The sequence below is a fragment of the Dromiciops gliroides genome, chromosome 1 (genome assembly GCF_019393635.1).
Source record: "Dromiciops gliroides isolate mDroGli1 chromosome 1, mDroGli1.pri, whole genome shotgun sequence".
Classification (NCBI taxonomy): domain Eukaryota; kingdom Metazoa; phylum Chordata; class Mammalia; order Microbiotheria; family Microbiotheriidae; genus Dromiciops; species Dromiciops gliroides.
The window spans coordinates 10239391-10302929 of NC_057861.1; the positions used below are offsets into that span (position 1 = coordinate 10239391).

Below are 63539 nucleotides of genomic sequence, written 5' to 3' on the forward strand. Positions count from 1 at the left end.
ACATTTTTATTTATCATTTTGAGTTCCAAATTTTATCCTTCCTTCCCTCCCTCCCCTGTCCCTGCCTGAGGCAGTAAGCAATCAGATATAGGTTATACATGTACAATTATGTAAAACATTACCATATTAGTCATTTTGTACAAGCAAACTTGAATAAATAAAAAAGTGAAAGAAAGTAAAAAATAGCACTCTTCAGTCTGTGTTCAATCAATATCAGTTCTCTTTGGAGGTGTATAGTATGCTTCACTGTGAGTCCTTTAGTATTGTCTTGGATCATTGTGTTGCTGACAACAGTTTAAGTCATTCACAATTCTTCATTGTACAATATTGCTGTCTCTGTGTACAACATTCTCTTGGTTCTACTCACTTCATCATACATCAGTTCATACAAGTCTTTCCAGGCCTTTCTGAAATCATCCTGCTTGTCATTTCTTATAGCACAATAATATTCCATCACCATCATATACCACAGCTTCTTTAGCCATTCCCAATTGATGGACATTCCTTTGATTTCCAATTCTTAGCCACCACAAAAAGAGCTGCTAGCTAGAAATATTTTTGTATAAATAAGTCTTTTTCTCTTTGGGGGGGGGGATGTCTTTGGGTTATAAACCTAGCAGCGGTATTGCTGGATCAAAGGATATGCACAGTTCTCTAGCCCTTTGGGCATAGTTCTAAGTGGCTCTCCAGAATGGTTGTATCTTTTCACAACTCCACCAACAGTGGTTTGGCATCCCAGATCGCCCACATCTCCTTCAACATCCAATCGTTTCCATTTTTGTTCTATTTGCCACTCTGATAGGTGTGAGGTGATACCGTAGAGTTGTTTTAATTTGCATTTCTCTGATCAATAGTGATCTAGAGCATTTTTTCATATGATTATAGATAGCTTTGATTTCTTTGTCTGAAAACTGCCTATTCATATCTGTTGACCACTTATCAATTGGGGAATGACTTGTATTTTTATAAATTTGACTCAGTTCTCTATATAATTGAGAAATGAGGCCTTTATCAGAGATACTTGCTTCAAAATTTTTTTTCCAGTTTTCTGCTTCCCTTACAATCTTGGTTACATTAGCTTTATTTGTGCAAACCCTTTTTAATTTTAAATAATCAACATGATCTATTTTACATTTTGTCTTGCTCTCTATCTCTTCGTTGGTCCTTTAAAGTGTGCAAAATGCTTCACAATTATTATCTCATTTGATCCTCCCAAAAACCTGGGAGGTAGGTGCTATTATGATCTCCATATTACAGTTGAGAAAACTGAGGCAGGCAGAGCTTAAATCACTTGCCCAAGGGCATACAGCTAGTAAGTGTCTGAAGCTAGATTTGAACTCAGGTCTCCCTGACTCCAGGTCTAGCACTCTACCCCTATTGCAACCTAGCTCCTGTCTATGAAGATCAATGAAAAGAACTGGATGTGTTTAGCCTAGGGAAAAGCAGACTTAGGAAGGACATGAGCCTTGTGTTCAGGTCTTTGAAAGGCTGCTGTGTGGAGGAGGAATTGGCTTTGTTCTGCTTGATCCCAGAGGGGAGAACCAGGACCAATATGTGCAGGTTGTAAAGAGGTCAGCTTGGGCTGGGTAGCAGATGACCCTTCCTAATGATGGGAGCTTTCCTGGAGTGGAATAAGCTGCCCTAGGAGGTGATGGCCACCCTGTCCTTGGAAGTCTTCGCACAGAGATCAGATGACCCTTTGTCAGGCATGTTATAAGAAGAGTGAGTTAGAGCCCTTGAGGCCTCTCCCAGCCCCAGATCTAGGCTCCTATGGCCCTACTGCTTGATACTCTCTGAGGTTTCTTCCCGCCTCCATTTTCCGCATCCAGTGTTACCTGAGATCCCTTCGGGCTCTGACCTTCTCTGAGACTTTGGAAGGTGGGACCAGAAGCAGCCATTGGTGAAGACAGTAGCAGCTTGTGCCTCCAACCAACCACAATGTCCGGGCTCACCAAATGCTCAGCTGCCTGGAATGTCAGCTACCTGGTCTGCTCAGGGTACTGGCTTCAGCTTGTGACCAGGTTAAATTGTAGAGGGTCCTATTTGTAGGCTGTCCCATGCGCTTCAAGCTTTGGCCACTGGAGGGCGATGCGAGCCCACACAGAAACCTCAGCCCGCACTTCGATTGTCCATCTTTGCCCCTACAACCGTAGGTCCATAAGCCCCTTCTCTAACTTCAGTGTCCAAGACCTCTTCTGTCTAACCCAGCGGTGCTCCGAGTCCCCTCCCCCAAAACTGTACAGATGGAGCTGATGGAGTGACAACCCTGGGTGACTGAGTGCCCCCATCCCCTCAACAGGGTCTGCCCCTTCCCCATGGGGCCTCCAACTCCCATTGTCCCTCAGACCAGACCTGCTGGCTGAAGCCCTCAGCCAGGACTGTGTGGAAGGAAGGAAGGAAGGAAGGAAGGAAGGAAGGAAGGAAGGAAGGAAGGAAGGAAGGAAGGAAGGAAGGAAGGAAGGAAGGAAGGAAGGAAGGAAGGAAGGAAGGAAGGAGGGAAGGAGGGAAGAAAGGAGGGAGGGAGGGAAGGAAGGAAGGAATTTAAAATCTTATGAAAACAAATGTTGAAAACTATCTTTCCATGTAACTGAAAAATAATAAAATACTTTTATGATTTTTTAAAGGGGCATTTATTAAGTAGGTATTTAAGAGTAGTTGTTACAAAAACATCCCCCCCAAAATATGGGATACTCTCCTACAAGTACTTGTAGAGTCCAGGAGAAAGTGGCTTCAAACTTGGAGAGCACAAGTGTCAAAAGGGTCACTCACAGCTGTGGATTAGATTGGAGCTTCATGAAGTTTCCCTTCAATGTATCTTTCTTCTGGACTTGTTGTTCAGTCATGTCTGACTCTTCATGACCCCATGGACCACAGCATGCAAACACTGTCCATGGGGTTTTGTTGGCAGAGATACTACAGTGGTTTACCATTTCCTTCTCCAATGGATTAAGGTAAACAGAAGTTAAGTGACTTGCCCAAGGTCACACAGCTAGTAAATGTCTGAGGCCAGATTTTAACTCAGGTCTTCCTGACTCCGGGCCACTGAGTCATCTAGCTGCTCTTCTAGACTACAAGGTTCATATGTAGAAACTGCCCCCAAAGAGAATATGTTCCCTGAAGCTGCTTTTTCTTAGTGTGTCTAAGTTCCCCTCCCTCAGCATCTAGCTGAATGCATTGCTTTTTACTGTTCTAGGCTCTCCAAAGCTAGGTTCAATGCAGGGGAGGGGAGTGCAACACTCCATCTGAACTCACTCCCCCACCCCCACCCCCACCCCGCCCCATCTCTGCTACCTTCAACCCCACCTTCAATAAATGTAACTAACAGGATGCTTTATAGCCTGAGGTCTTTACCAAATGAGAAAACCTCTTTGATTGTGTTATAGACTCAATCAGTCCATTAAAAGTACAAACTAGATATGTCACAGACACTCTTGTTGAACTAATCAAGGGTATAAACAAAGTGAGAATTTGGGAGGAATGAAGTACTTTTGAACCATTAGATGAAATCAGATGAAGACTTTGCACAAGAGATGTCTTGTAAGGGGCAGCCAGGTGGCACAGTGGATAGAGCACCGGCGCTGGAGTCAGGAGGGCCTGAGTTCAAATCTGGCCTCAGACACTTGACACTTACTAGCTGTGTGACCCTGGACAAGTCACTTAACCCCAATTGCCTCAGAAAAAAAAAACAAAAAAAAAAGAGAGATGTCTTCTAGTTAAAGAGAATCAGGCGTCCTGTGTGTAGCTTGCATAAAACAAGGCAGTTGAGAATCCAGTATTCTAACACTGGGCCAGCCTCATGGCAGAACAGCTCCAGCCAAGCCCTTGGAAGGAAATTATTTGGGAAGAGGAGAAGAAAATCTCTGTATTTCTCCCTGTGACTAGAAGACAACTTGGTGAGCTCAGAAAAGGTGGTGGGTTTGGACTCCCCATCATTGTTGGTAACAGCATGGCTGACAGCAGCATCTCCTTCTAGAACCCAGGACCAAGTACATGCCCTAAGAGGAGGCAGCTTTGGAACTCTACAAGCACCCTGATCTTTAGAGACCATTAGACAGCTGCACCTAAGGAGAATGAGGCCTTGCTGGAGGGCCCAAAGCACTTCCCTCCAACCACGTCACTGGTTGTGATTTCCACCTTTGCTCCCTGGGGTCTTTAGGCTTGAACACACTTTCCCCATGTAGTGAATGAAAGATGAAACGATTGAGGAAATAAAGGTTTGCTCTTCCGAGTGTTTCATTTCATTAAGCAATGTGTTTCCATTGCCCAACAAACTTGGATCAGACCTTCTCAGCTTAGGCCTGGGCCCTGAATACAGGGGAAGACAGACTTCTATACATCAGAAAAGGAAAATACAAAATTAGGTCATCTGATTTGTAATTAGAGGAGGGAGGGGGAAAGCAGACAGGTATAGCTCCCTGGAGTCAGAGAATGAGGTGTCTCATTCCCCCCAAGTGTCTGTAAACCATCCAAGGAAGATGAAAACAGTAACTGATCGATCAGTAAGGGGCCAGTTTTCAGATAAGACACATGCATTGCTTGAGATGTACAATTGTGAGAAAACTCCTCGAAGCCCTCTTTGGATCTGACCGGGTTTCCGGCCAGCATAACCCAGGTCCTTGGTTAGGGATGTCGAAGCAATAAGAAGAGGTGGTTTAATTTCCCGGCCCCGCAGGGCTAGACTCAAACAATGCAATCAAGTTTTCTCCCAATTCCCACAATAGAATAAAGACCCATAATTGAATTGCCACTGGAAAAACCATATCTTTGACTACATGTATTTCTGTTGGCAAGGTGATGTCTCAGCTTTTTAGCTTTCTGTCCAGATTTGCCAGAGCTTTCCTTCCCAGGAGCAAGTATCTCTGTGTGCGTGTGTGTGTGTGTGTGTGTGTGTGTGTGTGTGTGTGTGTGTGGTTTGGGGTTTTGTGGTGGGTTTTTTTGGTGAGGCATTTGGGGTTAAGTGACTTGCCCAGGGTCACACAGCTAGTAAGTGTCAAGTGTCTGAGGCTGGATTTGAACTCAGGTCCTCCTGAATCCAGAGCCGGTGCTCTATCCACTGTGCCACCTAGCTGTCCCAAACAAGTATCTTTTAATTTCATGGCTACTGTCACTATCTGAAGTGACCTTTGAGCCCAGGAATATAAGATCAGACACTACTTCCATTTCTGCTCCCTCTACTTGCCAGGCACAGTGGATAAAATGCTGGGCCTGGAATCAGGAAGACATAAGTTCAAAACTAGCCTCAGACACTTCCTAGCTGTATGACCCTGAGCAAGTCATTTAACCCTGTTTGCCTCATTTCCTCCTCTGTAAAATGAGCTGGAGAAGACAATGGTAAACCACTCCATATCTTTGCTAAGAAAACTCTAAATAAAGTCACAGAGAGTCAGACTTGACTGAATGGCTGAATAATAATGATGGGACCAGATGCCATTTACGTAATTGGTGTGTTTTTTTTAATGTTGAGCTTCCAGCCAGCTTTTACACTCCCCTCTTTCACCCTCATCAAGAGGCTTCTTAATTCCTCTTCACTTTCTGCCATCAGAGTGGTATCATCTGAGTATCTGAGATTGTTAATATTTCTCCCGGCAACCTTAACTGGAGTTTTTGATTTACTCAGCCTGGCATTTTACATGATGTAATCTGCATACAAGTTAAATAAATAAGGAGATATATCAGATTTCTTATTGTCTCAGGGAGGCAGGGAGGGATGGAATTTGGAACTCAAAACTTAAAAAAAACCAACAACTATGGGGGCAGCTAGGTGGCGCAGTGGATAGAGCACCAGCCCCGGATTCAGGAGGACCTGAGTTCAAATTTGATCTCAGACACTTGACACTTACTAGCTGTGTGACCCTGGGCAGGTCACTTAACCCTCATTGCCCTGCAAAAAAAAGTGGAAAAAAATAAGGTGATAATAACACAGCCTCGTCATGACCCATCGTCAAAGGCTTTAGTGTAGTCAATGAAGCAGAAGTAGATGTTTTTTCTGGAACTCTCTTTCTCCATAATCTGGCGATTATTGGTAATTTGGTCCCTTGTTCCTCTGCCCCTTTGAGAATTACCAAAAGAATAGGCTGGTTTTTGAAAAGTCAAGTCCTCAAAAAGATGGAATACCAGATCTTACTTGTCTCATGGGAAACCTATATTTAGACCAAGAAGTAATAATTAGAACCAAACATGGAACAGCAGATTGGTCTAAGATTGGGAAAGGGGTACAACAAGCCTGTATATTGACACCTTATTTATTTAACGTATATCTTGAGCACATCATGCAAAATGCCAGGCTACACTAATCAAAAGCCAGAATTAAGGTTGTTGGGAGAAAAAGCAACAATCTCAGATATGTAGATGATACCACTCTGACTGCAGAAAGTGAAGAGAATTAAGAAGCCTCTTGATGAGTGTAAAAGCTGGTTTGAAACTTAACATGAAAAAACAAACAAACTAAGATCTTGGCAACTGGTCCCATCACTTCCTGGCAAATAGAGGGAGAAGAAATGGAAGTAGTGTCAGATTTTATATTTTGGGGCTCAAAGTTCACTGCAGATGGTGACTACTACCATGAAATTAAAGGACGCTTGCTTGTGTGACCCTGGGCAAGTCGCTTAACCCCAATTGCCTTGCAAAAATGATGAGTGGGTCTCAGACACTTGACACTAGCTGTGTGACCCTGGGCAAGTCACTTGGTCCCAATTGCCTTACCAAAAAAAAAAAAAGAAAGAAAAAAAAATGAGTGAGTGAGTGAATGAATGAATGAATGAATGAAAGACATTTGCCCCTTGGAAAAAAAAGCTGTGGCAAGTCTGGACAGCCTGATAAAAAGCAGAGACATCACCTTACTGACAAAGGTCTACATAGTCAAAGCTGTGGTTTTTCTAGCAGCAATGTATAGCTGTGAGAGTTTGACTATAAGGAAGTTGAGCACCATAGAATTGATGCTTTCAAACTGTGGTGCTGAAGAAAATTTTTGAGAGTCCTTGGACAACAAGGAGATCAAATCAGTCAATACTTGAAGAAATGAATTCAGGCTGTTCACGGGAATGTTAAATACTGAGGGATAGAATTTGGAACTCAAAATTTTAAACAAAAATGCTTTAAAAATTGGGGAGCTGAAGAGAGGGAGAGATATTGGAACTCAAAATTTTAAAAATCAATGTTAAAAAATACTTGATGGGGGCAGCTAGGTGGCGCAGTGGATAGAGCACCAGCCCTGGAGTCAGGAGTACCTGAGTTCAAATCCGGCCTCAGACACTTAACACTTACTAGCTGTGTGACCCTGGGCAAGTCACTTAACCCCAATTGCCTCACTAAAAAAAAAAAAAATACTTGATGGGCCTGGAAAGACTTGTATGAACTGAAGTATAGTGAAGTGAGCAGAACCAGAACATTGTGCACAGTGACAGCAATATTATTTGATGAAGAACTGTGAATGAAGTCATTCTCAGCAATACAATGATCCAAGATAATCCCAAAAGACTAATGATAAAGCATGCTATTCACCTGCAAAGAAAGAACTGACATTGATTGAACACAGACTGAAGCATGCTATTTTAAATTTTCTTTCATTTTTTCCCTTTTATCCAAGTCTTCTTATACAAAATGACTATTAGGGAAATGAATTACCTAATTGCATATTTATAACCCATATTTGATTGCTTACTGCCTCAGGGAGGGAAGGAGAGAGAGAATTTGGAACTCAAAACTTTAAATAAAAATGTTTAAAAATTGGGAAAAAATGATTATGCAAACCTCAAAAACAAATGCAGGAAACATGACTAATATGAAAATATGCTTTGTGTGACTTTGCATATATAATGATAACATTGTTTGCCTTTTCAATGAGTGGGGGAGGAGTTGAGGGAGGGAGAGAATTTAGATCTCAAAATTTTTAAAATTATTTAAAAAAATGTTTTAATGAGAAAAAAGCAAACACAGAAAAGCAGAAATATTAGATTAGAAATATGTTTTACTGATCATAATGCAATAAACGAGCCTTTGCAGCAAAGATAAAAAATTAAGTGTAGACTAAATAACTTTAATCCTAAAGAATGAGTGGGTCAAAGAACAAATAGAAGTAATCAATAATCTCATTAAAGGTAATGACAGGTCAACATGCAAAAATTTGGGGGATCCAGTCACATCAGTACTTAGGGAAAAAATTTTATCTCTAAACACATTCATCAATAAAAGAAAAAATGAGTAGATCAATGAATTGGGCAGGCAACTACAAAAAAAAAAAAACAAATTAAAAATCTCTAATTAAGCACCAAAATAGAAATCCTGATAATCAAAGTAGAGATTTTTTAAGACTTTTTTTAAACAAACAAGTAATAAAATAGACAAGTTATTAACTAACTTATTTTTTTAATGATAAACATTTTAATTTATAGTTTGGGGTTCCAATTTTTATCCTTCTTTCCTTCCCTCCCCTCACTCCTCCCTGAGGTGGCAAACAATCAGATATGGGTTATACATGTATAATTATGTAAAACATTACCATATTTGTAATTTTGTACAAGCGAACTTGATTAAAAGGAAAAAAATGAATGAAGGTGAAAAATAGCATGCTTCAGTCTGTTCCATCAATATCAGTTCTTTCTTTGGAGGTGCATAGTATGTTTCATCAATAGTTCTTAGGGATTGTCTTAGATCATTGTATTATTGAGAATAGTCAAGTCATTCACAGTTCTTCATCAAACAATATTGCTGTCTCTGTGTACAATGTGCTCTTGGTTCTGCTCACTTCACATCATTTCATACATGTCTTTCCAGGCCTTTCTGAAATTATCCTGCTTGTCATTTCTTATAGCACAATAATATTCCATCACCATCATATACCATAGCTTATTTAGCTGTTTCCCAATTGATGGTCATTCCTTTGATTTCCAATTTTTAGCCACCACAAAAAGAGCTGCTAGAAATATTTTTGTACAAATAGGTCTTTTTCCTCTTTTGGGGGATGTTTTTGGGATATAAACCTAGCAGTGGTATTGCTGGATCAAAGGGTATGCACAGTTCTATAATCCTTTGGGCATAATTCCAAATTGCTCTCCAGAATGGTTGAATCTTTTCATAACTCAACCAACCTAACTTATTTTTTAAAGAAAGAAAAAAAATCAAATTACCAGTACCAAAAATGAAAAAGGTTAATTTACAAACAATGAAAAATACAAAAGAAATTATTAGGAGCTATTTCACCCAATTACATGCCCAAAAAATCAACAATCTAAATAAAATGTATGAACATTTACAAAACTGTAAGTTGCCTAGGTTAACAAAATAAGTGTTTAAATAACCCTATCCTAGAAAAAAAAAATTGAACAAGCCATAAATGAACTTCCAAATTAAAAAAAAAAAAGTCTCAAGACCAGATGGATTTACAAGTAAATTCTACCAAACATTTAAAGAACAATTAATTCTAATATTATGTAATTTGTTTGAAAAAATAGGAAGAGGGGAAGCTAGGTGGTGCAGTGGATAGAGCACTGGCTCTGGATTTGGGAGGACCTGAGTTCAAATCCAGCCCCAGACAGTTGACACTTACTAGCTGTGTGACCTAGGGCAAGTCACTTAACCCAATTGCTTCACCCCCCAAAAAAAAGAAAAAAATAGGAAGAGAAGGACTCCTACCAAATTTTTTCTATGACACAAATATGGCCTTGATACCTAAACCAGAGAAAGTCAAAACAGAAAAAGAAAACTATGGATTAATATCCCCAATGAATATCGATGCAAAAAATGTAAATACAAGACTATACAACATAGAATAAAGATTATACATTATGACCAAATTGGATTTATACTAGACATGCAGCGTTGGTTCAGTGTAAGAAAAACTATAAACATAACTCACCATGTTAATAACTACAAGAAGAAAAAAACACTATATGATCTTAGCAGTGGATGAAAAAATGCTTTTGACAAGATACAATGCTCATTCCTGTTAAAAAAAATTAGAAAGTATAGGAATAAATGGCGTTTTCCTTAAAAGGATAACTATCAGGGGCAGCTAGGTGGTGCAGTGGATAGAGCACCGGCCTTGGAGTCAGTAGTTCCTGAGTTCAAATCCAGCCTCAGACACTTAACACTTACTAGCTGTGTGACCCTGGGCAAGTCACTTAACCCCAATTGCCTCACTTTAAAAAAAAAAAAAAGGATAACTATCTGTCTGAAATCAAGAGCTAGCATATTATCTGTGATGGGGACGAAAGAAGCATTTTTGATAAGCTCAAGGGTGTCCATCATCACCATTACTGTTCCACGTAGTATTAGAAATGCTAAAGGGGTAGCTAGGTGGCACAGTGGATAAAACACTGGCCCTGGATTCAAGAGGACATGTGCTCAAATGTGACCTCAGACACTTGACACTTACTAGCTGTGTGACCCTGGACAAGTCACTTAACCCTCATTGCCCCACCAAAAAAACTCCACAAACAAACAAACAAAAAAACCTCCAGAAATGTTAGCTACAGCAATAGAAGGAATAAGAATAGGCAAAGAGGAAATGATTATCATGCCCTCCAATTATAGGCTTCCCTCTATACCTCTTCTCCCTCTTTACCACTTCCCTCAGTGATCTCATAAGCTCCCATGGATTTAATTCCCATCTCTATGCTGATGATTCTCAAATCTGTGAGTCATCCCAGACTCCTCACTATCTCTTTCCCCCCCAGATCCAATTGGGTGCCAAGGCCTGTCCTTTTCACCTTTGTACACCTCTCTTTGCACATCTGGAAGTGGCAGCACCAGGCAAGGCCTTCAGAAGGTGGGATTTGAGCTCGATCTTGAAAGAGGCTAGGGAGGCAAAGAGACACAAGTGAAGGGGAAAGCATCCCAGGCATAGGAGACATACAGCGCAAAGGCTGGGAAAAGAGAGCTACAACACTGTGTGTGAGGAGCAGCAAGTAGCCCAGTATGACTTAAGTGTAGAGTTTGTAGAAGGGAGCAAGATGGAACAAGCTCGAAAAGGAAACTAGGTATAGATCAACATCCCACAATATATTCCAAAATAAGCTCTGAATGGGTATGTGATTTAGACCTAATGGGAGACATAATAAGCAAATTAGGAGGACAGCTAGGTGGCCCAGTGGATAGAGCACCCGCCCTGGATTCAGGAGGACCTGACTTCAAATCTGGCCTCAGACACTTGACACTTACTAGCTGTGTGACCTTGGGCAAGTCACTTAACCCTCATTGCCCTGAAGGGAAAAAAAAAAACAAAAAAATAAGCAAATTAGTGAAGCATGGGAGAAATCACCTGTCAGATCTATGGAAAAAGGAAGAGTTCATGACCAGACAAGAGGTAGAGAGACTCACAGAGGGTAAAATGGATAATTATGATTACATAAAGTAAAAAAGATTTTGCACAAACAAAACCAACAAAGCTAAAATTAGAAGAAAAGCAGGAAACTGGGGGGAAAATCTTTGCAGCAAGTTTTTCTGATAAAGGTCTCATTTCTTTTCTATATACTAAACATGTTTATTTAAAATTTTGATTTCCAAATTCTATCCCTCCTTCTCTCCCTCCCCTTCCCCTTCCCTGAGACACTAAGTAGTCAGATATAGGTTGTACATCTGCAATTATGTAAAACATGACCACATTAGTTGTTTTATATAAGAAAACTTGAACCAAAGGAAAAAATGGGAGGCAGCTGGGTGTGCAGTGGATGAAGCACTGGCCTTGGATTCAGGAGGACCTGAGTTCAAATCCAGCCTCAGACACTTGACACTTAACTAGCTGTGTGACCCTGGGCAAGTCACTTGGCCCTCATTGCCCTGCAAAAAAAAAAAAGAAAGAAAAAGAAAAAAATGAAAGAAAGAAAATGAAAAATAGCATGCTTCAGACTATGTTCAATCACTATCAGTTCTTTCTTTGGAGGGGGATAGTATGCTTCATCGTTATTCATCATTCCTTTGGGATTGTCTTGGATTATTGTGTTGCTGAGAATAGTTTAGTCACTCATAGTTTGTCATCAAACAATATTGTTGTCACTGTGCACAACATTCTTCTGGTTCTGCTCACTTCACTATACATCAGTTCATATAAGTCTTTCCAGGCCTTTTTGAAATCATCCTGCTTGTCATTTCTTAGAGCACAATAATATTTTATCACCATCATATGCCATAGCATGTTTAGCCATTCCCCAATTGATGGATATTCCTTTGGTTTTCAATTCTTAGCCACCACAAAAAGAGCTGCTACAAATATTTTTAAATAGATAAAAGTATTTTATTATTTTCCAGTTACATATAAGGATAGTTTTCAACATTTGTTTTCATAGGATTTTCAGTTCCAACTTTTTCTCCCACCCTCCCTTCCCTCCCTCCTCCCCAAGATGGAAAGCAGTCTGATATAGGTTATATATGTGCAATCACATCAAACATATCTCTGCATTAATCATCTTGTGAAAGAAGAATCAGAGCACAAGGGAAAAACTCAAAAAAGAAGGGAAAAAACAGCCCCAAAGTATAAACAGTCTGGTTCAATCTGCATTCATAATCCACAGTTCTTTTTTCTGGATGTTGAGAACATTTTCTATCATGAGTTCTTTGAAACCGTTTTGGAGCATTGCACTGCTGAGAAGAGCCAAGTCCATCACCCATTGTTCATCCCAATTACATTTTTTTTTTTTTTGCGGGGCAATGAGGGTTAAGCGACTTGTCCAGGGTCAAACAGCTAGTAAGTGTCAAGTGTCTGAGGCCGGATTTGAACTCAGGTCCTCCTGAATCCAGGGCTGGTGCTTTATCTACTGCACCATCTAGCTGCCCCTGCTATAAATATTTTTGTACAAATAGGTCTTTTTCTCTTTTGGGGGATGATATAAACCTAGCAGATCAAAGGGTATGCACAGTTTTATAGCCCTTTGGGCATAAAGGTCTCATTTCTAAGACACTCAGAGGATGAGTCAAATTTACAAGAGAAAGAGCCTTTCCCCAGTTGATAAATGGCCAAAGGATATGAACAGGCAGATTTCAGAGGAAGAAATCTAAAGCAATTAATAGCAATTTGAAAAAATTGCTCTAAATCACTAACAATTGGAGAAATACAAATTAAAATAACTGAGGTTCCACCTGACGTCCAATAGCTTGACCAAAATGAAAAACAAAGGAAAATGAGAAATGCTGGAGGGGATGTGGGAAAAGAGATCCACTAATGCACTGTGGCTAGAGTTATGAATTGATCTAGCCATTCTGGAGAACAATTTGGAACTATGCCCCCAAAGCTATTAAACTGTGAATACCCTTTGACCCGACAATACCACTACTGAATCTATACTCCAAGGAGGTCAAAGAAAGAGGAAAAGGACCCATACATACAAAAATATTTATATCAGCTCTTTTTATGGTGGTAAAGAATTGGAAACTGACGACAAGGTAGCCATCATTCAGGGAATGGCTGAACAAGTTGTGCTATATGAATGTAATGTAATATTACTATGCTATAAGAAATGATGAAGGGGTGGTTTCAGAGAAAGCTGGGAAGATTTGTAAGAACTGATGCAAAGTGAAATGAAAAGAACCAGGAGAAAAAATTTTATAATAACAGCAATATTGTAAAGAGAAACAACTTTGAAAGTCTTGGGAGCTCTGATCAACACACTGACCACCCATAATTTCAGAGGATTCATGATGAAACATGCTGCCCACCTCCAGATAGAGAAGTAATGGATTCAGAGTGCAGAATGAGAAGTGGTTTTTTGACATGGCTAATGTGGGAATTCGTTTTGCTTATCTATACATGTTTGTGATGAGTTCTGTTTTCCTTGCTTTCTCAGTGTAGAAGGTGGGGCTGAGGAAAAAGGGAATCAGAAGGAGAGAATTCAGAGCTGAAAATAAAATAAAAACTGAATTTCGTTATTAAAAGTATTATTGTCAGGGGTAGCTAGGTGGCGCAGTGGATAAAGCACCGGCCCTGGATTCAGAAGTACCTGAGGTCAAATCTGACCTCAGACACTTGACACTTACTAGCTGTGTGACCCTGGGCAAGTCACTTAACCCCCATTGACCCGCCAAAAAAAAAAAAAGTATTATTGTCACTTCTCCCTGTTTGCCTCAGGTCCTCATCTGTAAAATGAACTGGAGCAGGAAATGGCAAACTACTCCAGTGTCTTTGCCAAGAAAATCCCAAATGAGGTCATGAAGGATCAGACGAGACTGAATGATGACAATTAGCTGAGCTTTTGCCATCATTTTCATTGTAGTTCTATCCTCAGTAATATGTTTCTGAAAAAGAAAAAATCAAGCAACTCTTAGAGTCATCTGCATAAAGATAATTATTGGAACCATAGGAGCTGATGAGATCGCCAAGGGAAATAGTATAGAGGGAGAAGGCGAGAGGGTCCAAGAAAAAGCCCTGAGAAACTCCCACTGTTAGGAGTCATGGCATGTATGAAGATCTGTCAAAGGAGACAGAGAAGAAGCTGTCAGAGAAGCAAAAGGACCAGGGGAGAGGGGTGTCATGGAAACCTAGAGAAAAGAGAGTATCAATAAGGAGAAGGTGATAAATACCTTGTTAAAGGCTGTCGAGAGGTAGAGGAGAATGAGGATGGAGAAAAGGTCCATTGGGTTTCACAACTGGGAGATCATTGGTAACCTTGGAGAGCACCATGTCAGCTGAAGGATCAGAAGTCAGATTGTCCAGTTAAGAAGAGAGCAAGAACAAAGGAAGTGAGAGCTTCTCTATGAAGAGAAATATTAGGTGAGAGCTACTGGGGATGGATAGATGGAACAAATGTGCATGGGGGAGAAATGGACATGCTTATGGTCAGGAGGAAAGCAGGTTAGAGACAGGGAGAGACTGAAGACAAGTAAGAGCATGGGGATGGGAGAGGAATCCATGTCCTGGAGCAGATGAGATGAAATGGGATTGTTTGCTCAGGTAGAGGGTTTAGCCTTGACAAGGAGAATAGCCACCTCATTATATGCATCAGGGGTGGAGGAGAAACTAGCAGCAGAGAGCATGTGGGGGATGTGAGATGAGGAGGAAGGGAGAAGGGAATAAGTATTTTTTGTTTGCTTGTTTTTTGGTGGGTTTTGGGGGAGGTGGGGGCAATGAGGGTTAAGTGACTTACCCAGGGTCACACAGCTAGTAAATGTCGTGTCTAAGGCTGGATTTAAACTCAGATCCTCTTGAATCCAGGACCAGTGCTTTATCCACTGAGCCACCTAGCTGTCCCCAGGAATAAGTATATTTAAGGAGCCTACTAAGTGCTAGGCATTTTGCTAAGTGCTTTTGCAAATATTATCTCATTTGATCCTCACAACAATTCTGCAAGATGAGTGCTATTATTTACAGTTGAGAAAATAGAGGTGAAGAGACTTCCTGGGTGGGGTCAAGATGGCAAAGGACAGACAGTGACTCCTTGGAGCTCTCCCCCAAATTCCTTCAAATAATGCCATAAGACAATACCTGGAGCAGCAGAACCTACAAAAGGACAGGGTGAGATTATTTTCCAGCCAAAGATGGCTTAGAGGGTCAGCAGGAGGGGTCTGCTGTGCTGGGGTGGGAGAGAAAATAGAGGCAAACAGGAGGTAAGTGATTTTCCCAGGGTTGCATAGCTATTAAGTATTTGAGGCCAGATTTGAACTCAGAACTTCCTGACTTGAGATCTGGTGTTCTATCCACTGGGCTACCAGCCACCTCTAAGGAGAGGGAGCTCTCAGTGAATGGCCTCAATCGCAATTCAGTGAAATATGAGGCAAGAATCTCAGCTGAGAGGGTAAAGGGAAGAAGAACCATAAAAGGTTGGAGGAGGGATAAAAACAATTTGGAAAAATCAATGTGAATGTAATAATTAACTATAATAATAACTAGCATTATTATAGAGCTTAAAGGTTGCAAGACCCTTTACATATTATGCCTTATGTTCTTCCCAACAATTCTGTGAGATAGGTATTGTAGCTGAAGCTCCTTTTTGTTTTTTTGTTTTTGTGGGGCAATGGGAGTTAAATGACTTGCCCAGGGTCACACAGCTAGTAAATATCGAGTGTCTGAGGCAGGATTTGAACTCGGGTCTTCCTGAATCCAGAGCCGGTGCTTTATCCACTGCGCCACCTAGCAGCCCCCAAGCTGAAGCTTCTTTAACAGAGAAGGGGCATACATAGTTAGACCTGTGCTTTAAAAGCACTTCTATGGTGATACAGATGTTTTCAAAAAAGGACAGAAAAAGAGAGAGGAGGAAAGAAAGAAAGAAAGAAAGAAAGAAAGAAATAAAGAAAGAAAGAAAGAAAGAAAGAAAGAAAGAAAGAAAGAAAGGAAGGAAGAAAGAAAGAAAGAAAGGAAGCTAGGAAGGAAGGAAGGAAGGAAGGAAGGAAGGAAGGAAGGAAGGAAGGGGAAGGAAAGGAAGAAATAAAGAAAAAAGAAGGAAAGAAAGGAGGAAGGGAGAAAGGGAGGAAGGAAGGAAAGAGAAAGAAAAAAGGAAGGAAAGAAGGAAAGAAAGAATGAAAGAAAAGCAAAGGGGAAGGAAAGGAAGAAAGAAAAAAGAAGGAAAGAAATAAAAAAAAGGAGGAAGGAAGAGAGGGAGGAAGGAAGGAAAGAAAGAATGGATTATACTTTTTTTTTTTTTTTTTAGTGAGGCAATTGGGGTTAAGTGACTTGCCCAGGGTCACACAGCTAGTAAGTGTTAAGTGTCTGAGGCCAGATTTGAACCCAGGTACTCCTGACTCCAGGGCCGGTGCTCTATCCACTGCGCCACCTAGCTGCCCCGGATTTTACTTTTTAAAAAGAAATAATATAGGTATAATAGAGATTTGCAGTTTCATATATAATCCTCATTTTATGTTCTCTGTGTTTGACATGTTTGTGTTTGCTGATATTTCTCAAATTCATTAATTTTTTTTAAAATTGGGACAAAAAAAGGAACAATACTACCTGGGTTGCTTTGGACAAGTCATTTATCTTCTCTGGTCTCACTTTCCTCATCTGTAAAATGAGAGAGTTAGACTAAATGGCCTTTAAATACTTTCCTGCTCTAAAGTTCTGGTCCTTTATGTGAAAGATTAATTTGTTGCTTGTATAAATGATGGGTTGGAAAGGGGGTAGAGAATGGAGGCAGGGAGACCAACTAGGAGGTTATTGTGGTAGTTTAAATGAAAAGGGATGAAGACATGAACTAAGGTGGTAGTGGAGTGAGTAGAAAGAATGGGACAGATGCCAAGTATACTATAAAGATGGAGTTGAGAAGATTTGGTGACCTATAAAATGGAAGATGGGGGTGGGGAGAGAGGAGTGAAGAAGAAAGAGCTGAGGCTAACTCTAAGATTAAGAAACTGGGTGGGGGCAGCTAGATGGCGCAGTGGATAGAGCACTGGCCCTGGAGTCAGGAGTACCTGGGTTCAAATCCGGCCTCAGACACTTAACACTTACTAGCTGTGTGACCCTGGGCAAGTCACTTAACCCCAATTGCCTCACAAAAATAAAAATAAAATAAAATAAAGAAACTGGGTGAATGGAAGAATGCCAGTGCCTTCAATAGAAAAAGAGAATTTCAGAAGAAAGAAAAGGATCATGAGTCCTGTTTTAGTCATGTTGAGTTTGAGCTATCTATGGGAAATCTAATTGAGATTTCTAACAAGCAGAGATTAATGACTCAGGCCCCTGGTAATGGGGAACTAGAACTCAGGAGAGAGAAGACCTCTGGATAGACAAGTGTGGGAATCAACTGCCAAGAGATGAACCCCAGGGAACTGTCTCCCTTTTTTACTTCGGACACCCAGCAGCAAGCATGGTGCCTGGACCACAGTAGGCACCTTAGAAAAAATGCTCATTGGTTTCCTCATTGAACTGATGAGCCCTCTGAGAAAGTGTGTGGAGAGAGAACAGAGAGCTCAGGACAAAGTGAGTTAGGGTTATCTGTTACCTTTTCCTGCATCTTCCCCAATGCCTAGTATAGTCCTTTATATACAGTAAAACCCTTGATGAGTGGTTGTTGAATGAATGAATGAACAAATGAATGAATGAATGTATGCACGTATGCATCCATATTTAGTCCCACTGTCATAAGAATAAAACTAACATTTATAAAGCACTTTGCAAACTTTAAAGCATTGTATAAATGCTAATTATTATTATTATTATTTTCTGCACCCCTTTGGGTTTATCCCTTAAGCAAGGGCTTATGCCTGTCATCTTTGCTGCCAGAAGACAAGGGTAGGTCAAGTTCATGACTATCCCTAGAGGTGTGACTTGAGCTGCAGCTGCCCAATGTTGTCAAGAGTTTGGGATGGAATGTGTATTTAAGGTAGGAGATGTTGGCGGCTGTTATTATGAGATGAGTTCTGGAGTGTTGGGGCAGGGGAAGGAATGCAATTGGGGGAGAAAAGATACTGAAACCCCTCTGCTTCCTCCTCTTGCCCTTGCAAGCTGTAATTACCAGCTGATGGAATTAGCATCAGTCCCCTCTTATTATCTCCTTATTTTTAGATCTCCTGCTCTGTGGAGCTTGTAAAAAGAAAAGAAGGGTCAGACCAAGAAGGCAGTAAAAGCAGTGAGATGGAGAGGCTGCCAGGGCAGCACTTCCATTTGCCACCGACTTGTTCTATGTCCTTGGGCCATATATTCGTCTTTGGACTTGGTTTCCTAAGTTGTAAAATAGAGCCTTAATACCAGCCATCCATTCTTTTTTTTTCTTTCTTTCTTTTTTTTTAGTGAGGCAATTGGGGTTAAGTGACTTGCCCAGGGTCACACAGCTAGTAAGTGTTATGTGTCTGAGGACGGACTTGAACTCAGGTACTCCTGACTCCAGGGCCGGTGCTCTATCCACTGTACCACCTAGCCGCCCCTCAGCCATCCATTCTTATTGTGAATCTCAAGAGCTCATCATGAGGCCTGATGACATGCAGATAGTATCTTAAAGTTGACCTGTTAAAGGGGCTTTACCTATGCTAGGACCTACAGACGTCACTAATAACTAGAGAAATATAAATAAGAACAGCTCTGAGCTTCTGCCTCATACCTATTCAAGTAGCTAAGAAGACAAAAAAGGAAAATGGAAAATACTGGAGGGGCTGTAGGAAAAGAGGTTGGGCTATGAACTGGTCCAACCATTCTGGAGAGCAATTTGGAACCATGCCCCAAAAGTTATGAAACTGTGCATCCCCTTTAATCCAGCAATACTGCTACCATACCCATACCCCAGAGAGATCAGAACTCCCTTTGAGTTTCCTCAAAGAAAGAAAAAAAGGACCCATGTGTACAAAAATATTTACAGTAGCTCTTTCTGTGGTGGCAAAGAATTGGAAACTAAATCCTTTGGGGAATGGCTGAACAAGTCGTGATATTTGATTGTGATGGAATACTATTGTGCTATAAGAAATGATGAACAGGGGGTAGCTAGGTGGCGCAGTGGGTAAAGCACTGGTCCTGGATTCAGGAGGACCTGAGTTCAAATCCGACCTTAGACACTTGACACTTGTGTGACTCTGGGCAAATCGCTTAAGCCTCATTGCCCTGCCCAAAAAAAAAAAAAAAAAAAGAAATGAGGAACAGGAAGATTTCAGAAAAACCTGAGAAGACTTATATGAACTGATGCCAAATGAAATGAGCAGAACCAGGAGAACATTGTACACAGTAAAAGCAACATTGTATGATGATCAGCTATTCTTAGCAATACAATGAACCAAGACAATTCCAAAGGACTCCTGGTGAAAAATGCTACTCACCTCCAGATAGGGAGCTAATGGACTCAGAAGGCATTTTTCCTCCCTTCCATCCCCCCTTCCTCCCTCCCTCCCTCTCTTCCTTCCATCTTTCTTTCTGGGATTTTTTTTTTTTGGACAAGCTAATGTGGGAATTTGTTTTGCATAACTGCACGTATAAAATATGTATATTTGTAATAGGCTTTGTTTTTCTTGCCTTTTCAGTGGCTGAGAGGGGGGATGGAGGGAGATTTTGGAATAGAAAAATAAAATTGAAAAATATTGCAATAATTTAGTCCAGGAAAAATACATGGGGGCAGCTAGATGGTGCAGTGGATAGAGCACTGGCCCTGGAGTCAGGAGTACCTGAGTTCATATCCGGCCTCAGACACTTAACACTTATTGGCTGTGTGACCCTGGGCAAGTCACTTAACCCCAATTGCCTCACTCAAAAAAAAAATACATGCAGCAACTAATTTTATACTCACAACAACCCTGTGAGGTCAGAAGGGCGGGATGAGATGGGGAGGGGGGTGTGGAGGGAGGCACAGACCTGTGATATCTTTGATGTAAAGAACTCCTGAAGAGGAAACCTCCCTCTTCATAGATTAGCCCCCTCTTTCTATAACTCTAAATTCTTAAACAGTTGCATTGCATTGGGAGGTTAAATGATTTTCAGAGTCACATAGCCAATACAAGTCTGCACTCAGGTCTCCTGGACTCCCCTAATTCACTGTGACACGCTGTCCTTCATGAGGTAGGTATTATAGGCACTATCAACCCCATTTTACAAATACGGAGACTGAGGTTCAGAGATATATGTTCACAGAGCCAGGACTCTCTCCGGAGTCCAGCCCCCTACCCATTAATGCATGTTCCTTGAAGGTTGGGACTATCGAATTGTTGTCTTTATGCCCCTAGACCCTAGCTTTCCTGGTTCTCCTTAATCTTGGCACCTTCCCTAACGAGAATTTATTCTGTGTCTCATTGGTACAAAGCTGTTTACATGTTGTCTCCCTCAGTAGACTGTAAACTCCATGAGGGCAGGGACTATCTTTTGCCTTTCTTTGCCACCCCAGAGCTTAGCCCATGTAGGAAGCGCTTGTTGATTGGCTGAAGGTCTCTTCCAGTTAGATCTGAGACTCAGTGATCTGGTAGAGTGCATGCTCCTGGAGGTCAAGAAGAGTTGAATTTTTTTGTCTTAGGTCACCCAACCAGAGGGCCTGGCTCCCTGCCGGGGCTGGGAGACGACATCAGAAGGGTTAACACCAGGGTGCACGCCCCGCCCCTCCTGGCTCTCCCTCGGCTCTGCCCCGCCTCCTCTCCCTTTGGCCCCGCCTCCTCCGCGCGGGCCCCGCCCTTCCCGCCTTGGCCACCTCCTCTCCCTTTCGGCTCCGCCCCCCTCCGCGCGCCCCGCCCCGCGCCGAACGTCCAGCGGAAGTGCCCCCGCGCAGGCTCACTTCCGCCCGGCAGGTGACAGCCACGGTTCTCGGAGAGCGGCCGGCGTCGGAGCGGGTGGACGGACGGACCGAGCGGCCGGCAGAGCAGGCGCGGGGCCGAGACCGCGGACGTCGTGCAGCCCAGCCGAGGCGAGCCGAGGGGGGAACCCCTGGGGACCCCGCGGGTCAGGGGGCCGGGGCCGGGGCCCAGGGGGGCGGGGACCAACGGCCGCTTCTGCCCGCGAGGGGCTGCGGTGAGGTCAGAGGTCGCGGCGAGAAAGAGGCCGGCGGTGGGGAGCGGGGTGCAGCCCCCCTCCCCCTTGCCCTCTCTCTTTGCCCCTCAGTGCGGGGCAGGCAAAAAAGGGAGGGCAGTGGGGGGGGGGGCAGAGACGGCCTTCCCTCTTCCACCCATTCATTCATTCATTCATTCATTCATTCATTCCCCCGGGCCGCCAGACTCTCGAATGTCCGAGCTGGGAAGCAGCTCAGAGGTCATCCGGCCCAGCCCCTTCCTTTTTCACAAAGGAGGAAACTGAGGCCCCGGGGAGGAAGTAACTGCCCAGGGTTACACGACTAATATAATAGGGGTCAGGGCTGGCATCAGAACTCCCCCCTTTTACAGATGGGGAAACTGAGACCCAGAGAGGGAGAAGAACTTGCCCACGGGCAGGCGGGTGGTGAGTGGCCGCCTCAGGACCCTCCGAGCCCCAGGGGGAGGCATCCGCAGCCTCTCCTCTCCTGGCTGCTTCCTGGTGCCCCGGATTTGGGGGCGGGGGTCTCAGGTCCGGACCAGACCTCCGACCCTTACTCCGTGTGTGACCTTGAGCAAGTTACTCAGCCTCAAAGTTACCTCGTCTAAAATGAGGGGTAGGACTAAGGTGACCTCTGCCATCCCTTCCCCGTCTGACCCCCTGGCACTGCGAGAGGGACCTGTTTCTGAGGCGCTGGGCTGGGACTCCCGCCTGCGGCTTTAAATGAACTTCACCCCACCCCCACCCCCATGGGGGGAGGGAAGCCAAGCATGAAGCTGGGGGGGGGGCAGGGACTCCTTCCATCTTGGTCTTTGTACCCCTAGTACTTAGCGCCGGGTCAGGCACATACATTCACTTAATCAATGTTTATTCAATTCAATAGTCCTGATGAAGGACTGAACCTGGAGTCTGGAGATGTGGGTTCACATCCCATATCCTGAGGCCCTTTGTTGTCTGTGTGACCTTGGGCAAGTGGCTTCCCTTCTGTAGGACTCTTTCCTCATTTGTTCAAATGAGGATAATTAGACACAAGAAAGTGCTTTGCCAACCTTAAAATTCTGGAGAAATGGGGCCTTGTTGTTCAGAGCCTGGCAGATGATCAGAAAGCTTGGAGCTGGAAGGCACCTTTTGGGCCAGTCCAAACCCTGCTTGTTGCTTTCTGCTCCTGACCGTGGTGATCCATGGGTGCTTTGGTCTGTCATTTGGCGCTTTCTGGAGATGGACGTTTGTTTTTCAGAGATTCTGGCTTACTTAAGGCACAGAGATTAGTAAGAACAGAGAAGCGGTTCTGTTAAGGTGACTGGGGTAGGTGTTGTGGAATATTAGGATTTTGGGGAAAGGTATTAAGTGATGGCTGTTCATGTATCTCCCTGGACCTGTGCAATAATAATTCAGGTTTCCATATCGCTTTAATGTGTGCAGAGAACTTTTCTCACCACCACTTTGAGAGATTTGTTGTTGTTCATTCGTATCAGATGCTTTGTGACCCTGTGGATCATCCTGTCCATGGGGTTTTTTTGGCAAAGATACTGGAGAGATTTGCCATTTTCTTTCCCAGTGGATTAAGGCAAAAAAAGATTAAGTGACTTGCACAGGATCACCCAGCTATTAGGTGTCTGAGGCTGGATTTGAATTCGTGTCTTCCTGACCCCAGGCCCAGCATTCTGGTAGCCACTGAACCACCTAGCTGCCTCCTTGTACCAATGTTATCCTCATCTTACAGATTTGGGGATTGAGACTCTCTAAGATTAAGTGATTTGTTTATGTTCTTTTATCTGGGAAGTTCCTGGGGCAAGATTTGAATGCACATCCCTTGATTCCAAGTGTATCACCTTATCTGCTCTGCCTTGGAACCCTCTTGAGGCTTGAGTCTGTTTTCATCTGCCTAGATGAGGTGACTATAAGTCAGAGGTGTTAGGCTTTAGCTCCCAATTCCCCTCTTTCTGAATGAGTTATTTGACCTCATTGACAAGAGGGGGAAGTAAGGAAACATGTCTTGTCTGCTGACGGCCAACAGGCTGTTGAAGAAGGTGTCAGTGATGGTGTTTTTAAGAATAGAAAGCGAGTGTGATGTCAAGGAGAGGACACTGGCTGGGGAGTCAGGAGGTCTGAGTTCTCTTGGCCCTGGGGCAAGTGACTTCTCTCTGGACTCAGTTTCCTCATGTGTAAAAAGGGGAGATCAGAAGATCCTCGATTCAGTGACAGGTCAGCATTTCTATGGGTTTGCAGAATGCTCTACATACACCATATTATTTGAGCTGTGTAACAACCCCGTGGTACCACACGGGTATTATTTATGCCCATTTACCGATGAAGACATTGAGGTAGACAGGTTGTTATTTGCCTGCCTGTGGTTAGACAGCTAGCAAGTGTCAGAGAGAAGCTTGCAACTTAGCTCTTCCCTGCTCCACATTCGCCATTTCTTCTGCTCCGCCTGGCTGCCTGTTCACGTTACAGGCCAGGCACTACAGGTGGGTAACCTCCAAGACTCATTCCAGTGCCAGAATTCTGATACCCTGCAAGAGGCCAAGGGATTGGTCACACTCATCTGTCTGGGGGAGTTGACCTCTGGAATGTCTTCCGTGACTGCATCCTTAGATGTCTCGCCCAAAGAAGGGTCAGCCTGACCCTTTTGAAGATGTATCAGGCAGGGTCTTGCTCTTTTGTCTGAGGAATCATGCTCTCTGGCCTGCCGTGATCTGGTGTTCGCCTTGGAGGTCAGAAAGCCATCATTTAAACCTTGAAGCTATCGCTGACATTCTCATTTTCTCCAGCCTGACTCAGTTTCTCAGTTGGTAACACGGGGAAGAATATCTAGATGCTTGCTTCTCCCCCCTTCTGGGTATTGTAAGCATTAGTGAGCGTATGAGTGTTTTCACATGCTTGTTAAGAAAGCTGTGATATAAATATTACCATAGAGCCTTTTCTTTCCTAGGAATCTTTGTTCCTAGTTAAATCCCATTAACAGAAGCTTGCTAATCGTTACTGTATCCCCACTTAACAAGGGAGTGTTTAAGATAAAGTTGACTTGGCCATCAGAGACAGAAACCAGATGAAACTCAGAGCTTCTGTCTGTGGGTCATGTACTTGGCCCCTCTGGCATATTGACCAGTGCCCACCCCCACAGCCCCCACAGTTCCTTCTTCCAGGGGGCACACGGCTGCTGACTGGAGGAGCTTCCTGTGGAGGGGGGTGTAGCTTTCTGCTTTGCTGCTAGGGCCTAGTTAGGCCCTAGCACTTAAGGGAAGTTCATTCAGGCATTGCTGTGTAAAGTCTTCCTTCCCTCTTCAGAAGACTTTGTTCTGGGGCTTTCCAGACCCTATTTAATTCCCTTCTTAAGGGTATTCAAAAGAGATGACCTATTTAACCCTGCCAAAAGGGCAGGCCCTTGCTACCTAGCCAGGCCTGGGCTCCAGAGGGGTTTGTTTCTGCAGGCCGTCTCCATGGAACAGACACGACTCCTTGGGTTGTTGTTGGTTGGTGGCTGTTGGCTTCCTAGGAAAACACCAAATTCATTATGAAATGCTAGAGGTGTGGCCAGTGGCTAGGCCCGATTCCTGTTCTGCAGGGTTCTTGTAAAAGCTGAGTGGGCATCTGGCTCTCCATGGGCTATTACTTCGTGTCACAGATAGCTAATTGGGAGCAGAGGATGTTGCCGTGGTCACTTTAATGATCAGTTCCCAGCTTCCTTCCTGTCACCCCCTTCCTTAAACAAAAGAGCAAATTTTCCTCAGAGAACTGACCCTGCTAGTAAATAAGGGAATGCCACCTAAACACAGGCATTTAATGAGTATCTGCTGAGTGATTGAATTGATCCTAGGTCCCATCTTTTGGGGAGTTTAAAACCATATGGAATGGTCTGTCATCTCTATCATCCATCCTCTTGCCATTCTGGGTGGCAGTGGGATGTCTGCCTTTAAAGGCATCTGTTGCCTTGCCCCTCGTGCAGTGGTGCTGCCCAGGCCCCAGAAGGGCAGGGCAAGGCTGTCAGTTGTGGGGAGGAGATGCATGGCTGTGGTGGCAAACGGAGGGCTGGCATGTGTAACAAGCTCTGGGGTGCCTGGGAAGCTGTACTAGCCTCCACTGGCCAGGTTCCCCTCACCTACATCCTGGGCCTGGACTACTTCTGTGCTATCATGGAGGAAAAAGAAGCTGTTCAAGTTAGAGGCTGGCCCACTGGGCCAGTGAAGTGGCCCAAGTTACTGTAGCAGTCAGTCTCCTGATCTTTCTCTGCATCTGCTCACTGCTGGCTCCCATTCGGGCCTCTAGCCTGTGCTCTGCATCAGCACATTTCCTGAAATCAGGAAGTTGGGGGCGGGGTTCACAGCTGGCTGACTGCTGTGATGGCCTGTCCAGAGTCCATCAGCTGCCTTTCGGTAGTTTGGCCTGGGGGCCTTTAGATCAGAGATAATGCTAATGCCTCCTTCTGCAGATCACTACCCTCTCCACTCTAGTTTTTCCTTCTACAAAATGAGACAACTTGTCTAAAGATTCTCTGTGGGTGGTGCAGTGAATGGAACACTGGGTCTGGAGTCAGGAAGAGTTGTGTTCACATTCTGCCTCTGGCACTTCCTAGCTGTGTGACCCTGGGCAAGTCAGTTCACCCTGTTTGCCTCAGTTTCCTCACCTGTAAAATGAGATGGAGAAGGAAATGGCAAACCCCTCCAGTACCTTTGCCTTGAAAACCCTAAATGGGGTTATGGAGAGTGGGACACAACTGAAAACAATTGAACAACAACAACTTCCTGACTTCAGGCCCAGAAGTCCAGCCACTGTGCCACCTGGCTGCCCCCCAGCACCTACCTCTCAGGGCTGTTGTGAGGTTAAATGAGTTAACACTATATGAATGTTGGCGTCATTCATCAACAAGCTTCTACAATATGCTTGGCACTGCTAGGCACACAAAAAAGAATTCCTGCTCCCAGTGAACTTATATTCTAAGGAGGCAGACAAATACTTCTACAAATAGGCACAGCATGGGTAGAAAGTGAATAAATACAAATATACACAAAGTAGATAAGGACAGTGCTATGGAGGGACACTAGCAGTGGGCAGAAATCAAAAAGATTTCATGCAGAAGATAATAGTATTTGTGTAGCGCTTTAAGGTTTGGAAAGCTTGTTTTACCCTAACAACACTCCTGGGTAGTAAGTACTATTATCAGCCCCATTTGGCAAATGGGGAAACTGAGGCAAATGGGAGGAAGTGACTTTCCCAGAGTGGAACAGCCAGGAAGGGTCTGAGGCTGGAGTTAAACCCTGGTCTTCTTGACTGAAGGCCCTTCACTCTATCCATTGCATCACCCAACTGAGGGAGGGACTCTGAGGCAGACAGAAGGCAGGGAGCTCATGCCATGCTCAGGAGATGGCAAAAGCACAGCGATGGGAGGTAGATGTGACGTCAGCTTGCAAGTCAGGTCTCAGTTATCTCCACAGCCTCACATGTGAATTTCTAAACACTTCAGCTTGGCCGATTGGGTTTGGGAAATGAGATCGAATGCCTTTGCTTTGAGGCTAAGCAGGATTTAGCTACAGCAGGTTTTTGATCTCTTGGGCGCCCTGACACTTTAAAAGAGGAGACACTGTATGATTGGTGAGAGGGAAAAGCATCAAGGCTGGGCTCCAAGCCTGGGCTCTGGGAGGGGCAGGCTCCCCTGGTGGCAAGGGAAGGCCTGGCCTCCCTTTTGTCCTTCCTTCTCCCTTTTATCATTTATTTACTTAGCTGCTGTCATCTGGCAAAAAAACCTGCTTGAGGGCCAATATGTTCCATTTCAGTAACCTAAGCACTCATTGCCTCTCAAACCCACCCAAGGCTGGAAAGTGCACACAGTTGCCCTCCCCCTGAAGTGAGTTCATAAAATACCAACGGTTCCTTCAGAGGCTGGTCTGGGAGAGAGGAGGTCTTATCTCTTGCTATCTGGCACAAGCACTCTTCCCAGAAAATCCAGACTCCTCAGCTTGGCATTCCAGGCCGTCCACAGTCCGGGGCTCTCCTCCCACAATACCCTCTCACCTCTGCTACTTCCCACCAGGAAGCCTTTACTGGAGATGGGTTGGGTTTCCTCAGCTTTCCATGAGCACAGGCAGGCTCATTCCGTCCTAATGCCTGGTTTTTGCTCCTCCTGTTCCCCCTGCCTGGGATGCCCCCCATATGGCCAAAGCCTACCCAGCCTTCAGGTCCCGCCTGCTTCCATTTCGATTTCCAGCATCACCATCGTTGCCGTCAGCCAGGCCCTTGAGAGCCCCCATCACCTTGTCTTATTCAGACCCCTGCCACTTTGTGCTCACATTACTCTAAAGTCTTCCTTTTGCTCTTGTTGTTTCCAGACAAACACAGTAATACTCTGAGGATTACGGGCATGCCATCTCACATTACTTTACTGGCCTTCTTCTCCTTGGCCCTTCTGCCTCCATCTGCCTCGTCCCCCTTCCATCCTTCACACTCCTCCCCCTTCTGCTCCAAACCCTTCGAGAGGAAGTGCCCACCTGGGGCCACGGCGCCTGAGTCAGCCTCTGCCCTATCTTTCTGGGCTTATTTCACACGATTCCCCATTCAGGCTCCACCTCCTTGCCCTCTGTTCTGACCCCGCCTTTGCTCACAGCCCCCTTCTTGGATCTCTCTCCTCCTATGAAAAGAGCCCCTTTCCTCCAGGCCCCGCGGCCTCCATGAAACTTATCCTCATCTCCCGGAGCTGAAAGTGATCCCTTCCGCCTCTAATTTCTCATGGCATTCTGCGCTCCTTTCCTGAACTTACTTGGGTCATAATTACCTGTGTATCGGCCAGCCAGGTCTTATTTCATCTTTGTTTCAGCAGCACCAAAGCTGGGGCTGGCACAGAGCAGGAGCTTAAGAAAAATGTTGGTTCAGTTGAATGTTCTCTTCTTCATGAGGGCACAGTGATGTGCGCCACGTCTGAACTTGACTTGTATACACGGCCTCTGTTACTCATTTGGACGCTGATACATTCCACGTATAGGTAGTTTGTGTGTGTGTGTAAGACAGACAGACAGACAGTCAGATCTTCTCTTTCTTCTGTGTCCCCCTCAGTGCAGAGCAGATGACCATGTACAGGTAGATGCTCGATACTTGTGCATCTCAAAACTAAGCCCCACAGAAATGTCCCCAACTGATGGTTGAAAGGTCTGGGAGCTACTGGAAGGTCAATGTTCTTGGGGCCTCCTTTGTGTGCCCAGAGCCTTCTGATAAGCCCTGAGAGAGGGAATTAGGATCATAGGCCTAGAGTTGGACAAGACTGGAGCACCCCTCCAGTTCAGCCCCCTCACTTTTTAAATTTTATTTTATTTTTGGTGAGGCAATTGGGGTTAAGTGACAGTCACACAGCTAGTAAGTGTTAAGTGTCTGAGGTCAGATTTGAACTCGGGTCCTCCTGATTCCAGGGCTGGTGCTCTATCCACTGCGCCACCTAGCTGCCCCTCCCCTCATTTTCCAGATGAGAAAACTGAGGCTCAGCATTGTTAAGTGATGTACCCTGTGTTGTATAGATATGGGCTTCTTAAACTTTTTCTACTCATGACCCCTTTTTGCCTGAGAAATTTTTGCACGACCCTGAATCTACAGGTATATAAAATAGGTATGTGTCACCTTTTACTGTTGCCACATTTTTTGCAGCCTCCACATTCAGTTGCATAACCCAGCTGAGATCGTGTGCCACAGTTTAAGAAGCTAGGGGCTAGGGGCGGCTAGGTGGCGCAGTGGATAGAGCACTGGCCCTGGAGTCAGGAGTACCTGAGTTCAAATCCGGCCTCAGACACTTAACACTTACTAGCTGGGTGACCCTGGGCAAGTCACTTAACTCCAATTGCCTCACTTTAAAAAAAAAAAAAAGAAGAAGCTAGGGGCTAGATAGTAAGTATCAGAGCCAGCATTTGAATCTGGGTCTGGTGTTATTCTGACTCTCCTCATTGCAAAGAACCAGTGCTTGGCCCATGGGCCTGTAGGAATCGCAGCCAACGGCTTGTTCTGTTAGAGGATGCTAAGAAGCGGCTCACTGAGTAGGCCACAGGGCCAGTGGCAGTTCTCGGCCTTATGGGGTGCTGCCTTCTCTGTGCCCTGGTGGCTTGAGGGGCTTCTCATCCAGTGAGCGGTAGGTAGCTCTAGTGTGCTACCAAAATGTGAGTGCGTGCTCTTTTCCTAAAAAGTTTCTCCTCCTTTTGCTTGAGAACCCATTGATCGCCTAGAAAGGGCCTTAGAGGCTGTGGAGCCCAAGTTCTGCCCTCTTCTTGCCTGCGCACTGGTGTTGGATGCCCCTCGAACCCCAGATTCCACTCTAGAACCTCAGGACAGAAACAAACCAAGTCGATGCAGTGTCATTATTTGCCGGCTGCTTTTGATTGTTTCACTTTTTCATTTTGAAGCCTTCAGCCGCTCTATGCCTCAAGAGATCGATTTTGGGAGTAATCAGTTTTTATCCACTCCCAAGAGGGACCAATAATTTGATCAACTGGCACAGACCTGGCATTTACCAGGTGTGTTGCTAAATTTGGGTTTCACTTTGTTCAGACTAGATGGTCTGGCCCGAAAACATCCTGTAATTCAATCCCAGAAGGGCTCTTGAGGGCTGTGTTGCAATCTTTGATATCAGGCGCCTTTTACCGAGGAGAGGAAAGCTCTGGGGCCCGCACACGGGAAGTCCCTGGCTTGATAAAGAGATCCATTTGCAGCCTCGGCAGCCTCATCACCTGACAGGAGGCTAGAGAAAGTTCATGGCCAAGTTCAGGCCACAGCCTTCTACTGAGTTTCCTTGAAAGAGTTGCCATTTTTCTTTTGCCCCTCTCCCATTGTTTTTGTTATAAGGGATGGCTCCCCGGGGCTCAGGAGGGAGGAGGATGTATTTGGGAATGAGGCTGCTGGAAAAATAATCAGTAACAGAAGATTAAAGAAAAGCTCCTTGTTCGGCACAGCAAGGGCCTAATATCTCCTGACTGACCTTCACCTCTGGACTGGAAAGGGGCCCTTGCCAGAGAGCCGGAGGGGCCCTCCCTCTTTTGGGGGGGGGTGTTGGGGTTTACATGGCCATGGTTCCAAAGAGGCCAGCTGCTGGGCACCACTGCCACGTGGGAAACAGGACCAGGAGACACCAGGAATGAGGATGGGGGGGTTCCATCCCAGGGATACTTTAGCCTGGGTTACTTCCTCTAAAAAAATGAGCTCTTGCCTTTTTTTCTGCCAGCAAGCTTTGGCACAAGTTTTCCCAAGTTAAAGATTTAAGCACACCTCTTTTAGGGTTCCAGAGAATCGTGTACATTACCTCATTTGCCGGGCTGTGATTGGTAGGACAAGAATGATTGTCCTATTTTACAGAGGAGAAAATTGAGGCTCAAGTTATAACTTGCCTGAGAGTTACACACAAGGTGGGGGAGGTGGAAGTCCAGCCAGGGCCTTTGATTCTACCCCCATGATCTTGTCCTCCATGTCAGGACTCCCCTTGAACAAAGCCAAGTCAGAGAGACCAAAGTTTAGGTTGCCAACTTCCTTACCCCCGCCAATCCCCACACACACCTATCCCAGGGCATGGTTAGGAGGAAAAGCCACCGGCTGGCAGGCAGCCTCCCCTCACACTTGTCATCTTGGCAGCATCTCTGGCCTTTTGTTGTTCAGCAGGTTTCCGGGTGCCCACCGTGCGCTTCTGCTTTAGTGTCTGTCATCTGGCTGAATTTTCCTGGATGTTGCGACATAAATAACTTCCCTGAGACAGTAAACCCTCCCAGCTGCTGTTGAGGAAACTACCCCCTGCATTGTCAAGCCCTCGGGCACTGCCCTATTCCCGACCTTTGCTGCTGTGGCACCCACTGGTCTTGGGCACGTCCGAAGTGCACCTTCCTGTCACTACCCAGGCATCCCTTTGGAAGGCTTAGAGGGCCACCATGCTGTTTCCTGTTGTTCAAAACTCCTGGTCGAGTCCCTTTTCACCAGGTGTGTCATTTCAGTTCTCTCAACCTGTCTCCTGCAGCCCTAACACATACTTAGCTCAGGGCCCTTGAGGAAGGAGTGTGTGGAATGATGTAGACCCCAGCATTCACGTGCAGCAGCACAGAGATCACATGCCTGGTGAGGGGTCCTGCACCCCTCGGACAGTCTGCCCAGGCCGTCGCCGCACCATGTTAAGCACAGGAATACAAAAAAAGGCAAAAAAAGGCTCTGCCCTCCTGGAGCTGCCCATCTAGTGGAGAACACAGCATGCCAGCACCCACCATATACGAGCAAGCTGCAGCCACTAGCCAGTCACTGTCCGCGAGGGGGCGCCGTGATGGGACACTGAAAAGTGCTTAGAATGCACTTTTTCACTGGCAGTTAGCTGGCAGGGCCTTTTGCAGGCCTTCTGGCCCCTGTGGGGCTCCCTCCCTGAAGAGGTGAAAGGGTTATCTCAGCCACAGCTGGCTTCCCAAGAGGCTTGAAGTCAGAAAGCGCTTCCACCTTCTTTCTTGGCATTCAGAGAACAGGTAGAACGCACAGGCAGGTGGGGCAGTGCCCTCTGCATGGGGCTCTCTCCTAAAGCCTTCGGGAACCATGGAGAGAATGACAGTGGATGCCAGGCTTTCTTGCTCGCTTGTTTTGGGCACGTGCAGGTGCCCCTGGATAACTGATTAAGAATCAGGAGGATTCTCAGAGGTCAGCTGGGCCAACCCCCTCATGTTGTCGCTGAAGAACTCGAGGTCCTGAGGTCACAAGGCTAGTAAATAGCAGAGCCAGGATCCCGGCCCAGGCCTTCTGCCCCCAAGCCCCACTGGGCCAGGCTACCTCTTTAGAGAGCTAAAGTTACTTTTAGGGAACGTGAAAAGTAACAATGTTGATTTGCTTCTAAAACCTGCCCTTTGTGGAGCTTTAGATCAGAGAGGAAAGTGCAGAAAAGAGAGAGAGATTTTCTGTTCCGGTTTCCCAGGAGCCTAACTTCCCCCTTCCCTAGTTCTCAAGTGAGGAGGGAAAATGTTTTCCCGCTGCTTGGCCCCTTTCTGGCCCCTCGTGTCTCACTGTTCCCACTGCACTGGGCTGCCTTTGTCCCCTGCCAACTGCCCCCTGAACCTCCTGAAGCCCCCCATAACACCTGACAACTACCTAATGTAAACGATTCCGTGCCTCTTTCCTGCTCAGCTGGGGAAGGGGCTGCCATCTCCTCAAGGGAAAAGGGGACCAGCCTGAGTTATTTCCTTTTCAGTCAGACAGTGACTGGGCCCAGGGATGCCTGGGGCAAGGGGAGGGCAGCAGGGGGGCTTTCTCCTGTCGGGATATTCTACCCACACCTTTCCCTTGGGGCAATGCCAGTGCCCATTTACCAAGGCTCCAGTCCGGTTTAGCCTTGGCAGAAGTCATTGGGAAGATGAGCAAGATGTGTTCCAGAAAACAGCTGTCCTGTCCCGTCGGCAGCAATCAGCCAGGTCTACACACATGTAGATGCAGGGACAGACACACGGGCAGGGGCAGACACATAGACACGCAGCTCTAAAGCTAGAACCCCAGCCCTGAGGCCTCTGACCCTCCGCTGAGTCGGCCCCACACCTTTCCATGGCAGGTGGCATGACGCCTGTACAAAAGTGGAGAATGGCAGAGCAAGGCCACAACTGCTTTGCGCTCTGCCGGGTCGGGGTGGAATCTGCCAGGCTAGCCAGGCCAGGAAAGCAGCCTCCCTTCTCTGGCATCACTAACTCTCCCTCTCAGGCCATTGACTCTGGAGGTTTCTTCTTCCCAGGGGAGGAAAAGGGAAAGTTTCCTCCTTTGTTTGGAGGAGGCTTTGGGCCCATCTCCTCCGGAAGCCTGCAGAAATGGCCCCAGTGCTAATAGCTTACACTTTCCCCAGATTCTGTCCTTTGATCTTAGCAATGGTGAGGAAACTGAGGCTCAGGATGAGGTCTGCCCGAGGTTACCAAGTAGCAAAGCCAGATCGATGCCCCAGGTTTTCCCTCACCAAGGCCAGGCTCTTTCCCTGATGAGATCTCTCGCAGAAAGCATACAAAAGGTTAATAATTCTCCTCAGATAGACGAGATTCAGGGGGTGGTTTGTGGGTAAGTCTCCAGGCTGGCTTTGTCTCGACTCTTCTCCCTGCAGCACGACAGGTTTCTGAAAAGGCTGTCGCCTTGTCGCTTTAAAAGTGACTTGCTAATCTGACTTCAAAGGGAGAAGATTTCTGCAGCAGTGGTAGGCCCGCAGAATAGGAATAAGGCGGCCTCAGGTCGATTCTGGGATGAGCTGCTGCTTAGCAGCTGTGCGAAGGAGGCCGACATCTGGGCTCAGACGCTATAGCATTGTCAGAGGGCTGGTGGCTGAGCAACAGGCATCTTGTCCTGTCACTCCTGACATTCCCAAGGTGAAGCGTCTCTTTCCTTCCTCGTGGCCGGGTAGCTGAAACACCACCAGAGGCTTGAGACAGGCTGGCAGCCAGCTCCAGCAGCCCAAGCTGCAGACCTCAGCTTACTAGAAAGGAAGCACCTGACTGGAAATAAAAGGGGCCTTCCATTGGGAGATAGTGAGGGAGCTCCCTGTCCTTGGACTCCAAGGGCCCCGCCTTTCCATCCTTAAGCCCCAGCAGGAGCCCACACACACTGGCCTGCTTCCCCTTGATTCCTGATCACGCTTGGCATGCCCCCTGCTTGCCGTGGCTGGCCCTCTCTCCATGTAGTGCTTGGAAGGCCCCATCATATGTTGTGGAAGTGAGTTGTGCAGCCCACCAGCACTGAGTAATCAGCTCCCCCGTGGTAGACTCTGGAGAGGCAAAGACTAAAGTGCGACGGAACCCGGCTTCAACGAACTTAGAGGCTTGGGGAGGGGGCACACAACACGAACATACAGAAGTAAATACAAATGAGGCAGGTGGCTGATGCCAGAGTGCACAGAGCCCTGGGCCTGGAGGCAGGAAGCCCCAAGTTCTGATCGGGCTTCGATCCTCCCTAGCTGTGTGACCCTGGGTAAATCACTTACCCTCCCTCAGCCTCAGTGTTCTCACCTGTAAAATGGGAATGATAGCACCTACTTCCTAGGGTTCTGGTGAGGAGAAATAAGATGATATTCGTAAAAAAGTTCTTAGCAAAGCTGAAAGCCTTGTCTGATTCCACTCCTTTATTTACAAAACCAATACAAGTAAGTGGGGAAGAAGGCACCAAGGGCACTTGGGGAATCAGGAAGGGCCACCAGTGTGGAAGGTATTACTCCTTTCAAACTGTAAGGTTCCAGGGGCAGCTAGGTGGCACAGTGGATAAAGTACTGGCCCTGGAGTCAGGAGTACCTGAGTTCAAATCTGGCCTCAGACACTAACACTTACTGGCTGTGTGACTCTGGGCAAGTCACTTAACCCCAATTGCCTTACACACAAAAAAAAGAACAAACTGTAAGGTTCCCTGGTTCCCCGCAGCCATGTGACAAAAAGGAGTTCTGGCTCATTTTAAGAAAAGAGCTGGACTCCCCCAGCCAGCTTACTCTGCACTGGATTCTTTCCCTGTGGGCTTCTATTCCATCATTTTTTTAGCCCCAAATGAAGTAGGTAAAAACAAAACTCGAAGGGAGGTTCTCGGGGGAATGTGGATCCCAGTGTGTTCGCCCTTGCAGATGATGGAAGGGTAAGCTGATTTCCCGCTAGCCTGGAGAAGCCAGCTTCTCAGCTGGGTCCGGGGCGTGGACATCGCGAGGTCCGGTTGGATTCCAATCTCAGCTCAGCTTTACTTGTGGGACTTGGGGCAGGTCATTTCGCTTTTCTCAGCCTCAGTTTCCTCATCTGAAGAATGAAGGGGTTGATCCAGCGGCCTCTGAGGCCTCCCTAAGTCACGGTTCCCATGGTAACTAGCTTAGATACCTCTAGCTGAAGTTTGTGTTTCTAGCTTCAGCAGTGCCAGGGGACCTTGGGAGAGCTTGTTTGGTTTTCTCAGTGTGCTCACCTGAGCTTGTTCATCACCAGGGATGCCCCTTCCAGAAACAGCATTTCATTACCTACAACTGCCCTTCTAGCCAAGCTCGGTTCTTCTTGTCCTTGTCCCCATCCTACCTGCGCAGCAGAGCTGGTGCACTTCTAAGGTCTTGTCCTCACTGGAAAGAACCTTTTGCCCCTTAGTTTTTGCTCTCACTTCAGTTAAATTCAGATAACCTTGAGGAAGTGGCTACAGTAGCCTGGCCTAGGAGGATACAAGGATACATGAGACACAGAGTTGCTGGCTTTAAGACATCTCTAATCTAGTGGCAGTGGATAAGTGCCGGACCTGGAGTTAGGAAGACCAAATCCAGCCTCAAACACTTGTTAATTGTGTGATCCTGAGCAAATCACTTAAGCCTGTTTGCCTTGGAGACAGATAGGTGGCAAACTAGGTGGAGCACCAGGCTTTGAGTCGGGAAAACTCATCTTCCTGAGTTCCAGTTTCAGACACTAGCTTTGTGACCCCGGGCAAGTCACTTAACTTTGTTCATCTATAACATCTGGAGAATGAAATGGCAAACCACTGCTATATCTTTGCCAAGAAAACCCCAAATGGGTTCACAGAGAGGGACACAATTGAAAACAACTGAAGAACAACAATCTAGTAGAGGGAAGCCAGGGAAATGTGTGTTAGGGCCACCTAGAGGTGTCACATAACAGATGTAGGACACTTAGATTCCTTAACCTCACAATGCTCCGCACCAGTGGTGTCAAACTCAAAAAGAAATGGATTGGGGGGAGGCAGTACTGGCTTAGAAAACCACAAATTAACATTATCTGTGTTATATTGTATTTGTATTTATTTTGTTGAACATTTCCAATTTCCATTTTAATCTTGTTTGGCTTCACTTTGTGGGCTGCTAAATTTGATATCTCTGCTTTTGGCCATTCTCTAAGGAGATTATATGACCACAGACCTGAATGGAGGGGGAATCTCCTCAAATTGGGGGATACAGGGGGATCCTGGGCCCAGGCCCTAATCCTCGAGTAGAGGAAGGAAATGAAACATGGGTTAGGTGTAAACAGAGCTGACAATAAAACCTGAGGAAGGAAACCTCCTTTGTGAGTGGGAGCCAGAAGAGATGGTGTCCGAGCTGACTGGCTCTTGATCAGTGGCTGTGTTTGAATGACTGGGAGGCCGCCCTTAGCATGCAGAAGGGGGTAGATAGCAGAGTTAGGAAAGTACAGGAGGGCTGTAGGCAGTAAGACATGAGGAGTCCCGTTGGCCTTCATTGGGATGTCAATAGTTAAATTTTGTCAGTGGCCAAGTGGTCATGAGGCTGTTTCCCTTGCTGCATAGCGGCTTTCTATCCCAGAGAATCATTAGCACTAAAGGAAGAACAACCCAAGTTCAGATGGGAGACTCTTGAGGCATTTGTTGTTGTTCTGTTGTTTTCAGTTGTGTCCAACTCTCTGTGCCCCCTTGTGGGGTTTTCTGGACAAAGATACTGGAGTGGTTTGCCATTTCTTTCTCCATCTCATTTGACAGATGAGGAAACTGATGAGCAAACAATGCTATGTGACTTATCTAGGGTCACACAGCTGGGAAGTGGCTGAGGTCAGATTTAAACTCATCTTCCTGCCTCCAGGCCCGGCGTTCTATCCACTGTGCCTCCCAGCTACCCCAAATCAGGGCAAAAGCAAACATAAAAATGGATGGCTCGCAACCAGGCAGTAAGGAGCTGAGAGGACCGATCTGGAGAAAGAAAGCTGGGGGTACAGAGAAGGGGTGGGTGCAGCTATCAGATGTCAGAGTGTGGAACAAAGAAAGTATTGAGACTCCTCCTTCCAGAGACCTCCAACGTGAGGGAGTTTGTCCCCTTAGAGCAGAGGCTGGCCCACAGGGCCTGCCTCTAGAGGCCTCATGGGTACTGCCCCTGAGACCCTGCAGGGAGCCCGCTGTGCCAGTCCATGTCTGGCGTCCAAACCGTCACCGCTTTGCTGATGACTGCTTTCCTCAGCTGGGGAAGCGCCACATCCCTTTTTGGTTTTGCCAAGTAAAAAGGAAGTCATTTCTTCTTTTTATCATGGAAGCCAGTAGGTGCTTTCTCCCTTTCCAGCAACAGTGACCAATAGCTGCTGAGGTAGACATTGTGGGTGCTTCCTACCATCAAACTCAAGGGAAGCTCCCTTGGAATAGAGGCCAGAAGGCTCCCTGGCCCAAGGCTCATGACATCCATGCTTCTCTCACCCTTACCTCTCCATTAGGAAGTGCGGGATTGAAAGAAGATGGGGAGAGCTCAGGAGCAGGCATGAGTCTCCCCCTTTCTTCCCAGAAGGCCTCTGAAGAATGGATGGGGGCCCCCTTGGACAAAGAACATCCTCACCACCAGCCCTTCTTTGATGCTAACTCCATTTTCATCTGTCCAATTAGGCTCGTAGGCTCATAAACTTAGAGCTGGGAGGACCCTTAGAGGCCACTGAATCCAACTCCCCCACCCATTTTACAGATGATATTGAAGCTCAGAAAGGTTAAGGGATTCCTCCAGGACCATGTAGCTAGTAAGTGTCTGGGGTAGGACTGGAACTGAGTCAGTGCCCTTGTCACTGTGCCACCTGTCCACTGTCAGGAGGTCTTCTCTGCTCCACACAGGCAGCAAGGCCCCGACATCATGCCCAACTCGAACCCCTGGTGGCAGTCCTGCCTCTGACAGATGACTGAGGAAGGAGATGAGCTGTGTGAGGAGGGCATGTGCGGGGGTGCCACACAGGAGGGCAGTGGACAGGCTCTGGGCCCAGCTGCTGGACTGAGGCCTTGCCACCACTGTTTGGTCCCTGCCCTCTGCCTCACTGCAGGAATGGACGGTACCTCTTCAGGCACCTTGTGTATCTTCCTTCCACTGCATTCTCGTGGCTCTGATTGAAGTTATTTAAGGTCAAGCCTTTCATGTTCTTTCTTGTCTTTGTCCCTGCAGAGCTCCGCCACCAATCCAGGGACCAAAATGACTGACTCCAAGTACTTCACCACCACCAAGAAAGGTACTGGCCTGGCATGGCCCCGGAGCTTGTCCTTACCCCGGCTGGCCTGACTGCTTACTGCCGGGTGTGTTACGGGGGGGGGGGGGGGGGTTGGCAGTCCCCCCGGCACAGATGAGCGTGTCAACAGCTGGAGGGATTGGGCCAAGTGTGGGCAGTCCCATCTCACAGATCCAAGACACTGAGCTGGGGGAGGGAACTCACTTGTTCCTTTTGTAGAATGGGCAGGAGAAGTGATCCCCACATGGAAACCAGCCTGGACATCCGGCCACCTGGGGAAAGAGCCAGCCGAGATACTTAAGTAACCTCAGAGGTGTCGGTCCGTCTAGGCCTCCCTCCCCTTTCCCAGTTAGATGTGCCAAGGCCTGTACCAAGCATGGCGAAAAGCCACTAGCAGCTCTCTTGTGGTCATGTGGCAGCCTGGCAGATCACTGCTCTGGGCATAAGCAGGCAGACATGACCCTAAGGGAGCAGCCTTTGCCTCCTGCCTCCGAACTCTCTGGGGCAGAGGTTGTGGGAAAGGAAGACAAGGCCGAGAGTGCAGTGACCGGAGGCCTCTTGATCTGGGCCGGCCCTTGTGTTTTTGTTGTATTTGGATCACAAGATACCTCCCGCTTCCCTTCAGCCTGGCCCTGAGATCCTGTTCTTCCTGGCTGCTCACTATCTCCTCAGCCAGTCAGACAGAAACTTGGGGGAGGGGTACCTGCAGCCCCTCCTGCCAAAGTGCTGAGAGCCCTTTGCCATCCTTTGCCACCATAGTACCCCCCCCTTAGGAGCTCATCCCAGAGGTGGTGAGAGTTCACGTGGCACAAAGGGGAAACAGAGGGTGTGCCCAGAGGACGAGCCGGGAGTCCTGGCCACCACCCCCGGCCAACCCTCGAAGGCCCTGCTTCCCCATTCCTTTGGGGCTCAGCTCAAAACAGCCGGATGAAGACCAGGAAGTGAAACCCTGACCAATCATTTTAAGCAGACAGTCCAGGAAAGACCAGCTGCAGGCGTTGCTCAGCATCTGCTCACCCAGTGTCCTCTGTCCCTTAGCTCTGCACTTTGTGAGTGGCTGAGGATCCCCACTCCCCTTGCTCTCTGGTCTCCAGCCCAAGCCCTGCCCTTTGGGGGAAGTGAAGCTGGCCACCGCCCCCCCTACCCCCAGGCCTGGCTTCACCCTCGCCTACTCTTCTCTAGGGGAGATCTTTGAGCTGAAGGCTGAGCTCAATAGCGACAAGAAGGAGAAGAAGAAGGAGGCGGTGAAGAAGGTGATCGCATCCATGACCGTGGGCAAAGACGTCAGGTGGGAGAGGCCTTGTGACTGGCCCAGGCTGGGACATGCCCCGGCTCCCTGCTGCCCACTGTGCTAGCCCCGCTCCCCCCCCCCCCCCCCCCCCCGCCTTCCGGAGCGCTGTTCTCTCTGCCAGGCTGGTCTGGCGTGGCCTCTTTCATTTGTATGTGTGTGCGTGCACCTGCCTCTCCAGCCAGATCACAAGCTCCTTGAGGTCAGCCCTGGATTTTGTGCTGAGGATTCTCTTGGGGCAGGGTGTGTTCACCCTCCTGGTGTCCTGGGCCCACCTGTTTTTAACAAAAAGGATAAAAGAAAGCACATCAGATTACCAAAGAAACTCATTATATTGGAATATGGTTATTGAAATGTTTTTTAAAACACTCACCAAAAAAAAAATAATAACTAGCTGTGTGACCCTGGGGAAGTCACTTAACCCCCATTGCCCTGAAAAAGAAAGAAAGAAAGAAAAACATACTCACAGACCCCTAGCTAAGAATTCCTGCCTTCTGGGAGAAGCCCTGGGACAAACAGTCTCTGGTTTGCTAACACAGGCCGATCCCCTCACACGGATGCATGTGCTTTTCCCTCTAAACCGGGGAGCCAGTGGACCAGATGTGTCCTTGGAGCCTCACAGAGGAAGGGCCCTGATAACCACCTAGGAGGAACAGGGATTGTCCCCAAGCCCTCTGCCCACTTGTCAGCCAAGAGAATTGGCCGGACCCGCTCTGGGGCCTGGCCGGCTCCCCTGGGCCGTCTTCCAAATCAGCTGCCTCTGAAGAGCATTGCTTCCCTTAAACTGGCCCGCCGGTGTCCCCTCCTTGTGGAGGAAACAACTTTGTATCCTATTTCAAATGGTCCTGTTCTGTTCAGGAGTCGGCCCACGGGATGAAGTCAGACTCATCAGCATTTCTTCCCTCCTCCAGCCCCCTTTTTTCTCCCTTGATGCAGCAGCTCCAGGATGCTCCATCTGCCCCTCCTCAGCCCTTTGGAGATCCACTTCACTTTTGTTTGCTTTTGGTTTTTTGTGGGGCAATAGGGTTATGTGACTTGCCCAAGGTCACATAGCTAGTGTCCAGTGTCTGGGGCAGGATTTGAACTCAGGTCCTCCTGAATCCAAAGCCAGTGCTTTATCCATTGCGCCACCCAGCTGCCCCATGGAGATCCATTTCAGACTCCCAAACCTCAGCCTTCCCTTCTCTTCTCTGTATTTGTCCTAAGAATTTGAGGCAATTGACACGTACTAGCTGTATGACCCTGGGCAAGTCACTTAACCCCAATTGCCTCAACAACAACAACAAAAAAAGAATTTGAGGCAAGTGAAAGGGAGGCCCAGGCTGCCCACCCACAGGAGAACACTGAGCTCCCCCATGGCCTGGTTTGAAAGCTGGTGTCAGGCTGTGAACCAAAGGGTGCAGGGCCCAGAGGCAGGGAGCATCCTCCACTGAGGGTCACCTAGACAGAACTCTTCCCCTCAGGAAATCACGGTGTCCACAGCCCTCCCTGCCTTTTCTCCCAAGACAAAACCAGCCGCCTTAGGAAGACCCTTGGCCCCCCAGGCTGCTTAGAATCTTGGTAGCCAAGGATCCCAGAGTCCTTCCCTCCCTCCCCTTCAGTGGGCATCTCTCTGGCTGTCTCTCCTCCCCCAGGGGCCCTCTCAGTCTCTCTCCTGTAGGCTCTCAGCTCCTGCCACCCCCTGCCCAGACCCGGGCAGCCCCTCACCTGAGGCTGCCTTCTTCACCATCTCCGCAGAAGGTCAGACCCGCTGCTGACTGGTTTGCTTTGGTTCCCCAGCGCCCTCTTCCCTGATGTTGTGAACTGTATGCAGACCGACAACCTCGAGCTGAAGAAGCTTGTCTACCTGTACCTGATGAATTACGCCAAGAGCCAGCCAGACATGGCCATCATGGCTGTGAACACCTTTGTGAAGGTGCACAGGGGCCCCGGGCCTCAGACCGGGGAGGGCTCAGAAGCCTCCTGGCTCCAACCTGGGGGCCTTCCGTCCCCACTGTCACACTGGTCCCAGCACAGCTCAGCAGGAATCTCAAGGGGCACTCTCCTCTCTCCCTCTCCCCTCTTCCCTCTCTTGTCTCTCCCTCCCTCTCTCTCCCCCGCTTCCCCTCCCCACATGCATGCATGCTTTTTTCCCTGCATGGTGATATTCTATGGATACTAGAACCCCAGGATCATTTTGGAGCCGCTCAGGAAGATTTCTCTGAAGTTAACTTGCTCACTGTTGGCACTTGAATCTGAGGCTAGTAAGCTTAGCGGCATCAGCTTGGACTGTGACATGGCGTCTTAGGACCCCCTGTCAGGAATTTGGGGAAGGAGACAAGCCCCTGTGTTTAACCCCTTCAGGATTGCGAGGATCCCAACCCACTGATCCGGGCCCTGGCCGTGCGGACCATGGGCTGCATTCGAGTGGATAAGATCACAGAGTACCTATGTGAGCCTCTCCGCAAGTGCCTGAAGGATGAGGACCCTTATGTGCGCAAGACGGCCGCTGTGTGTGTGGCCAAGCTACATGACATCAATGCCCAGCTGGTGGAGGACCAGGGCTTCCTGGACACCCTCAAGGATCTCATCTCAGACTCCAACCCCATGGTGAGCCGGCGCCCTCCTGCCTTGGACCCAGGCTCCCGGCCCTTCCTGCTTGGAGCTTGAGCCTGTCTGGGTCAGCCCCCACACCCCCCAGTCTGAGAGCCAGGCCCTTCCTGGGCAGACCAGGCAGGATGAAACATGATCATCTCCCTGTTACTGTACACAGGCTGCTGCTTTCCCAACCACGGTCCCCTCCAGTGTGTGTCAGCACTTCCACTGGTGCCCTTTGGTGCAGTGGGACCTGGTTGTGGCCAGATCCTAGTGTAGAGCCTCCTTCCAGCAATGCAGAGCAGCATCTTAGCCCGATGCAGCAGGCGCTGGGGTGTGGAGAGGGGATGCCTGGGCCCACACAGTGTGTGCGTGCATGTGTGTGTGTGTAAGAGAAAAAGAGAGGGGGCAGGGCACACCTCAATGGTCTGGGCTTCCTGACTCCAGGGCTGGCCCTAGATCTCAGGGCGGATGCGCAGCCTCTCACTGGAGTAGGAATAAGGACGCTGAAGTTTCCTTCCCAGCTCTGTCTGTCCTTCCCTAACCAGGAGATTTGGGGCCACTCCCTGAGGTGAAGATGTTCCCTGCCCTCTGTCCATCAGAAGGTAGTCATGAGGAACGAATGACCCAGTGTGTGAGTGTGTGTGTGTGTGTGTGTGTGTGTGTGTGTGTGTGTGTGTGTGTGTGTTCACATGCGTGAGCTTTGGAGTACACAAGATGCCTGATGACTCCCCCAGCTTGTGCTTCCAAGTTGCATTGCAGCCACCCCACGAGGGAGGAGGGCAGGCCAAGGATGAGTCCCAGATGACAGAGGAGGAAGCTGAGTCTCGGCGGGAAGTGAGGGGGGCAGCCCCAGCACTGCCCAGGTTGTGGCCAAGCCAGGATTGGAAGACTCCTGATTCCAGAGCCCAGGTGCTCCCATTGCACCGCCCTGATTTCTCTCAGTGGCCGGCTCTTCTGGGGTCTGAGCCCTCCTTCCCGCCACAGTGGGTGCCTCGGGGAGGCCCCATCGACGTCTGAGCAGTCCCCAGCTCCTCTCTCCACCAGAACGTGGGCCCCTCGGGGCACCCCCAGTGTGCCATGGCCTGGGAGGCAGCCAGAGGGCCAGGACGGGAGCAAGAAGGAGATTGTGCCCTTTCCCAGGCTCTGCCAACCAGGGAGGCCCGCTCCTGATGGCCAAGGCTCTCTTGGGCCATGGCGAGTGTGGCTTCATGGGGCAGCCTCCCCGCGGAGATTCCCAACCCTCTACAGACGGGGCGGCTGAAGAGCTCTCCATCAGCCTTGTGAAGGGGGGCTCCTGTCCCCAGGTACCTCCTCCTAAAATGGGTCTGAAGCATCTGAGCATGGGGACCTTGGCCACTTCTCTGCTCACTTGGAAAGAGAGGGAGGGATGCTTCACTTACCCAGGGGCCTCTGTTGTCATCTGACACGTCAAGGATTGGGGCCCCATTCTCCAGATGGAAGAATCGTGGATGGGCCCCATGTACTCTAAGGTCACACACACTGCCCGAGTTGGTCAGGCAGACACACCTACTGTGTGCTGGGGACAGAGACAGAAATAAGCTAGCAGTAAGAAGTAATAGGGGGTGTATGAGAAAGAGAGAGAGTGAGTGGCCATGAGTGTGTTTAAGTGTGAGAGAGTGGGGATGTGTGGGTGAGTGTGTATCTGAATGGGTGTGAGGGTGTCTGAGTTGGTGTAGGGAGGTGTTTGAGTAGGAGAATGGGTGTGGGTGTGAATGGGTATCTGTGTGAGTGTGAGTGCCTGGGTGTGTATGAGAAGAATGCACATGTGCATGTATGTGTGAGTGGGTGGGTATCTGTGAGAAGAATGTGTGTAAATGCATTGTGAGCATGTGCTTGGGTGCATGTGTGTGTGTAGAGGAATGTTTTAGACAGTAATGTGTGTACACATAGTGTCCTACTGGTCTCGTGGTGTGACTCATGGCCTTGGTGGTTAGAAGTTGGGGCCATGGCCACTTGGCCTCTCTTGCAGGTTGTGGCCAATGCTGTGGCTGCCCTCTCGGAGATAGCCGAGTCTCACCCAAGCAGCAACCTCTTGGACCTGAACCCACAGTCAATCAACAAGCTGCTGACGGCCTTGAATGAGTGTACAGAGTGGGGGCAGATCTTTATCTTGGACTGCCTGGCTAACTACATGCCCAAGGATGACCGGGAAGCCCAGAGGTGAGCAGGAGAGGGGAGGGAAGTCTCGGGACACTTGGCCTGGCAGGTTCCCATTCCCAAATCTCGGGACTGAAGACTTGGAGGCTTCAGATCAGCCTTTTAATGGCTCTTTGGGGCCGCGGCCTTCCTTGTTCCTCTGCACATAAGTGCTTGGAGGGCAATTCTGACCCGGAGGAGGCCCGGCTCTCCCTGCCCTCTCCACTGCCCGCTGCTGCAAACCTGGGCCCTGGGTGAGAAGTGATGTGGCTCCGTGGTAGAGGCTGCACCGGCTCCCTCACCTGGCATGCTGGGGGCTGGGGCCTCCTCTGGCTTAGGAGCTGCCCACCTGACCCTGAAAGGCTTGGATCCTGTGGCGGATGCCAGCCCTGCCCTCTGCCCCCTGTCTTTTGTCTGTTGTGGAATGGGGAACGCTTTCTCCTTAGCATCTGCGAGCGTGTGACCCCCCGGCTCTCTCACGCCAACTCAGCCGTGGTGCTGTCGGCAGTGAAGGTGCTGATGAAGTTCATGGAGATGCTCTCCAAGGACCTGGACTACTACGGCACGCTCCTCAAGAAGCTGGCACCTCCCCTGGTCACCCTGCTGTCGGCTGAGCCGGAGCTGCAGTACGTGGCCCTGCGCAATATCAACCTTATCGTGCAGAAAAGGTGACCTCGGCCTGCGCGTGTGCAAGTGTGCACGTGTGTGACTGTGCAAGGGGAGGTGGGGAGACGGTCAGGGGCTCGTGAACACTGCCGGAGGAGGATAGTACCCGTCCATAGCTGACAGGGTCTCAGAGCCTAATGAGAGGCTGGCTCCGCACCCTTCTGGTGCCATCTCTGACCTTCTCCCCAGGGCCGCCACTGGGTGGGGCTGGGTTTGGGCTCAAGCTCCGTGCTCAGCTGCTTCCTATTCCTCACTTGGGTGTGGGGAGCACAAAGGCAGGTTTGAGGGTCATCTCTGAGCCCATGGAAGTGGTGAAGACTGGGCAGCCGGCCGTCGTTGCTGCCCCGAGTGCTCTCCCAAAGCCACCTTCCTGCCCCTTCTCCGTCCCTTTGTCCTCTCAGGCCTCGGGCCCAGCTGCCCTGGCTGTGGGCTCATCTCCTCAGCATTCAGAACAAAGCCTGCTGAGTTTGCTGCTTTGTGGAGCTAACTCATTCCTAGACAGTCGGAATGTGGGGACCCTGCGTCAGCTGTTTGGGAAGGGCCAGAAGCACCCAGGAGAGCATGGCTGGGCCGCCCACTGCTCCCTGGGCTTTCCTCCTTGGCCTTCCTGGATTGCCTTAGGTGCGAGCCACTCTTCCCTTCCAGGCCTGAGATCCTGAAGCACGAGATGAAAGTCTTTTTTGTCAAGTACAACGATCCCATCTATGTGAAGCTAGAAAAACTGGACATCATGATCCGCCTGGCCTCCCAAGCCAACATTGCCCAGGTCAGCGCCTTGGGCCCTCCGCCCTTCCACAGCCCCAACAGGTGCCTGCTCCCAGGTGCCCCCATTCTCCAGGGCCACCATCTTTGCAATCCATCCGTCCACCTTCTAAGGAGGAGCCCAGCTCCCGCCAGCCGTGTCTCACTGTGTGTTCCCGTGGCAGGTGTTGGCGGAACTGAAAGAGTATGCAACAGAAGTGGACGTGGACTTTGTGCGCAAGGCCGTCCGCGCCATTGGCCGCTGCGCCATCAAGGTGGAGGTGAGCGTTCCCAGAGCCAAGCTGAGCCCCTCATTGTCTCAGACAAGACCCGGGCCCTTCTGGGAAGTGGGAACCTGGGAGCCCAAGCCATGGGCCCCCACCGGAGGTCAAACAGGGGCTCTCATCTCCATCAGGACTTCATCCATCCCTGGAGGGCTCAGCTCTCTTCCCTGAGCTTTGAGCTCTCAGGCCCCCTGAGCATGAGGTCAGTTAAGATGCTCTGTGTAGATGAGCCAGACCCCCGGATCACTAGCAGCGAGGGGCTGCCCTGCAGGAGCTCAGGGGAGCCTGGACAGCCAGGATGGGGTCGGTGGCCAGCTTGGTGGGGAGGCAGACCCTCGGGGATCAGTGTCCTTTGCAGAAAGAAGGCTGTCAGCGAGGCTCATGTGTTTATGGGTGACGTCAGCCCCAGGGCTGGCCTCCTTGGGCCACTGCCTCCTTTCTTTGGCCTCCTGGTGTAATGTTCTCATTTACAGTTGAGGAAACTGAGGCCCACAGAAAGGAGGTAGTTTGTACAGGGCTGTACTCGGGCAGCATCAAGGGGCCAAGCTGAGGCGTGACTGACCACAGAGCTAGTGCTCTGCCCCCACCACCCTGCTCCGTCTTCTTGCCAAGCCCCCTCTTCAACCCCTCTGCCAGCAGACCCCGTTGTCCTGGGAAGGGCTGGGGCAAGGAGCTTCAGTAGCCCTTCCTCCCTGGCTCCGAGAGCCTGGTGCTCTCCCCATTCAAGGGGGCCTGTGTTTCACTGCCCAGGGAGCCAGTTTTTAGCAACAAAGGTCGAACCCTGGGCTATGATCTGAGGCCTGTCTTCATCTCCCCATGTGACTTTGCATGAGTTTTCCCTCCGTTATCTGTGCCTAGGGGAGGAGATCCCCACCACCCTGCCTCGCTTAGGCGGGCCGTGCACTTGGAGACCCCATCCAGGTGCCTGGGGCGCCATTTCCCCGACCCCTGACCCCTGCTCCATCCTTGCAGCAATCTGCAGAGCGCTGTGTGAGCACCCTGCTGGACCTGATCCAGACCAAGGTCAACTACGTGGTACAGGAGGCCATTGTGGTGATCAAGGACATCTTCCGCAAGTACCCCAACAAGTATGTACCCCGATCCCAACCACTGGGCAACCCCAGGAGGCACCTGCCTGCAGAACAGAGCCCTGGGCCGCTGGGTAGACCAAGACACACTTTCCCATCTCTGCTTCCCTGATCCCCTTTCCCTGCCCCTCCAGGCCAAGTGCCAAGATGCCCGGGGTCACAACTGAGGGAGTGGCACAAAGATCAGGGCCTTGGGGGCACCTCCAGCCCTCATTTGCAGCAGCCTGTAGTCTTGTCCCTTGTCACTGCCCTTCTCACTTGTGTGCCCTGTCATGAGGGAACCTCAGGGAGCCTGTCACTTGGGGACGCTCCAGGGCTGCCTCAGTAAGTGCATGTCCTTGAGCCTCCGAGCTGAGCCACAGTTTCCTCCTATGAAAAATGTTGGGGCAGCCTTCCTCATCTGCCTCCTACGGCCCTCAGGTACGAGAGCGTGATTGCCACCCTGTGTGAGAACCTGGACTCCTTGGACGAGCCCGAGGCGCGGGCGGCCATGATCTGGATCGTGGGCGAGTACGCTGAGCGCATCGACAACGCCGACGAGCTCTTGGAGAGCTTCCTCGAAGGCTTCCATGATGAGAGCACCCAGGTGAGGCCCGCCCCCCACCTTCCCAGGCCATGCACAGGAGGGCCAAGAGCACGGTGAAGGCGTTTGCACTCCACGGGAATGTGTGCCCCCAATGCAGGGAGTGAAGGTGAGGGGGACGGAGCAGCTCAGCGTGGCCGGAGCCTGGGGGGCTTAGGTGCACAGTGGCTCTTGAAGGAGAAGGTGGCCAGGAGGCTCTGAGCACTGGCCGCTCCTCCTCACTGCCCAGGTAGAATTTGGTGGTTGGCTTCAGGTAGGGGGCGAGGCAGGACAGTCAGCCCTGGGGTTCAGGGCCCCTGCAAAGCTGGGCTCCTCTCGCCCCTCCAGCCCATGTCAGGCCAGGGGGCTGATACGAGCCCTTGAGGCAGGGAGTTGTTTGAGAGGAAGGAAGCTGGCCAGAGATGAGCCTTGGGGCAGCCTCTGCAGTCCCTCAGCACGTGGCTCTTACCAACCCCTTTGTGATCCATCAGCAAGCTTTATTGTGCACCTACTATGTGCCAGACATTGAGGGAGCCAGGACAAAAGATGGCTACTGTGTCCAAGTCCAGAGCCGGGCTGTCAGTTCCCTCCATGGTGGCAGCCCCTTTAATGGCTCTCCAGGGGAGGCGGGACACGTGGTGGGCCCGTAGGATGGCCCGAGAGGCCAGTTCGCTCCCCAGCTCTCTGTCTTGCTGCCTCCAAAGAGTGACCAACTCACATGTACTCTGGCCTCCTGGCATTGCCATGTGAACTCCACCCCCCACCCCTGCCTCCCCATCAGGCTGCCCTGTGGGCTGGGGTAATGAGGCAGCTGATTTCCATGGGCATGAGGAGGCTTGGCAGGCCCTGGGAGGCAGAGTTCTCCTCCTTCCTCCTCCTTCACAGCTGGCCCCAGCCAGGGCCTTAGACCATGGCCGCCCTGCCGGGGGTCATGGATGTGCCGTTTGCCATCCGGCCTCCCAGCCACGACCTGGGCCGCTGTGGGACACGCACGTGCCTCTGGGTGTCTCAGGGAGGGTCGCTGTCCCACAGAGCTCAGAGCCTGAAGGGCCTGTGACCCTCATGCTGTAAAGGGCCAGGCAGAGGCCTCAGAGGGAGGGGGAGGGGAGCCACGATCCAGATCCCAGGCCTCGAGGCCTGACCATCACTGACAGATGCCACGGCCTGCCTCACTTCTGCCTTTGAGCCCCGTGAGACCGGGAGCCCTCCCTGTGACACATGCCCTGGGTACCACCCAGGGTCTGTGGGAGGGGACACACAGAATGGCTGCAGAAGGGCACCAGGTTCCCTCAGCCCTGGCCACAGGTCCGGGGCTTTGTCCTTCCCGGGCCCAGAGCCAGGGGACGAGGCTCAGCCTCCTTCTAGTTCTTTCCTCTCCTTGAAGCTCCGTCTCCTTAGTGGCAGAATGAGGGTCACGTCTGTTCCCCCTGGCTCTCGGGGCTCTCCTAAGCTGAGGCCCCAGGGAGCCCACCGCGCCAGAGAAATGTGGGTTATGGACTTCCCCTGGGCCCTTCGGCCTGCCCTGCACCTGCAGGAGGGGAGAGCCCACTGCCGGCCACCCCCAGGGCTCTGGCCCACCCAGGCCAGACACTCCCAGCCCCTCACCCCCAGTGGCGGGTGCTCAGGTCGACCGTAGCCCCGGCTCCAGTGCTGGGGTGTGGATGACTTGCCTCCGCCCACGTCCTGCCTGCCCCGACAGCTCTTCCGCTTCTCCCCGTGCCCAGGTCCAGCTCCAGCTGCTGACAGCGATTGTGAAGCTCTTCCTGAAGAAGCCCACGGAGACCCAGGAGCTGGTGCAGCAGGTCCTCAGCCTGGCCACCCAGGTGCGTCCTGAGGCCTCTGCCCGGCGTGGGGCGGGGCAGGGAGGTGGGCACCCCAGTGAGTATGGGCAATTCTGCCGCCCCCATCTTGGACAGGCTCAGCTCTGAGGGATCATGGGAAAAGGAGAAAGCCTGGCCCCTGTCCTCAGCTTCCCATGTAGCTGTAGAGGCCTGGGATTCAAGGCAATGCCACCGTGACTAGAAAGAGTGTGTGTTGTGTGGCAGGGTCCTGGGAGCCACAGACAGCAGGCCTGGATCCAGGAGGGCGGGGCTCCTGGGGAGGAAAGCCAGAGGGGGGGGGGGGCCTTGTGGAGGGCTTGTCTGCTGCTCCTGGGTGGTGGGAGGGAGGGGGAGAGAGAGAGAGAGAGAGAGAGAGAGAGTGTGTGTGTGTGTGTGTGTGTGTCTCTGTGGATGTGGTGTGTGTCACTGTGTGCATGTGTGTGTGTCTGTGTGGGTGCCCACCTCCCCAGGCCCTGCCCACTGAGGTCTGGCCACTGCCCTGCTCTCACCCCCTCTGACCTCTCTCTTCTCTCTCCATGCCACGCCCACCTCCTCCTCTCAAGGACTCTGATAACCCTGATCTGCGGGATCGCGGCTACATCTATTGGCGCCTGCTCTCCACAGACCCCGTGGCAGCCAAGGAGGTGGTCCTGGCTGAGAAGCCGCTGATCTCTGAGGAGACTGACCTCATTGAGCCCACGCTCCTTGACGAGCTCATCTGCTACATCGGCACGCTCGCCTCGGTCTACCACAAGCCCCCCAGTGCCTTTGTGGAAGGCAGTCGGGGGGTGGTGCATAAAAGCCTGCCCCCACGCACGGGCTCGTGAGTACCAGGCCCCGCAGGGAGGGAGCCTGCCAGGCCAGGCCAGACACCTATCCCTGGGAACCAAGGACCCAGTGGATGGGCATGGCTGGGCATGATCAGGGAATGAGCCTTGGGAAGGCTTCCCTCCAACTGCATGGTCAGCAATTTCCCTGCAGCAGAGTGGGCATCACTGCCACCCACTCCCCGGGATCTCGGCATGTGACGTTGTTTCAGGGTTGTCTGGTGTCTTCCTCCTCTCAGCTGGGTCAGCTCGGTTTACTGGCGATGGAGTGCCTGCTGTATGCATGTTCCTGGGGGGAGAACAGGGCTAGATTCAGCCTCCCAGAGGCCTCTGGGTGGGGATGCTGACGACTGCCCTCTCAGCTTCCCCTCCCTTATGCCCTCCAAGCCAGGCTTGGTTGCCTGGCCATGCCTCCTCTGCCCTGGGCTTGGGGCTCTGCTTCCCCTGTTGTTTCTAGCTTCAGAATTCAGTCCCACAGAATGGGGGGCTTGCCGTGGGTCCCCAAGGCAGCCATTTGGCCCCCACTCAGCTCACCGATCCCTTTTCCTTCTGTGGCAGGAGTGAGAGCACCGAGAGCCCTGAAGCCCCACCTCCGGGCGCACCCCCCAGCGAGCAGCCGGCTGTCATCCCTGCCCAGGGTGACCTCCTCGGCGACCTGCTCAACCTGGACCTGGGCCCCCCAGTCAGCGGGCCCCCGTTGGCCACGGCCCCTGTGCAGATGGGGGCCGTCGACCTGCTCGGGGGAGGCCTGGACAGCCTGGTACGTTAGGGGGCTTCCCCTCGCTTTTCATGGATGGGTATCCCCAGACCAGGTGACCCGGCCCATTGGAACCGGACCCAGACTGTGGTCCATCTTGGGACCTGCAGGGTCACGTTTCCCCCTTCAGAAACAGGCTGGTTACAGCTCTGTGGAGAGACCAGCGCTCAGCAGCATCGTGGGAGGACGTGGATGGGTACAAACAGCACTTAGAGGACAGGGGAAGGGCTCCTGGCATGGCCCAGGACTCCTGCTGCTGCTGCTGAGATGGCAGCTCTGAGTGTGCAGCCAGGCTGGGCTGGGCCGCATGATGTGCACACACATGTGCTTTGAGCTAACATGGGGCCGCTCCAGCACAGGGGGACAGACTGTCCAGATGAGACTGGGGAAGGCTCAGAGACTGGGAGTCGTGCCTGGAAGCAGGTGCCAGGCCAAGGGCAGAGCTTCCGATGAGAGTAGAAATCTCTGGTGACTCATCTGTTTCCCTCCTTTCCTTTCTCTCTCTTCCTTGCTGGGTCGTGTCTGTCTCTGTCCTGGCTTCTCTGTCTCTCTGCATGTGGCTGGCTCTCCTCTTCCTGGCTGCGTCTGCTTGGAGATGGGTGACGAGTCCGAAGGGGTAGGGACCAGGCTTCTTCTCTGCCCTCTCAGATCTGCCCAGACGCCCCAGTTAGCTCTTCCCTTCCCACTCCCGTCTGACCAGCCCACTGCAGCCTCGGGGTGGACACGGGCATGTTAGGGAGCAGGCCTCCCGCCAAGGGGGCTGCTCGTGGCCCCTCATGGGATTCCCGCCCTGCTGGTGGTGGTCCCTGGGTCGGCCGTACTCTGGCTGTGGGCTCTCTCTGCAGTCCCAGCGCTTCTCTACAGCCCCCCTTTCTGAGCTGGTTCTAAATTCCCTTGGTGGATGTGTGTCCAGAGTGCTGGCTGGGCAGCGCTCCCTCGCACAGCCTCGCCCAGAGGAGGGACATCCCCGGGGCAGTGGGGGTCTCCAGCCTGGCCCTCCAGTTACTGGGCTCTTTCTTGTCTCTGCAGCCTAGAGGTGATGTGAGTGGCAGCCCTTCAGTAAGTACCTGACCTCCACAGCTCCTTGGTAGCACCCCCTCAGCGGCCTCCCCTCACCAGCTCTCTCTCCTTTCCAGATGGGCGGCACTAACTTTGCTGCCCCTCCTGCGGGGACAATGCCAGCCAACCTGGGGGCCCCCATTGGCGGCGGCTTGGGCGACCTCTTTGACTTGACCAGTGGAGTGGGAACGCTGTCTGGCTCCTATGTGGCTCCAAAAGCAGTAAGTCATGTGCCCTGATGCTCCTTCCAGGGGGAGGGGAGGGCTTTCTCTGCCCATCACCCATGCCTCAGGCCGGTCAAACGGGGGCATGCCAGTTTGCCAATGGCGGATTTGGCCTCCTTTCATCCCAGGACCCACAGGCATTTAGGAAGCCCGTAAGCACAAGGCACTGCACTAGGCCATCGACTCCCCGTCATGGCTGGGCACGCAGAGTGGCCTTGCCCACCATGGCCTCCCCCAGACCTGCTGGGGCAGGGGGTGGCTCTGGGAGGGGCCCTTCTGCCAGCTTTGACACAACAAACAAAACATGCATTGACTGACTACGTGCCATAGGCCATATCTGTATCCCATGAGCCAGCAGCACCAGTGATGGGGATGGCTATGGCTGTGGACTCCAGGCCTTTGGGGATATTGCCTCAGTGTCACGGGGTTCCTCCTGCCTCCCTAAAATCCTGCTCTAACCTGGTCAGCTTGGAAAGGTGGGCACAAGCCTGTTTGAGGGGTGCGGAGCACCTGCTGTGAGTGATGCCACATAAGGCGTCGGTCTGCTCGTCCCTCGTGTCTGAGGATCTGTGGTGACAAGTGCTCAGCAGATGGGCCGGGGTGGCCTCTGGGAGAGAGCTAGGAGGCCATCATTCATCCAGACCGGCGCCCTTGCCCTCTTCAGCATCCCAACAAGCCGATTGGCCTTTCCCAGAGTCCTCCAGGTGGTCTGTTCCCATTTCCAGCCCACTCTGAGGAAGCATCGTCTGACATTCAGCCTCCGTCTGCTTCTTGGCAACTCGCAGCCCTGGTTTTGCCCCTAGAGCCCAGCAGGACGAGCCCCACCTTCTTCCTCAGGACCACCCTCCAGACTTGTCCTCCACCCCAGCCCCATCTTCTGTGAAGCAGAAGGCCCTTGGTGAAGGCTGGCCTTGGAAGGCTGATGGTTCCCTCACTGCCCCTCCTTACTTGCTGAGGGTCTTAGAACCTTGCAGTCTGAGGGCTGCATCATGGAGACGGGATCTGCATTCAGTCTGAGCCCACTCCTCAGAGACGGAGGCCGTGCCCCCGGGGTGTCAGGGACACACTTGTGCTCCAGCCTTACTCAGTCTTCCAGGGGAAGACCCCCTTGTAAAAGCTTTTAGACAAAGAGAGATCCAGTGCATCAGCCTGAGAAAACTGAGTCACTAAGAGACGATCAGATATCTCCCCTAGGTCACCACCCAGAAGGGGCCCAGAACCCCCGTGTTCAGAACTGAGACAGCTCATTTACACTGGATGGCTTTGCTGTGGCTGAAATGGAGACCACAGCCATTACCTGTTGGCCCAGCGGGCCTCACTGGGGGGTCGTACTCATGCCCCCGAGCCTGGGGTGGCCACAGCCACACAGGCCCCCTTCCCCGCCTCCACCTTTCCTGGCAAGGCCAGTGTATGACATCTAGTGTCTCTGGGGAAGAGAGGAGTGTGATGGCCTCAGAGTATACCCTGCGCTGCTGAGGGGTCAACCTGAAGTCCAGTTGTGTCCTCCTGGGCTCTGATCCGTAAGCCGGCACTCTGCATCCTCACCCCATGGCAGCCAAGGCAGACAGGCATGAAACATTTATTAGACGCTACTCTATGGAGAACTCACCCGGGGTAGGCACTCACGCGGTGCTCAGACAAGAGATAAAAGGACACTCAAGGTCTCTCTGAAAAACCTTGGAATCGATTGTGAGACACAGGAGATGCTGGCACAGGGCACCCGGTGCAGGTGCCCACATCGGAGAAGGGGCAGAATCTCAGGAGCTTAGAAGAAACGTGAGCCGTCTCCCCTCCAGATGTGCCTGACCTGTGGTGGAGCCTCCCGAACTTGTGTCAGTCTGACCAGCCACAGTCGGACGCGCTGTCTTTTTTTTTTTTTGGTGAGGCAGTTGGGGTTAAGTGACTTGCCCAGGGTCACACAGCTAGTAAGTGTTAAGTGTCTGAGGCTGGATTTGAACTCAGGTCCTCCTTACCCCAGGGCTGGTGCTCTACCCACTGTGCCACTTAGCTGCCCCCGGACCCAACGTAGTGAGGCCATTTGGGTCCTCTTCAAGCAGAGGACAACCACCAACCAACCATGTGCCAGGCACTGTGCCCAGCACTTGGCAAAAACATCCCCTGCCCTCAGCGAGCTCGGAAGCATCTTCCAAGGAGGTGCCAAGGATGCCAATCCTGACCTTTAGCGAACCCAGGCTGGCAGAGCTGCTGCCTTCCTGCCAATGGGCAGGGCAGTCTGGGGGAAAGAGCCTTGGATTTGGAGCCTGAGAGTGCCGGCTCTGCCCACTGCTCCCTGGGTCACTCAGGGCAGAGGGCTTGGCCACCCAAGCACCAGCCCTCTCCCCCCTACCCACACCACCCTGGCCCCTCCCCACTGGCCTCAGGAGCAGTTACCGAAGAGGGCGGCCAGGGCTGCCCCTGGAGCACTCTCAGGCCCCTTCTCCAGAAGACCAGCAAAGGGATCTGAGGAGGATAGGCTGAGGCCAACGCTCATTTTACAGGGGAGGGCACTGTCCAAGGAGGGATTTGAACCCAGAGCCCTGGCAGACGTGCTGCACTGCTGACTCCTTCTGTGTGCTGACCTTCTCCCGTAGGTCTGGCTCCCTGCCATGAAAGCCAAAGGCCTTGAGATCTCAGGGACTTTCACCCGCCAGGTGGGCTCCATCTCCATGGACCTCTTGCTGACCAACAAGGCACTGCAGGTCATGTCGGATTTTGCCATCCAGTTCAACCGCAACAGGTATGGCACTGAGCAGGCAGCTCTGGCCGGTCACAGGCCCAGGAAGGAGGCTTTGCTCTTCATTAATTCGCCCTGGGCGTGGCCTAGGACAGGCAGCCAGTGTGCATGGCTGGGCAGGGCCGGTCACCGGCCCGTCCACCTGACCCAAAGCAGCCTCTTCTCCGATTGGCTACAGTGACGCCTGCACTGCAGCGTCTGAGAGGGGGCCCGAAGGTGTGCATATTGTTAGCCAGAGCCAGCAGGCAGAGGCTTGAGAGAAAGGTCACTGTCCATCAGTAGCAGCCTCTGACCCCGGCCAGTCAAGGGCCAGCCTTGGGAGCCCTTTGGCCTGGGGCAGCCCTTGGTGCTGTTGGGGGTGCCCAGGACAGGATCAGAGGAAAGGGCCTCATTGGTCATCTGGTCCAACCCAGCTGGGCAGAGCTGGGGCCAGAGCCCAGCCGGCCCGTGGGTGACTGCTGACACAGATGCCCCAAATTCTAGAAGGAGAAAGAGCTTGAGGGCCCCCCCCCCCCGGTTCTCAAAGGGACGAGTGCAGGAGGACACTGGGAAGGAGGGTCTGCCTGGTGCTCAGCTCTGTCCCCCACCTCCACAGCTTTGGCCTGGCCCCTGCAGCCCCGCTCCAAGTCCACGCCCCTCTGAGTCCCAACCAGACGGTGGAGATCTCCCTCCCTCTCAACACCGTGGGCTCTGTCATGAAGATGGACCCTCTGAACAACTTGCAGGTGCGCCCCACCCTGGGGTGTGGGGGCACAGTGGGGGGAGGGGCAGCAGCAGGCCTGGCAGGGCCCCTCACCCCCTTGCATGCCCCCAGGTGGCCGTGAAGAACAACATCGATGTTTTCTACTTCAGCACCTTGTACCCGCTGCACATCCTCTTTGTGGAAGATGGGAAGATGGGTGAGTGTCCCTGTGAGCCTGCCAGGGGCCCTCCAGCCTCCATCCCCTGCCCCAGCTCCCCCATGTGCTCCCTGCACTGGCCACAGGCCCTGCTGGCCCAGGGCCCTCCCAGCAGCGCCTCAGTCAAGTTCAGGATCGAGGACAGTGTCCCTTGCCTTGGGGGACAGTGAGGTGGTCATGTTTATGGGCCTGTGGGAAGGGACATCAAAGGGGGAGGGGTCCCCAGCCCTGCTCAGGGTCCAGTCATGGTCAGTAAATGCTCAGGAAAGTGAGCTTGCATTGAAAGCCCTCCAGGAGGCATGTGGAATGGCACCCTGCTGGGAGGGGGCAGGAGGAGGGCAAGGGCTCAGTGAGGGCAGCTGTAGGAGGCAGGCCAGGTGGGCCTGAGGCCAGAGCGCCCGGGGCCCATCCTGCCCTCCTTTGTTTCATAGGAGAGGAAACTCTGGACACCAGTGGGGTGGAGGTGGAGGGACTCACCCTAGTACAAAGGAGCAAAGTCACAGGGTTCTGGAGCCTGTAGTTCAGGCCAGAGCCAGAGATGGGGACTGGGGCTGGGCTCGGCACTCGAGGCCTCCAGCTGCAGCAGCGGGGCTCAGCCCAGCTTCTTCTCCCCTCAGAGAGGCAGATGTTCCTGGCCACGTGGAAGGACATTCCCAATGAGAACGAGGCCCAGTTCCAGATCAAAGACTGCCCCCTCAATGCAGGTGAGGGAGATGTTGCACGAGGCTAGACCCGGTCCTGAATCTCCATTCGGGGCTCACTCTGTGCTGGGCACCAGCACGCAAATACAAGGCGGGAGGCAGGCCACCAGAAGGGACTGGGGAGAGGGGCCTCCTCAGGGCATAAGGGCACAGAGTTGGCCAGCATGGCGAGGGCTGCTGAGGCTGAGCAGGCCATGGGGGTGGAGGGAGGGCCTGTGGGGCCAGGCCTCTGGTGCCATGTCCCCTCTGCCTCCCTCCCCACAGAGGCTGTGAGCAGCAAACTGCAGGGCAGTAACATCTTCACTATCGCCAAGAGGAATGTGGAGGGCCAGGACATGCTGTACCAGTCCTTGAAGCTCACCAACGGCATCTGGGTCCTGGCAGAGCTGCGTATCCAGCCCGGCAACCCCAACTTCACGGTGAGCCCCGGGGAGCCCCCGCCTGCTGGCCCCCCGTCTCTCCCTGCACCCTGTGTCATCCTCTTTCCCCTCCTCCATCCCTGCCCAAAGCCTGGCATTTCAATGGATTCTGTTCTGGGAGAAAACAGGTTGAAAAACCTGCATAAGGAAATGCTTTTTTCTGTCTCCCCGCCCCATGCCCACCCACCCCCGCCTAGCCCAGTGGGGCTGTGGTGGGTGCCCGAGTTGGCGTGTTTGTTTCCACCTCCCCTTCTCCCATATGTTTGGTGACTCCATGCCCACCTCCCCCAGGTCCCCGATGGGCGGATCCCTCTGTCTTCTCTCCTGGTTGCCCCCGGTGGCCCCTCCCATCTGGCTGACTGACCCTCATGCTCCCCAGAGGTGCCCGCCCTGGCTCTGCCCCTGCAGGCCACGCCCTCCTTTGGGCTTGTCTCAGTTTCCTCATCTCTGAAAAGAGGGGGAGGATCCTTTCTGGGTCTGCCACAATGGTGACACCAGCAGCGCCGTTGTCTCACTTGGCCCTCGTAATAGCACCCCCATTTTACAGATGAGGAGACTGAGGCTGAGAGGTTAGGGGACTTGCCCCAGGTCATGCTGGTCAGCATAGGAGGAGGTGCCCTGCCCACCAAGGCCACACTGCCCAGAGGGCAGGCAGCTTCTGTTTTCCTCTCAGTCCACCTCATTCCTGCTGAGGGCCATGGGGAGAGGAGCCTTACGTTGCCATCTCGCCGCTCGGCGATGCTGAGGCCATTACTTCCATTCTACCTTCTGCGTCCCTGCCAGAGCCCTGCACCCCACCCCCCAGCTCTGCTCCCCACTCCACTCCCCAACTTCTCCAAGCCTCCTGGGATGGGCTCCCTGACAGCCTTGGGCTGGTGATTCATCCCTCCTGGTGCTGCTGGGAGCGGGCGTCTGGGAGCCGGCTGGCAGCAGGTGTGTGGGCTGGAGGTCTATTTGGGTCCCTGGCCCAGCACGGCGGAGGAGGCTGGATCCCCCACCCCCTGCTTCGTGCGTGGCACAGCAGCAGCATCCGGGGCCCCGGGGAGGAGGCAGTCCCTCTCCTGCCCCGTCCCAGCAGCCCCCTCTTCTGTCTCCCCTGCAGCTGTCCCTGAAGTGCCGAGCCCCGGAGGTCTCTCAGCACGTCTACCAGGCCTATGAAACCATCCTCAAGAACTGATGGCCCCTCCCCTCCCCCAGCTCCTCCCGCCCCTCCTCCCCCAGGGCGAGGTCACAGCATCTCTTCCTGTCCGAGGGGGGACAGGAGATGGCTCCCCAAGACCCAGCTTCCCAGGGAAGGGGTGCGGGGCCTGTGGTGAGGGGTAAGACACACCCCTGGCTGCTGTGTCTTTGATCTGGGATCGCGCCCTTCTGCCACTGCTGAGAGGGAGGGAACGCAGGGGGGGCTGAGGTCAGAAAGTGCCCCTCACAGGCAGGAGTGTGTCATGGCCCTCCCCAGTTCAGGCCCCAGACAGACCCTGGGAAGACCCTTGTCTCTTGGGCATTTTCTTGACTATATCTGTCAGAACCAGTGTCCGGCCCGTCATCCCTCCTCACAGTGGTATGAGCCCCCGCTAGACTGGTGTTGGGTGGTTAGGAAGGTGCTCCTCCAGCCCCCCGGGCACCTACTTCCCTGGGGGAGCTGGGGACCCGGGAGAGGGCCCCACTCAGTCCAAGATGGCAGCCCCTTGGTGTTTCCTCCTTGTCTGTGTTTGCTTTGGCTGAAACCTCCCACAGTTCACCTGACCAGGCCTCAAAGGGTCCCCCGGGGGCCCTAGAAGCCGGTACTTGGACTGCTGCTTGTCCCATCCTCCTTTCTCTCTTGCCTTCTTCAAATCCCGCCATGGGTGCTCATGGGATTGGAAGTCCTCCCCATCCCCCCACCAGAAGCTGCAGCAACTGTCACTTGAGCCCTTCTCCCTGTGGGGGCCATTCCCCTCTGCCCCCCCAGCTCCTGCCCAGCCAGGCCCCAGGAAGCTCCTCACCTGGAAGGCCTGGAGCATCCTGGGCCCAGGGCAGGGCTCCTGCTCTGCTTGCTGTGTTTTTGAGGTGGGGGGACTGATTTTGTCTGCTTCTACCATCCCCTTGGGTCATGAGGCTTGGCCAGTGGCTCCTGCTGGCGCTCAGGGTGTTTTCCTGCTGTTTGTTAATAAAGAATTATCGCTTTGGGCAACCAGTGACACTAATTTTTTTTTCTCCCCTATCCCCCACCCCTCAATAAAGACAGTTAAAATAAATTCCACCAGGAGGGTTGTGTAAGACTCCAGCCCTTGCAGTAAATATATCTAATATATATAAATAAGAGGTATATATATTGTATGTTTACTCATGTTTTCAGAAAGAGAGAAACAATAAAAGTGACATCTTCCATCACCAGTGTGTCTCTGGAGAAATCTGTCAGCCCTGGGAGGTGTTCTCACACCAGGGCACCCGGCGGGGTCCTGAATTCCTGATCTCTGGCCTTCCTTGTTTCTAGTCCAATAAAACAGAGCCGCCCCCCGCCCCCCACCTCCAGGCCCAGGGGGCTCTCCAGGGCTTCGGAGAGCAGTGGAAGGTGAAAGGTGTGGCCTTGGCCGTGCCCTTTGGCCTCTGACCCTCCTGTTCTCCAACAAGAGGGTATTGCCCCAGCGGCTCCCTGGAAGCCCTCCATCCCACCACCTCCGCCCACTTGGCTCCTCGGGCCCCCTTCTTGCCTGTGCCGTCAGGGAGGCTTGTGGAGCAAAGGGGACAAACTGGCATCTTCCCCCTGGATGTAAGCGGCTGCCCAGCTTTCCTCCAAAGCCGCTTCTGTACAAGACCTTGGCTGGGCCCTCACTGGGTTCCAGACCCCCTTTGGATGCCGTAGGCGGCACCAGGGAAGGAAGAACTTTGCTGTGCGTTGAGCCCTGCTCTCTCAGCTGGCATGCCTGGGGGCACCCCTATACCTGTGGGCAGGAGCCAATGGGGCCTCTGTGGCCCCCAGCCCTTGGCACTGGGATCTGCGGGAACAGATTGTGAGGAAAGCCACCCATGTGTCATCACTCTCACCACCTGTCAAATCAAAGCCAGACCTCAGGTTTGTGAGGTCCTCTCTCCCACGGAGGAACTAAGCTGGCCTCCTTGGGGACCAACATTCCAACCTCTAACCAGGGCTTTCTTAAGCCGGCCTGTGCTGAGCCGCTGTTTCCCTTGCTGCCTCCCCATGAGGCCGGCCATGTCCACCCTCCGAGGCCAGGCTGGGGCCTGCCATCATCCTGAATTCCTCACCTCGTCCCACGTGGCTGTGACATCTCTCCACTCACAACCACAGGCCTAATTCAGGCCCCCCCATCACCTCTTGCCTGAATGATTCCAGTAATCCCCTAACTGGGCTTCCCACCTCCCGTGCCTCCACCTTCCGGCCCATTCCCCACACCTAGGCCAAAGGGATTTCCCCAAAGCTTAGGTCCCCAGCCTGTCTAGTTTAACATGTCCAATAAGGTGCTGCAGAGCTTGGGGCTGGGCATGTACATTTGGAGTTCTCTGCATAGAGCTGTGCACCCAGGGCGTTTGCAAGAGGGAGCCAATGGAGAACAAAGAGGAGGCCTAGCACGGAACTTTAGTGAACAGCCCTAACGGGGGGCATGATATGGATTATGAGACTTGAGGAGCAGTCGCAAGGGTAGGTGGGAAGTGGCACAGTGGATAGAGTACTGACCCTTGAGTCAGGAGCACCTGAGTTCAAATCTGGCCTCAGATGTTAGCCATGTGACCCTGGGCAAGTCACATAACCCCAATTGCCTTAAAAAAAAGAGGGGTAAGAGGTGAACCAGGAGAGAGAAGTATCATGAAAATCCAGAGAGGAAAAAGGATCCAAAATTTAGAGGTCAACAGTCATTCAATTCAAGGTCTGGTTTCTCACCCTTTATTCTTCATTCCTACCTTATATGTCAAAAATGCCATTTCTGAAGAACTCTGGACATTCCTCAGTCCTGAGGATGAGCTCCATTTTCCCAGAGGGATTAGAAAGGCTTGCCAAGGGGCAGCTAGATGGCGCAGTGGTTAAAGCACCGGCCCTGGATTCAGAAGTACCTGAGTTCAAATCCGGCCTCAGACACTTGACACTTACTAGCTGTGTGACCCTGGGCAAGTCACTTAACCCCCATTGCCTGCAAAAAAAAAAAAAAAAGGAAAAGAATAGAAAGGCTTACCAAGTGGAAAGGTAGATGGTGGGAATGAGCCCCCAGCAACGAGTTACAAATGAAGAATCCTACAGGTGAAAGAATGCAAAGGATTCTCTCAAAGAACTTTGTAACTAATAGGAAAGTCCAGTCAAGTGGTGAATAAGGAATGTGCACGAGTCTCCCTGTCTCCACTTGCCTGCAGAGTATCTCCACTTTGATCAGACAGGAAAAGCCTAAGAATTCTTTTTCTTTCTTTCTTTTTTTTTTTTTGTGGGGCAATGAGGGTTAAGTGACTTGCCCAGGGTCACACAGCTAGTGTCAAGTGTCTGAGGCCGGATTTGAACTCAGGCCCTCCTGAATCCAGGGCCAGTGCTTTATCCATTGCACCACCTAGCTGCCTCTAAGAATTCTTTAAAGTCAGTTAATCATATATATGAATACCTACTATGTGCTAGGCACTGTTCTGAGCACCAGAGATAGAAAAGACAGTCCCTGCTATCAGGTTGTTCACAGTCTAATTGTAAAGACAAAATGGAAATAACTGGACAAACAGGAGATGGGATAAATTGGAAATAATCAACAAAGGGAAGGGACTAGAATGCAGGAGACGGGAACAGCTCCTTGTAGAGAGTGAGATTTTAGCTGGGATTTGAAGGACTCCAGGAAGTGAAGGTGAGGTGGGAGAGAATTCCAGGCACGCAGGACGGCCAGTGAAAATGTCTGGAGTCCGGAGACAGCCTCTTGGAACAGCCAAGGAGGCCAGGATCACCGGGTCAAAGGAAAATAGGGTGGAAATAAGAGGAATAATAAGATAAAATATATGATATAAAAAGAATAATAAGAGAAAGGAAGAAAAATAAATCTGGAAAGGCGGGGCAGGGAAGGAGAACAGATTCTGAAAGCTTGAAATGCCAAGCAGAAGAGTTTATCTTTGATCCTGGGGGGATGGGGAGCCGCCATTTCCACCAGGTGTCCCTCTTAGTCGGCCTCAGGTCACCAGAATGGGCGGGCTTTTCATTTGTTCTGTTTGTTTCCACCCCCAGCACACTTCTAGAGCATCTTTCTAGCTTCCCAGGACCACCTCCTTCCTGGCCTCTCAGACTCTCCACCAGCACACGGTCTCTGCCTCATCCTTCGTCCTCTCTGTCATTCGTCGGCGTGTCTTGCCCATTCTTCACTTGTGTCTGTCCCTTCCTTTTGATTCCTCATTGGACTCTAGACTTTAGGAAGGCTGGAGAGTGTCCAGTGTCCAGTGTCCAGAGGTCTTGGACCCAGAGGGTAGAACTAAGAACCTGGGGTGAAGTTCCAATGGGAGTCCATTGGAGCGATGTCAACGAAAGCTATGCTAAGTGGGACTGACCTGCCCCAGGAGGTGGCGGGTTCTCCTTGGAGGTCTTTGTGGTGCTTGAGAATCTATTTCAGGGGTTCCCCACTTTGATAAGGTATTGGATCTCAATGTCCCTGCAACCCCACTGCAAGGAGAGATAGGCATGGCATCTCGACTTGTTTCCCCAGTGTCTAACCCTATACTGGAGGTGCTAAATAAGCCTTTGAATTAAATTGGATGCTCCCAATCCTGGCCAACTCTACTGCAGCTCAATGGAGCACTGGACCCGGAGTCAAATCCTGCCTCAGACATTTCCCAGCTTTGGAACCCCGGACCAGTCGCTTGACCTCTGGCTGCCTCAGTTTCCAAATCTGTGAAATGGGGATAATAATAATAACCCCTACCTCCCAGAACTGTTATGAGGATCAAATAAAATACTGTCACCACTCTGCAAACTTTAAAGCACTAGTTAAATTCTAGCTGTTTACTACTATTAATCACCCTCCTGTCCCATATCATCTGGGCTCATCCCTGTCTTTGGTACCTGCTTAGTTGTTCCACTTGGCCTCTCCTCTTGGACCAATCTGCGTGCATCCCCCTCCTCCAAAGAAAATCCAGAATTGAGCCCTCCAGGAAGCCAACCCGGACTGCACCCAGACCCCTCCTGTGCTCTCTTGCAGGCACAGACAACCTGCTTTATCCTTGTTAAGCTAATTCTTCTGCCTACAGTTGAGGTCCCCTGTGAAATGGAAGTTCTTCAGTGATAGTCTAGGGCCTCCCAAAGTGCCTACCATAGTAGGTCTTTGCATACAGTGGGTTCTTAGATGCCCTAGTGCACAGTGAGTTGGGCCTTGAGTCAGGAAGACCTGAATTCAAATCCAGCCTCAGACACGTGTTTAGCTGTGTGCTCCTGGGCAAGTCACTTTAACCTCTGTTTACTTCAGTTTCAGTTTCCGTGTTGTTATTCAGTCATTTTTCACTCCTGTCTGACTCTCTGTGACCCTATTTGGGGTTTCCTTGACACTGGAGTGGTTTGCCATTTCCTTCTCCAGCTCA

The 63539-nt window shown here is 50.8% G+C and overlaps 1 protein-coding gene across 4 annotated transcripts; it reads left to right on the top strand.

Moving 5' to 3' along the window:
- Positions 1-21096: 21096 nt before the first annotated feature.
- Positions 21097-59387, top strand: AP1B1 (adaptor related protein complex 1 subunit beta 1). 4 transcript variants are annotated; one of them, XM_043963685.1, is made up of 23 exons: positions 21097-21224; positions 38154-38217; positions 39397-39502; positions 41282-41417; positions 41846-42091; positions 44070-44260; positions 44683-44904; positions 45548-45668; positions 45829-45924; positions 46900-47015; positions 47436-47601; positions 49302-49400; positions 49961-50220; positions 50783-50984; positions 51577-51597; positions 52011-52040; positions 52118-52261; positions 54856-55001; positions 55594-55723; positions 55813-55897; positions 56515-56601; positions 56863-57017; positions 58120-59387. In XM_043963685.1, exons 2-23 carry the CDS (start codon positions 38181-38183, stop codon positions 58192-58194), a joined length of 2871 nt encoding a protein of 956 aa, XP_043819620.1. In that variant the 5' UTR covers positions 21097-21224; positions 38154-38180; the 3' UTR covers positions 58195-59387. The 4 variants fall into 4 exon arrangements, with proteins under 4 accessions (XP_043819620.1, XP_043819636.1, XP_043819629.1 ...); XM_043963701.1 differs by lacking the exon at positions 52011-52040; XM_043963694.1 differs by lacking the exon at positions 51577-51597.
- Positions 59388-63539: the final 4152 nt, after the last annotated feature.

What these genes read in the sequence shown, in the direction of transcription:
- AP1B1 (XM_043963685.1), top strand. Translation starts at nt 38,181, where the DNA reads ATGACTGACTCCAAGTACTTCACCACCACCAAGAAAG. An exon ending in CTTCACCACCACCAAGAAAG is followed by an intron (nt 38,218 to 39,396) that starts GTACTGGCCTGG and finishes ACTCTTCTCTAG; the next exon opens with GGGAGATCTTTGAGCTGAAG. An exon ending in TCCATGATGAGAGCACCCAG is followed by an intron (nt 47,602 to 49,301) that starts GTGAGGCCCGCC and finishes CCCCGTGCCCAG; the next exon opens with GTCCAGCTCCAGCTGCTGAC.